Raw genomic sequence first — 72,089 nt, 5'->3', positions numbered from 1 at the left:
AGCACACTTTGTGTGAGCTATCCTGCGTATCCAATAGTATTCTATTTGGTTCAACGGGCATGAATTTACAAGGTTATGGTAAGTGTTCTATATAAACCAAGACATGTATGTTTGAAAGACTTTGAGATGGTGAGCTACCTGGAAAATATGTTATGTTGAGATGGATGATAAATCCTATTGAATCATGCTCAAGTATAGTGGTTATCCATGTCAAATCCATATGAATCATGTTTAAATGAACTAACATGTGTTGTTGATGTGCTTAGGCTTTTGCCAAGCTTATGGATATGATGGATGTTTATGATTATGTTTGTACTATGCACATAAAATGGGTAAGAAAAGGGAATGACACGGTAAGTACGTAACTGGGATGTACTATGATGTTATAAAAGGTTTTATGTAATAAATGATGTATTTATATGTGAGCAAACTACTTATGCTATAGATGAATCTACCTAAATCATGGATAAACACACTGAATTGAAAATTAATAACGTTGTTTAGACTTATGATAAACGTTGGGGATGGAATGGAAAGTAAGTAAATAGAAAGATATATAATCTTATTAAAAGGTAGATGATCATATATTGTGTCTCATGAAATCCTATCATGTTAGTAATGGTCAATGTATATGCGACATTAATAAATTTACTCATTTGTGAGTTGACAATTAAGGTTTGATAAATTTTGAAGCATTGGTATAGGTTTATATTTAACTTATAGATTTAATTATGTGAAATGTAATGTTATGCTTATGGTTTATACGAGCTTACTAAGCATTCATTGCTTACGTAGTTATCTTTCTCTTACTTTACAAATTATCGAAAGCTAGATCGGGTTGGAAGCTAGTCGGAGATCTATCACACTATCCCTTGATTTTATCAGTAGATTTTGATGCTTTGGTCGTGGTTATAATGGCATGTATAGGTGGATGTATGTCTAATGTTTATTTAATGACATCGATATGTAATGTTGCTTTGAATTTGTGAAAATTATGATATTTGATGCCTTGATGGTTGGTGTGCTTTTGGCACTTTGATGTTTGAAGGTTGGTGTTTATAAGATCAAATTTATGCATGGTTTATTGCCAAAGTGGTAAGAGTTGGCATGTTTGCAAAGAGATCATTTAGGGCATGTTTTGATATGAAATTTAGTCAAGTATGTTTGTTTGAATTATGACCATTTGGACATAGTTTGGCAAGCATATATGTTGGTTGTTGGAACCATTTGGAAATGGCTAGATTGGTAACATTTAAATGGTTTTGATTTATCTGAGAAATGGTCCAAATGCTCAGGTCATTTTGATATGTTTTTGAAATGGAAACAAGTTAATTGAAAAATGTTTAATATATACAGGTATAGGTGTTTTGGTACTTGATGAAATAACCATTGTGTTTGGCTTGTAAATATGGAATTTTGGTTGATGAACTAATTATCATGTTGGCATGTATATAAGTTTTTTTTATGATTGATAACATTTTGGAATTTCGGAGCTTGTGGGCTAAAGTTGAAATGGTTTAGTGATGATATGTTTTGAATGACCAAATTGGTATACTTGAGTGTGAATTATGGTATGTAAATATTATGGTAAGTTTGATAAGGAAATTAGATGAGAAATGTATGGTTGGTTAATGGATAAAGTTATGCAAATGTTTAAACATGTCTGGTGTTTGTGATTGAGGTGCCTTTGGGCATATTGCTTGTATGGATAAATACCATATTGATTTAGCTCCATTATGCACGTTTTAGGTGCATTTTTGAATACTTGAAATAGGTAAAAATGGTTTGTATGTGTGAGCATGTTTAGGGTGAAGGAAATGGCTTGAAAATAACCTATTTCTCGTCCACACGGCCTAAGACACATGTGTGTGTCTCAGCCATGTGTGACACATGATCATGCAACATGGTCGTGTGTCCCTTGTAGGTTTTTAAAGGTTGCATTTTGAGGGTTACAAGGCCTGGCACATGGGCGTGTGGCTTGGCTGTGTGAACCAAGTCAGAGAGTTACATGGGCACGGACACGAACTGGGACACGACTGTGTGTCCCTACTTCTAATGACCACACAGTTTGAGACACGGGTATGTGTCTTAGCCGTATGAGTCACACGGCCTGGTCACATGGTCGTGTAACCCTGTAGTATGAATTTTTCTATCTTTTTCCATGAAGTTCTAAATGTTTTCGATTTAGTCCTGAATCATTTCTAAAGTGTTCCTAAGGCGTCGAGGGCTCAAAAAATAGACATTATGCATGTGTTTGAATAGAATATGATGTGTTTTATAAATGATTGTAATCGAATATTTTAAGTTAAAAGTGTCTGGTAATGCTAACCTTATTTCGGTGACAGATATGGGTCAGGAGTGTTACATTTAGTGGTATCAGAGATATGATTTAGTCAGTTCTCGGATTGAATGTAGCATGTATGAAGTTTAGAACTACATGCCAATATATAACCTGTGATAGTGTGGAATCTCCTGACGCTGATGAGATTTGTTTCATTTGTTTTCCTAGAAATTCTGATCTCGTTCAGAAGATTTGACAGGAAGCTCATAGTAGTAGCTTGTCTATTCACCCTAGTAGGAATAAAATGTAAAGTGATTTGAGACAGATGTACTGGTGGCCAAGTATGAAATGAGAAATTCCAGAGTTCATATCGAGATGTTTAGTTTGTCAGCATGTTAAAACAGAGCATCAGGTACCTTCTTATTTGTTACAGCCAGTGATGATTCTAGAGTGGAAATGGGAGTGTGTTACGATGGATTTTATATCGAGATTGCCTCTATCTCCGAGAAAGAAAGATGTTGTTTGGGTCATTGTTGATTGTTTGATGAAATCCATGAATTTCATTCCAATGCGTATAGATTTTTCACTTGAGATATTAGCAGAGTTGTATGTGGCTGAGATCGTTAGGATGCACGGTGTGCCAACTTTCATTATTTCTAATAGAAATCCATGATTTACATCTCGATTCTGGAGCAACTTACACGAGGCTTGTAACGTGTAGGTTTGTGCAAGTGTACACAGTCGTTATCAAGTAATAAGTAAGTACCGAGTTATCGTCTCCACAGGGATTGTATTTGTGCTAAGTCACCTAATTTGTAAAATTACATTAACAATTTGGTAAATAAAAAGACAATATAGTTGAGAAATGATGATTAAAATATATTAAGCTAAATGCAATGATCCCTAATGCTAATTATCCTAAGTATGCAAACCATATGAATAAGATAGATTTTAGCAAAATTAAACACAATTTGCAACAATTATAACATAAATAAACTAGGACAATTACTTTAATTAAACTTAACTTATTATCAACATGCTTAATAACATTCGGAAAAAACATTCCATGGCAACTCGATCTTTCATGAGTTTGGAAACAACATTAGGTCCTTTCAGAATCCTTTACTTAGTAAACACGCATTTTACTGATCCTTATTTACTAAGGGTTTCTTAGTATTCGTGTGAGGTAACAGGGATGCGTTAGGTTTGAAACAGTTTAATCATACAAATCTAAAAACTATGCAGATAACAGAGCTTGATTAGAGTTGTTATGCAACCTACAATTTAATCAGGTTAAGATCTAAATTGAGCAAGCATATTTCAATTACAAAGCATGTTAGAGAAAGATACATGCTTTGTTGAAACCAAACACTGTATCTTTCTCTAACAACAAACACAACAATTTAGAAATTTTTGAGAAATCTTTCATAAACCTTCTATAAAAACGGGCATGGCCTAAGAAACTTTTGACTCCTTTCATATTAATTGAGGCCTGTAATCTTTCAATTACGTCCACCTTTGCCTTATCGACTTCAACTCCTCTCTTTGAGATTTTATGCCTTAAGACAATCCCTTCCTTAACCATAAAATAGCATTTTTCCTAGTTAAGAACAAGATTTGTCTCTTCACATCTCTTCAGTACCTTAGCCAAATTACTCAAACAAATATCATAAGTGTTACAAAAGACAGAAAAATCATCCATGAAAACCTCAACAAAATTTTCAACCATATCAGTGAATATTGCTATCATGCATCGTTGAAATATTGTAGGTGCATAGCATAAACCAAAAGGCATTCGCCTAAAAGCAAACGTACTGTATGGACAAGTAAAGTTTATTTTATGTTGGTCCTCCAGAGCTACAACTATTTGATTATATCCCGAATAGCCATCTAAAAAATAATAGAATTCATTACCTGCCAGTCGTTCTAACATCTGATCCATAAAAAGCAATTGAAAATGGTCCTTCCGAGTGGCTTTATTCAATTTTCTGTAATCAATACAGATTCTCCAACCAATAACAGTTCTCATTGGAATCAACTCATTACGCTCATTTTCAACAATCGTGATTCCACCTTTGTTTGACACACACTACACGAGACTTACCTATGAATTATCTGAAATAGGATAGATGATTCCTGCATCTAACCATTTGATTAGTTTCTTTCTCACAACTTCTTTCATAATAGGATTGAGCCTCTTTTGCCCATCAATTCAAGCTCTTTCACCTTCTTCTAAAATAATTTTATGCATGCAAGAAGAAGGGCTTATACCTCGAATATCAACTATGGTCCAACCAATTGCTTTCATAAATTTCTTTAGAATAGTAATTAGTTGCTCCTTTTGATCTTTCGTCAGTTCTGCTGAAATAATCACAGGTAAAATGGAAACAGTTACCTAAATAACCATATTTCAAATGGGAAGGAAGTACCTTTAGTTCGAGTTTAGGTGGTTCTTCAATTGACAACTTGGATTGCACAAATTCTCTAACTTCGAACTCCAATGGTTCAAACTGTGTGGATTGAATAAAATTTCTCAGATTGGCTTCCATCAAAGCCATATTTTCTTCACCTTCTTCATCCTCCAAAGGGTCAAGATCTAAGGCTTTTTCCAATGGATCTTCTTCAAAATTTCATTCCATAGAAACCAAGGTTTCTATCTCTTCCATAACTGAACACTCTTCTACTGGATCGGGAAATTTCATCGCTTTAAGAATGTTAAAGGTTACCTGATCATCTTGAACTTGCATGGTGAGTTCACCTTTCTGTACATCAATTAACATTCTTCCTGTGGCTAAGAAAGGTCTCCCAAGGATGATCGACACTTCCTTATCTACTTCAAAATCTAAGACAATAAAATCAGCAGGAAAAATAAATTTATCGACTCTTACCAAAACATCCTCGATCGTTCCTTCGGGATATGCTAAAGATCAATCCGCGAGCTGAAGCATCACAGTTGTAGGTCTTACTTCACCTATCCCTAGCATCTTGAAAATAGACTTAGGCATCAAGTTGATACTCGCTCCTAAGTCCCACAAAGCTTTACCACAGTAAGGTTTACCAATATTACTGGGTATAGTAAAGCTTCCTGGGTCTTTTAATTTTGGTGGCAGTTTGTTTTGCAAGAACGCATTGCACTCATTTGTCAAGGCAACAGTCTCATATTCACTCAGTCGTTTCTTCCTGGAAAGTATATCTTTCATAAACTTCACATAATTTGACATTTTTTCTAAAGCCTCCACCAATGGAATATTGATGTGTAACTGCTTCAGAACATCCAAAAACTTCTTGAATTGAACCTCATGTTTCTGCTTTTGTTACTGCAATCTTTGCAGATATGAAGGTGATGGAACTTTTGGTTGAACTGGATAACTCTTCTGAGTAGGTAAATTTGCATCCAAAGAAGATGTTAAAGTATCTGAATACACTAAGTTAGGATTTACCTTGTTAGTCTTTACAGATTCTGATTCCTTAGGTGTAGGAATTTCAACAGCTGGTTGATTCTTCTCAACATCAATCAATCGGGGTTCCAGAATTTTACCACTTCGCAAAGCCACTGCCTTGATATGTTCTTTACCCAAATTTCTTTTATTCTCAGTATTGCTCGGCAAAGTTCCTTTTGGTCTATTACGAAGCTCCATACCTAAATGACACATTTGGTTTTCCAAATTTTTCAATGTTGCTACTTGGCTTTGGATCAAAGCATTAATCTTTGCCATGTATGCTTTCAACAAGTTTTCCAAACTATTTGATGCCTCAGCTTGAGGTGGCTTTGGAGCTTGCTAATTAAACCCTTGAGATTGGTTGGGTCTATGCTGCAAGAAGTTGTTGTTCGGTCAATTTCCTTGGTTGCTCCAAGAAAAGTTAGGATGATTACGTCATGAAGGACTGTAGAAGTTGGACTGGGGTCCTTGTCTACTCTTATTTTGATATTGGTTCCCCACATAGAACACTGACTCAGGATTTGATGGAAAATTCTCAAAAGAATGTCCTTCCCCACAGTACACACAAGAAACTACTTCAAATGGACTCGGTGGCTGAGCTGCAAAATGATGAGCACTATTAACGGTAAACTATTTTAAGATAGAGGAAATAGAAGATACTTGAGCCGATAACGAAGTAAGTCGATTTGTTGGCCATTGATAGTTATTACTCGCGATCCTCTCGATGATCTCATAAGCCTCATTATAAGACTTAGACAAAATTGCACCATTCGCAGAAACATCTACCATTAATCTTGCATGTGCATTGAGACCATTGTAGAATGTCTCCAACTGGATACAATTAGGAACCCTATGATTAGGACACTTACGAAGTAACTCCTTGATTCACTCCTAAGTCTCATACAAAGACTCGTCATCCAATTGTTAGAAAGTTGTGATCTCGTTCCTCAACTTAGCGTTTTTGCTAGGCGGGAAATACTTAACCAAAAATCTCTCTGCTAATTCTTTCCATGTAGATATGGAACTTGGTGGCAATGAATTGAGCCATGCTAGTGCTCGATCTCACAATGAGTACGGAAACAAATTCAACCTCAGTGCGTCTTCAGTCACGCCGATTATCTTGAATGAATCACTCACCTCCATAAACAATCGAAGGTGGAGATGTGGATCTTCCGTGGGCATACCACTGAATTAGCCCACTGTTTGGAGCATTTGAAACATCACTGGTTTCAATTCAAATTGGGTTGCCTCAATATCTGGCCTGATTCTTGGATTTAACTTACTAAAAAGTGGCACAGCATATTGTCTTATGCATCGATCCCTATCATCGGCAATGAGGATGGGATTTCTTACATGATCGGCTTCATTACCTTGGTTTTGCTTCCAATTTCCAAAGTCCATCTCGACTTGTCTTTGAGTTGTTCATTCAAGTCTTTTTTGTCTGAAAGTTCACTCAATTCAGGGTTTACAAGGAGTAAATCGATAATCCGATCTATGCTCATAAACACCTAAAAAGAAAAATCAGAAAATAAAAAAAAAGTTAGTAATGTTAGAAATAAACCAACTTGGAAGTAAATAATTTTGCAAAAAAAAAGAAAAGAGTATGGCAAGAGTTAACAATCCCCAGCAATGGTGCCAAAAACTTGTAACGCATAAGTTTGTGCAAGTGTACACAGTCGTTATCAAGTAATAAGTAAGTACCGAGTTATCGTCTCCACAGGGATTGTATTTGTGCTAAGTCACCTAATTTGTAAAATTACATTAACAATTTGGTAAATAAAAAGACAATATTGTTGAGAAATGATGATTAAAATATATTAAGCTAAATGCAATGCTCCCTAATGCAAATTATCCTAAGTATGCAAACCATATGAATAAGATAGATTTTAGCAAAATGAAACACAATTTGCAACAATTATAACATAAATAAACTAGGAAAATTACTTTAATTAAACTCAACTTATTATCAACATGCTTAATAACATTCAGAAAAACATTCCATGGCAACTCAATCTTTCATGAGTTTGGAAACCACATTAGGTCCTTTGGAATACTTTACTTAGTAAATACGCATTTTACTGATCCTTATTTACTAAGGGTTTCTTTGTATTCGTGTGAGGTAATATGGACGTGTTAGGTTTGAAACAGTTTAATCAAACAAATCTGAAAACTATGCAGATAACAAAGCTTGGTTAGAGTTGTTATGCAACCTGCAATTTAATCGGGTTAGGATCTAAACTGAGCATGAACATTTCAATTATGCGTCCATCAGCCGTTGTCTGGTTAGGATCGCTCAGCTAATTTAGGTGCATTTCAATCACGTATGAACGAAATACATACTTGATTTTAATTGAAAACATGATCAATTGAGGCAAAAACATTATAAGCATGAATCAAATAAATATTATTTAATCAAAGCAATTATCCTAGCTTAAATAAAATTAAGCTAACATTGTTGTAAACAAGAATAAATAACACATAGCAAACATTTTTAGATTAAATTAAAGAAAGGAAAGATTAAACCCTAATCAAAGTGGCTGTCACCCAAGACTCTAACTGACTAGGCTCTTTTGCTTCTTTGCTTTGCTCCTTTGCTGATGGCTCTCCAAGATGGCCGACCAAGGGCTCTTTAAGAGGTTTAATTGCTAAAATCTCTATGAAGAGATGATGATAGGCGTGGGGAATGGAAAGGGCTAAAAGAATTTGGAGAGAAGATAGAATGATGAATGATGATGGATGAGGAATGAGGGAATAAAAGGGTCATATTTATAGGTGAAGAGAGGTGGGTAGTTTGCTAAAAATAGCTAGGTTTAGTCTCTTCAAATCTCTTCCTTGGATGACTGGCCACAATTAGTGGAATTTGAGTTGATTTTAACTTAAGATTGAGACTCGGTCAATCGTAAATCTTCGAGCAAATCTCTAATTTCTTCAACAATGCAAGGACCTTGTGTAATTAAACCAAAAAGCGACTTAAAAGAACAACCATGTGTAGCCGAATTTGGGTTGACTTGGTCTTCAATTTGGACGGTTTTGTAATCCAACAAAGCTATCAGACCTGTCCAAAATAAATTAATAAGTTAAAAGACCAAAGAATAAAATTTAACCAATTTAAATAATTAATTAAAACTCAAATTATTAATAAAATATTTTAAAATAAATTATTAAATATAATTTTATATTTAATTATTTAATTTAATCATGCATGGCAAATTTTATGTCTTAAAAATATAATATGCTCAAATCAATATAAAACAAACCATTTTATGCATGAGAACTATATAATAAAGCATAAAATCATATTTTAATAATTTCTACGTCCTAATTTCATATTTGCACATATTTCATTAATTTATTAAACAATTACTTAGTTTTAACAACGAATTTAAGTAATAAGGTGATAAATTACATAGGAAAAATCCTATTAGCTAGAATCTAGAAACTCTAAAACTTAAAGTAAAGTAGGGATTTTGGATCTGGTAAGTTACCCAGTTCTCTTAGATTCATCTCGATCTCAGATTTTGGTGTACTGCCATCGCACTAATTCTCTTTACCCCTATTACGATGATGGTATATCATGGTTTGGCCTCTATCCAAATTTTGTTTGTTGGTCTCCCACAGCGACTGTAATGGCCTTAACCTTTATACATCGTAGAAATAGGGCGACGAAGCATTACTAGAAAATCATAACATAAAAACATACATTTCCTAACATTGATATAAGCAGAGTACAATCCATTCATATACATGCATATCGTCCCTTAATTGAGTCCTCGAGGCCTTACAAACACTTTAGAAATGATTCAAGATTAAACCAGAAACATTTGGAACATTGAGGAAAAAGTTATAAATTTTAAATTGTAGAGGTCACACGGCCATGTGGCCAGGCCGTGTGACTCACACGGTTGAGACACATGCCCATGCCTCAAGCCATGTGACTGACATGGCTGAGACACATGCCCATGTCCCAGGCCATGTAACAATCAAATAGGGATACGCGACCATGTCCATGCCCGTGTAACTCTCTGACTTGGGTCACACGACCAAGCCACAAGCCCGTATGCCAAGCCGTGTAACACTCGAAATGGCTTCACACACCCGTGTGCCAGGCTGTGTGTTAGGTCGTGTAACTGTCTGACTTGGAACCTTTTATACCTACAAGTGGCACATAACCGTGTTGCATGGTCATGTGTCACACATGGCTGAGACAAACGCCCGTGTCTTAGGCCTCATGGATAAGAAATTGGCCAAAATCAAGTCATTTTCTTCACCCACTTCAAACATGTACCTAAACAAAATTTGTACATATGAACAAGACATCAAATCATACCCAAAACATGCATAAAATGACCAATTCACTAAACCATTAATCCATACAACCAATATGCCAATAAGGCATCTCATTCACAAATCATTTAACACATCAAAACTTATGCATATTTGGCCATACATCAACCATACACAACTAACTTATTTCCATCTCAAAACATGTTATTCTTAATCTATACCATGTCAATATAAATTTACCATTTGGACCATTACTCACGTACATCAAAATAATATAAGTGACACAAATCAACCATTTCCAAATGGTACCAAGCAACCAATATATATATACCAAAATCCCCAAGTTAAATTCATAACATAGGAAATGGTTAGGAAATAGTTCCCTTGAACCTCTAGCGAAACATCTCATACAATTTACTAACCCGAACTGATTGCCCCAGTAGACTCAGTACAGTCACCTCACTAGAAGTACTCTCAACCAAAATCCTCAAGTTTTCAGACACAGAGCTAGCTATATAGGAATGTGTGGAACGTATGTCTATCAAAGCAAAATATGGTACATCATAAATTAAGAACGTGCCGATAATAATGTCTAGAGCATCTATGTCCTCTCGGTGACGAGCAGCATAAACAAGAGTAGGCTACCTTGCCTCAGTCTGCCCAGCACCTTTGCCAGATACTCTCTATCCACAGCCCACACCATTACCACCCCTAGCCTGACCACGACCCCTCGGTGGTTGCTGAACTACCCTCTGTGGCTATGTAGTACCAAAACCCGAAGCTTGTACCTAATTGGCCCTCAGCGGACACTCCTGAATGCAGTGCTCTAATGACCCACACCTCAAACACGCCCTAGTCCTTCTCCAACACTCACCTTGATGGTGTTTATCATAATCTCCACACGGCTACAATATAGTAGGAGCAACAGTGGGCCCAGCTCTAACTGGCCCATCAGTCCTAGCTTTTTTCTTAGGCCTCTATACCGAACTCGAGGGCTCTGAATCCCTCTTGTTCTTACCTCTCTCACGATCTCTATTTTGGAGCTCAGTGCGCTTAACCTCTTTGGTGATCTTCGCCTTCTCTACCAGAACGAAGAACTCTCTCTCCCTCTGCAGAGCTATTAGTACATTCAGATTATCCCTAAGGCCATCCTCAAAACGGAAACATCTCTTATATTCAAACGCCACCATACCTCGAGCATAGCGGCTTAGTCTCAGAAATTCGACCTAATACTCGACCACTGATCGGTCTCCCTGAGTGAGGTTCAAAAACTCACATCTAGGAGCATCGATGTAACTTGCTCCCACATACTTTCCTTGGAAGGCAGATGATTGAGCAGAGTACCCTCCTTAACGGTCAACCACCACTGATAGGCCTCATCGCGAAGCAACAAGACTGCACTATTAAATTTTTGCTCAGGGGTACAGTCTAAATCATCATTATCCTCTCATTAGTCTCCATCCAGTACTCGGCCACTTTAGGGGAGACTCCAATGACACCTCTAAAAAGTTTAGCTCCATTGGACCAGAGTCGTTCCGTAACCGACCCTCGGCCCCCAGATCCAGTGTTGGGCCCAGCGACCCTCCCTAGTATCCTTAACATAGCCTTGGGCAATCGTCATCCCTAGCCATGCGATCTTGAGACCCAGTCTCAGTAGCAGGTGACACCAACGTCTCACTCGTATCCAGGTTTGGCATGCTGCTCAGAGAAGAGGACTCAGCTCGAGCCCCCCTATGGCCTCTACCTCGACCTCTAGTGCCACGTACACAGATACCTCGTGCACTTATGTCTATTCAGATTTATTTGTATTACGAATTTTATGAATCAGTTACGGTTTCAGTATTTATTAACAGATGTTTTATGTAAAGCAGTATCATAAATTCAGAGTTTGTTTTTCGCAAGTACTCTCTACCAGTTTCAGTTTCACTATAGTTTTAGTAGACACTAACTAGAGTGTTTTCAGAATAGACTATCTATAATATCATAACAGTTTATCAAAATACTTACAGGATCGGTGCCGGAGACTCAGTGTACCAAATTCCCAGCCAAATCATTTCAAATCATTAGAAAATCAGTTCTTTAAAAACCAGGTTTTAAAACCCAAAATCCACAGCCAAGTTTTACAACCTGAATCTGATGCCACTAAATGAACACCCCAAACCCGGCTTAGACGTTATGGTCGAATCTGACGATGTCACATAGAATGGGATTTGAAATCAAACCATTTCCATTTATTAGCTTCTATTTATCTCTCGCCAATTTTAAAATTTTTTCTTGTTAATTAGGCCCGTTTAAAAACATATTCTGTAGCAGAAGCTTTTAAAACCGTGATATTTAAAGAAAACCACTCGCATTTAGAAAAAACGTTATCTTATTTAATTAAACTGAGTTTTCGTTGAGTTTTTAAGTTTAAAAGTCTATGAAAATAGTTAAAATCTAAAATAAAGGCAACCAATCCCAAAAGTCCCAAATTACATAAAAAAATTAGGGAACAAAAACCATAATTGAAATTAAAGCAGTTCAATAGCCATGTGGTCACTGTTGAATCCTCTGCCACACTGATCCGTCTACTTCTGGGGATTACCTGTACATATAACAGAAAAGGGGTGAGTTTATGTAAACTCAGTATGTAATCCCCATAGAAGACGTGCATACAGTCGAACAACAGTTATCAGTCAAAATGCAGTCTAAGGCCTAAGCCCATTAGAAATTCAGATACAGTTTAGGCCTTAGCCCATTTAGATACATTATGCATACAGTAACAAAAAATCAGTATCCTACCCACTAGCCTCTACACACCATCTCTAGCCATTCCTACACACCATGTGGGGTTTAAAACATCTACCCATCCCTACACACCAAGTCATACCGAATGCGGCACATATCACTAATATTGCAGCTGAACTGCCAGATATTAGGTATGAAAGTCTTTCAGTACACTTTCTCCAGTAATCAATCATCCCACCCCAATACAAATGCAACTAAACATGCTCAATACAGACATATAGAAATACATGCTCACATGCTAGAATTTAGTTATCAGTTATACATACGGATCAGTAAACATGTATAAATTTAACATGTTCAATACATACATTATATATTCAAGTCACACGATTTAAGGTCTAAGTAGCGCTTACTGACCCTACAGTAGGTTCACAGTCGACTTGGGCGACCCGTGCAACCCTAGGAATATTTTAGCTAAATGGGCCCACACGCCCATGTGGCTTGCCCATATAGGCTCACAAGCCGTGTGGCCCATACACCTAGATTGGCCTTCCACACAGCCTGACCCAAATTTCCACACGCCCGTGTAGACTACTCGTATGGACCCACACACCCGTGTAGCCCATACGGCCCAATTCAGTTAAGCTTGTGTGTCACACACGGCCTACCTGGCCATCACACGGTCGTGTCTAGCACACGGCCTGGCCTTCATCGACCACACGGCTGTGTTGTCACACATGGCCTACCACACGGGTGACCATATGCCCGTGTGGCATCAACAGTTTGCAATTTTGACTTTTTTCAAATCTCGTTTTCTGTGTTTTTAGGTACACACCTGGTACGTTTTCACTGACACTGCAATCCCGAGATCACCAGAACCTATAATTGATATTACCAAAGCTCGAATTCAGTAACACAAATGAAAAATAAATCGGGAATATTTCACAACGAAAACTTAGAACATCAAATAGTAAACTCGGTCACTTACTGGAAACAAACTGAATCCCAAACGTTTAAATCTCTGCAGAAGCACCGGTCGCTACTTAATATTTAGCTAATTTGAAAGAACCAAAAACAGCCTTCTTTTAGAAAACTAACTATGAAACGATAAGATAGAGACAAAACGAGTACTTACTGAATGAGTGAATTCAATCGTTGAACAAGAAGGAGACAAAACGAAAATCGAAAGAGTAGAAAAAGGAAACAAGGAAAATTCCGCAGAAGAGAGGAAAGGCTGACATCAGAAAGATGGAGAGATTTTTGGGAAAAAATTGGAAAAAACAAAAAAATAATAATTTAGCAACCATTATTCCCCCAAATTACTTTCCATTAATCTACTACTCAACCTCCTCAGAATTCTTGCTTGACCGAAACTCTCTCTTGGTCAAACGAGCAAAAATAAACTCCCCCGCTTGCACAGGGATTCGAAGACAAGACCTTCAACAAACTAATATTCAACTTAACCACTAGACTTTTACAAATAATTTAATATAAGCCCACTGAACAAGTATAAGGCTTAAGTCAGAAAAATACCAAAATTTACCAAAGGTAGGGCTTGAACTTAGGACCTCTCACACACACCTAGAATATATAACCACTGAAGTAGACACACAGTTGTGTCAAAATTATCCAAAAACAGAAATAGGAATCTTGGGGCGTTACACATTTCTTTTCTCTGTTTTGGGACATCCTCGATATCCATTAATTTGGAACTACTGATTTTATGGTAGGCTAATTTCCATCCATTAAGGTTTTAACCTCTTAAATCCCTTGCTAATGGAACAATAGCTAAAGGCAAACCTCCACATTCTTTTACAACTTTCATAGCTACTTCAATAATTTTCGGAGAAGCACCATTAAGGTTTGCATTCATGTTGAATAAATTCCACGCTTTATCGTCATCCATAACATTCAGTTGAATTATATGTTCAGATCTAATATATTTGTATACTTTTTGTTCCCTTGTTGTCAAAATCACTTTAGAACCCTTATCATTTTCAACTAATGGAATACCTATGTTTTTCAAATCCTTGTCACCCCATTGATTCCATAGATTATTGAGAATTATAAGAAACTTCCCGACAATAAAGCTACTTCATAACTTTGTTGCTTTCCCTTATGTGGAAGTATTCTCAAAATTCAATTGTTAAGTCTTCTACAATATTCATTTGAATTCTTGCAATGTTTGGAGCTTCGGACACTATGACCATTACAACTCGATCAAATCCTTCCACGTCATGGTTGACTTCTTCGATTAAAGTGGTTTTACCTACCCCACCCATTCCTCACACTACAATCTTTTTCATTTTATAGTCCTTCAATGCCTTCATTATCTCACTAAAAGCAACACTTGAAGATTTGGAAGGTAATATATCCTTAGATGCTAAGGACTCTAAGATAGGAATCTGGAAATGACGCTAGATTTTTTCAAATTTAGAGTTTTTGATGAGCATCTGACCGACTGTAAACATCACAGCAATAATGTGTAAGCATACACTGTCGATGCAAGTATAATAGACAAATGTGAGTCTATCAGATATTGATCCCAAAGGGATGGTTATCTTTTGTCTATTAATGTCGGTGCAATAACTACATAGAAATGAGGTAAATTGTGAGTATAGCTGTCGAAGCAATAACTCAAAAACAGTAAGAAAAAGTATGCTATGGATAAATTGGGATCCTCAACATGAATCTTCAATAGTATGCTAAGTACTCACACGGTATAAAAGATAGGTGATTGTCGACGCAATAAAATTAATGTATATCTTACCAAATGCCACTCTTTGGTTTAATCTAGGACTTAACCATGCACATTAACTTCACCTTCCGATGATGGCTATAGGGCACTATTAAGAACAAGTGGACTAAATTCCTTTAGTCCTTACTCAACTTCCGCTGGAAAACTTATTAGGTCAAACTGTCACTGCACCTTGCAGCGTTAGTGACTGCGATAACACTTCCGTGTTTAGAACATTCAAACCCCCAAGATTAAACAACAAAAATAAGATTTACTAAGATAACATTTAACAAAGCATTCATTGTACTTCTATACAGTAGAAAACATAGAGTAATCATAGCATTTTTAAGAAATGAGAAAGAATCTAATGGAGAATACTATTCCTAGGCTACTCGATTGAATCTATCCATTTCCCCATGTTCTGCACTTAGATCTCCTCGTTAGGAGTGGATCTGCATCAGTCTTCACGTTGGCTCACCCAAGGAAAGCTAAAGCTGCCATAGCCGCAAGCTTCAAAATAGGGTAAGAGAATGGTGGTCCACAAAAATTCCTCCTCTCTTTCATTCTTCTCATGTTATCCTTTTATGTTTTCCTCAATAGTACAGTGCCCTTCTCTTAGGATTCTTCTATCCTTGTTCGTACAGGGTAGTTACACTGGACTGGACAGCTCATTCATGGTTGGCTCTTATTAAACAGCTGTCAACTATGGTGACAATTCTGAACGCGATCTGGAATTAACTCATGCAGTGAAATTGTCGATATTTGTCAACTATGGCAACAATTTTGGGCGCAATCTAGAATTAACTCATGTAGCAACATTAGTGCAGAAAGATAGCAAAATTAAAATGTATGCTAAAATGTATGCTAAAGGAAACAAAATGGGAACAATTTAAACAATAAGTAGGGAGAAAACATATGTTCTTTCTACTAAAATCAGTTCCTTGATGGATAGTACCTCATCCTCTATAGTCTTACATAGTTAATACCTCCAACACAAATTAGGAAACCAACATAAGCATTTCTTATTTTCTTCTACTCTATGTTCCAAAATCTGCACATTTTTTAAGGCATTTGTTGCATTAGTCAATCAATCCTTTACATAGTTATCTATTACCTGAGTTTGGGTATGCTTTTTAGCCGCTTCAACCGTATTTTGCACTCAAGATTATTCACTGATAAAATTTTACAATTAATTGTTAAGGTCTTACGGAAATGAAACAAGTGACGAAACACCACGTTCAATTGGCCTCACCAAGTAGTTTATTATCAATGTTCCCAGAGCATTACAAGTAGTAACGAGACAACAACCATCTGAATCAAAATAAAACTAAGTCTTGATTAATAAGGTAGAAAATTTATAATGTAAATTGATCAGCATGCACATCAACAAATGCATCCTAAAATGACCAAACGGAAATACCAAAAATTATTTTAAAGAAATGGGAACGTCAACAGCTATTCCATTAAGGAAAAACATGCATGATAATATAATAATGGGGGAAAATCATTGAACCATATTTAATTCAAATATTCCAAACAAAGTAAATATTTGCATCATAATAAATAATTGGGCTGCAAAAATAAATAAGAGAGAGATTATATCAAAGCCTAAAGGTACTGTTGCTGTTGGAATGAGTGAGCTGATGTGCTGGATTGGACTACTTTCATGCTATTGGGCTTAACTAAAAATACAAGGAGGAATTTCTAGTATTACAACATCAATTCCAAAATAATACTTTTTTTTTTCTTTTTCCTTCGTCCTACAAAAAAAAAAAATAGAAACTGAGCACCGCTGCAAATGATATGGTAACTATGGTTCAGCCACGTTGATGCAAAAGGCAGTGGGTTTTGATGCGATTTTGAGGGTGTTATTTTTGGGAGCTTTAGGTGGTAAGAGTCGTGGGTTGAGATGGTGATGGAAAGGGCCGATCGGTGTTTGTAAACGGCAGAGGCAGTGGGTTATTATTAATTAGGTTGGTGAGGGTTCAAGGTTTAAGTGACAGAAAGGAGCGAGCATAATAGTAGTGCTGGAATTTGGTGATGAAGGTTAGAGTTAGTGAAGGTTGAGGGAAATGGTGATGGCCTGATGGGTTTAGTAATAGGTGGAGCTTTGGAAAATGATGGTAATGAGGTTGTGTTGATTATCCTAAGGTAATGGGTGAATGACTATGGTGATGGTGAGGGATGAGGGTTGAAGATGATTGGGATGGTAAGCTCGTGATGCGTTTGTAGGATTTGTAGAGAGTTGAAGATGAATGACTCTCTTTTTTTTTTTTTTCTATTTTTTTTCTATGATGTTTCTGTGTTTCTTGTTTAGAAGGAAAAAAGTTAATTTGTCCCTTCTGTGCCTTGCAGGTTTGTGCTGGTATGTATAGTTTGAACCCTCATTTAGGTACTAATGATTCATTATACAACCTCAATTTTTTTAGTTTTTTATTTCCTTTCTATCTAATTAATGAATAAAAAATAGAATCGTTTCTTTTTAGGGAATAACTTACATAAGGATAATTCAAAAATTTTTATGCATCAATAAAAATTTGCCACGTTATCAAAATTTAAAGACATTAAATTATTATTATACACTTATCCATAAAGAAATTATTTTATAGACCCTTCTAGCCATATTATTTATGGTTTCTTTCTAATTATTTAATGACATTTCAACAATTTTTTCTTGTCATTGGCAGATGATTTTGATTATTTTTTAATCCTAAACCCCAAACACTAAATATTGAATCTAAAATCTCAAATCTTGAACCCAACATATGGAACCCCATATCCTAAACCTAAACCCCAAACCTATCACCCCAGACACTTGAACCTTGAACTCCAACTCTGAACCCCGAATTCATAACCCGTAAGCTTAAACTATTGAATCTTAAACCCTAAATCATTGAACTTTGAATTTTAAACTCTAAATCTTAAATCCTAAATCCCAATATTGAACATCGGGTTTAAGGTTCAAGGTTTTGAGTTAAGGTAAAATAATTACCAAAATTATGTGTTAGTAATATGAAAAAAATTGCACAAAAATTGCATAAAAAGTGCACAAAATTTGGTTGCACAAAAATAAAAAAATTAACTTATGAAAACAAAACAAAATGATTAAAATTTGTAGAAGAAGAAAAGACATTTGTTTATAATTTAAAAAATTAATTATTTTAAGTAATTTAACTAAATTTAAATTTAGTAAAGAAGTTATTAAATATAGATGAGTGTATAATAATACTTTAAAATGTTTAAAATTTAATGATGTGACACTATTTTATTGTTGCCTAAAAATTATACCTTCTAGGATGATATTAATATAATTTATTCCCTTCTTTTTATATTATTTTCAAAAATCTATTTTACATTTTGCCTAATAATTTTTAATTTTTTTATGAAATAATATTTTTAAAATTATTTTTCAACAACAATTCTATTAAAGAAAAACATGTATGATAATATAAGAATGAGGCAACTCAATGAACCATATTTAATTCAAATATTCCAAACAAAACAAATGTTTGCATCATATTAAATAATTGGGCTGCAAAAAGAAATAAGGGAGAGATTATACCAAAGCCCAAAGGTAATGTTGTTGCTGGACTGAGTGAGTTGATTTGCTAGACTGGGTTGCTTCCTTGCTTCTGGGCTTAATTGAAAAGATAGCGAGGAATTTCTAATCTTAAAACAACAATTCAAAAAAATGACTTTTTTTCTACTTTGCTCTAATAACAAAACATAAAATAACTTACATAAAGATTCAAAGATTTTTAGGCATTACTAAAAATTTTGGCACGTCATCAAATTTTAAAGACATTAAATTATTATTATATAATCATTTATAGAAAAATTATTTTATGGACCCTTCTCACTACATTATTCATGGTCCATTTCCAATTATTTAATGACATTTCAACAATTTTTCTTATTATTGACACATGATTTTGATAAATTTTTATCCTAAGCCCCAAACCATGAATCTAGAGTATTGAATCTTAAACTCAAAACATAGAACCCCAAACCTTAAACCTACCCCGAACTTATAACCATGGACACTTGAACCTTAAATTTGAACCCTAAATTCTAAACCCGTAAACCATAACCTTAAACCCTTGAACCATAAACCCGACCCTTAAACTTTAAACCTTTGACCTTTGAATCTTGAAGCTCGAACCCTAAATCTTAAATCCCGAACCTAAACATAGAACGTCGGGGTTTGGGGATCAAGGTTCGGGTTGTAAGTTTAGGGTAAAATAATTATCAAAATTATGTGCCAATAGCATGAAAAAAATTGGACAAAGTTGCACAAAAATTGGTTGCACAAAAAAAATAACTTATGGAAAAAACAAAATGATTAAAATTTGTAAAAGAACAAAAGATGTTTGTTTATAATTTTAAAAATTAAGTTGGAGATGATATTAGATATAGATGAGTGTATAATAATACTTTATTATCTTTAAAATTTAATGATGTGGAACTATTTTATTGGTGCCTAAAAACTATACTTTTTAGGATGATCCTAATATAATTTATTCCTTTCTTTTTATATTATTTTCAAAAATCTATTTTATATTTCGCCTAATAAATTTTAATTTTTTATGATATAATATTTTTAAAATTATTTTTTAACAACAATTCAATTAAGGAAAAACATGCATGATAATATAATAATGGGGCAAATCAATGAGCCATATTGAATACAATTATTCCAAGCAAAGCAAATGTTTGTATCATATTAAATAATTAGGATGCAAAAATAAACAAGGGAGAGATTATACCAGAGCCCAAAGGTAATGCTGCTGCTGGACTGAGTGAGTTGATGTGTTGGATCAGATTGCTTCCTTGTTGCCGGGCTTAACTGATAATATAGGGAAGAATTGCTAATCTTAAAGTTCTTCTTCGCCCAACAAAACAGAAATTGAGTGACGCTGCAAACGATATGGTGACTATGGTTCAGTCACATTGATGCCAGAGGCAGTGGGTTTCGATGCAATTTTGAGGGTTTTGTTTGTGGGAGTTTTAGGTGGTGAGAGTTGTGGGTTGAGATGGTGTTATTGATTAGGTTGGTGAGGGTTAAAGGTTTAAACGGAGGGAAGGAGTAAGCATAGTGGTAGTGCTGGAATTTAGTGATGAAGGTTGGAGTTAGTGAAGGAGGGAAATTATGATGGGTTTAGTAATGGGTAGAGAATTGGAAAATGATAGTCATGAGGGCAGGGATTCAAATAACGGAACGTTTTTAGAATAACGGCCGTTATATAGCGGTAGCGCCGCCGACCGAAACCGCTATTGCTGAAAATAACGGAGGGAAGCGGATTCACACCGATAACGGTGGATAGCGGCCGCAATTTAACGGATAACGGACAATTGCGGCAATAACGGGCCGCTATTCCCGTTATTTTCCGTTTCCGTAAATTAAAAAAAAAATCAAGTGCTGTAGATGGACATGGATGATGATTCTGGTGAATGAAATATTGAAGTGAATAGTGAAAAGTGAGAAGAAAGACTGAATAATTGTACTTCATAATAAAACAAAAGACAAGGGAATATATTCCCTCCTAACCTGCAATCAAAACAAAGTAAAGTAAAAGACTGAATCTGAAAGTCGATTAAAAAAATCAAAACTCACTCACAAACTCACATTTCACAGAATCACAAGCAAACGAAAAGGCAAAATATATTTCTTCATTCTCCATATTTTGGCAAGGCAAAAAACACAGCCACAGGGCACAGGCAGCAAGCAAAGCAATAGATCAAGTAAGTAGAGAAAACTAACCGTCTAACCCAGTAAAGTACTTGCATGTCTTGAATCTGCAACATAGAGTGATTTTTTGATATTTTTATCCCTAGATCTATATTCTACACAAAAAAGGGGGGGTTAAAATGTTTTCGGCGATTTTCGACCACCGTGCACGGCGGCGCCGTCGCCGGTGATCGGCGGCTGCCACGGTGGCCGATGGCCGGATTCTGGGCAACGGCAGAGAAGAAAATAATTGAGAGAAAAAGGCAAAAAAATTATTTGAAGAATGGCTGAAATGAAGATTCTGAAAATTTTTTCATTTAAATAGGCCTTCAAAACGACGCCGTTTTGGGCAGGCCACTCTGGCACCAAAACGACGCCGTTTCGGCCTAACCCGCGCACTTACCCGACCCGTTTCCTAGGATCCGCGTGTTTTTAACAGAAGGGTTAATTGCGCTTTTAGCCCTTCCTATTTTTTATTATTTACAATCAAGCTTATTTCTTTTTTAATTTTGTCCTATAATTTATTTCGTATTTCAGTTTGCTCCACCTTGAAGCTGTGCGTTTTGAAGGATGGGGATTATTTCCCATTTGATCCATTTTTGTTATTTGTGCATTCAATTTGGTCCTTTTTCTTTTTATTTATTTCGGATTTGCCGCAAATTTATGTTTTAAGTTCGATTTAGTCCCTTTTTGTTATTTTTGCTATTTTATTATTAAATTAATTAATTTAATATTACTATTACTATTATTATTTTTCCTTTTTTATTTTATTATTTATTTACTTGTTATTATTACCATATTATTAAAATTTAATTAGTTTTGCATTATTATTTCAATTATATTTCTTTTCATATTTATTTACCTAAATATTTTAAATACATTTATTTTATTATATATTTTATTTATCTATATAGTATATCCTTTCATATAATTTTTAATTTTAAGATTTTTATTATTGTTATTATTATTATTAATACCATCATCATCATCATCATGATTATTATTATTATTATTATTATTATTTATTACCAGTATTATTATTATTAAATTTTTTACACAATATTTATTTATTTCTATAATATTAGGTCTTTACTTTAGCTTTAAATTTTGTTTACTTTTTTTGGTATTATATTGTTGATAATATAACTATATAAGTAATGAGTTGCTTATATTTCTAAATATAATTTTATGTTTCTTATATAAATAAAAATAAAGCATGCCACCACGTGAAGAGTTCCCGACTAAAGGATTGGAGGGTGCACCAAGTAATGATATAGGTTGGCACTTTGGAACTCTAGTGCCAAATGCGAGAGGAAGTATCGTATGTAAACTTTGTGGTAAAGTTGTGAAAGGAGGAATAACACGACTTAAAGAGCACATTGCTCATAAAACCGGCAATGTTGCACCATGCCCTAATGTTACTGGTATGTGATACTTTATTATTATTATTAAATGTTATTGTAAATTTATCAATAAAGATTATATATAATTGATAATAATATAAAGTGTGAATTATTTTTATTTTATTAACAGGTGTCATTAGAGAAAGTATGATGAATGTACTAAAAGAAAGCAACACAAAGAAAATAGACAAAAAGAGGAGAAAAGATGAATTCTTATCTCAATTAATAGAAGAGGAGGATGAGCATGAGGGATTCATTGATGAGGTTTCTGCTATAAGGCAAGCAACTCGAGAAAGTATCCAATCACAACACGAGTGGCATAGAAGGGAAGAATTCAGACGAAGTACTGGTGGTTGGGATAACATTTATGAAGAAGGGCGATCTTCTCATGGATCAGCTAGAGAACATAATAGAGAAAGAACAAGTAAATCTATTCTAGGTGAGTCTGAGTTTACCTTAAGGGGAGCTATACCTGAATTGGTTAGAAGCAAAAGTTCAAAGCAACCAAAGGTCAATGACTCTTTTTTAAAGAGTTTTCGAAGGAAGATAGGTGAAGCGGTATCTAAATTTATAATATATGAAAGACTTCCTTTTCAATTAGCAAGCTCTCCATGGTTGTATAACTTAATTCAAGTGGCAACAGAAGTTGGACAAGGTGTAAAGCTCCCAACACCTTATGAGGTTTCAGATGTGTATTTGGAGTCAGAGTATCAACGAGTTCATGATTGGGTAAATGTACTAAAGACTCATTGGAAAGAATTGGGTGCAACTCTAATGTGTGATGGTTGGACCAACAGTTTGAATCAAATGCACATCATTAATTTCCTTGTTTATTGCAGTAAAGGAACCATTTTTTGGAAATCGGTAGATGTCTCAAGTGTCCGTAGTAGAGATGCTGAATTCTACTACCGTTTGTTAGATTCAGTTGTAGAAGAAATTGGAGAAAATTACATTGTCCAAATAGTGACTGATAATGAGGCAGCAATGAAAGCTGCTGGAAAAAAGTTAATGTTGAAAAGACAACATCTATATTGGACCTCATGTGCAGCTCACTGTTTAGATTTATGCCTTGAAGATATTGGGAAAAAGCCCAGTGTAGCAAAAGTGTTAGATGAGGTAAAGAAAGTGACTTGCTTTATATACAATCACATTTGGACTGTTGATTTGATGAAGAAGTATACACAAGGGAAACAAATACTTCGACCCGCTCTTACTCGATTTGCAACTCATTTCATTCAACTTGAAGAGATAACAAGACAAAAGCAAGGTTTGAGAGAAATGTTTAATTCAAAGGTCAGTATTTTATAATTAGTTAATATAATTACTTAAATATAGTAACCTTTAGTGATTTTATTAGTTCCAAATAATTTAAATTATATTATTTTAAAATTTTTCTTATGAATATATAGGAATTTAAAGAATCAAAATGGGGAAAGCAAAAGTCAGGGCCTGCTTATGAAGCCAAAAAAATTGTTTTGGGAAAAGATTTTTGGAAAAAAGCCAATGACCTCATAAAAGTTTATGAGCCCTTAGTAAGAGTATTGAGACTTGTGGATAGCGATGAAAAACCAACGATGGGCTTTATTTATGAGGCTGTTGATAGGGCTAAACGAGCAATTCAACAAAATTGTCGATATTTCACAGAGTATGAAAAGATTATTGACAATAGATGGAATTTTATGCATTCCGACTTGCATTCAGCTGGTAAGATAAAATATTTCATATAATTAAGAACTATTTTTATATTTTATTATTTTAAGCTTTAGATTATTATTATTTGATGATATTCTTATAAATTATACTTAGGTTATTTTCTCAACCCTCAATTTCAATTTGGGGTGGAGCATTCTGAGAATGTATTAATAGAAACATTAGAAGGTACACGATCAGTAATTGAAAGATTAGAACCTTCTATGGATACTCAAGTCAGAATGGTTAATTAGGTTAGATTCAACTACTATTATTTGTAACTTAGTTAAATAATTTGAAATAGAATTTTTATTTTTATTTTTACTCTATCTTTTATTTATGCAGTTGTTATTATTTAGAGATAAACATGAGACATTCGGTACTCCACAAGCACAAAGAGCTTGGAAGCAAATGAATCCGGGTAAACAGTTAATTGAATTATTTAATTTAATTTATATTATTTAATTATATTATACATTTTAAAGTTATTTTGAAATTTAAATAATATTATGCAGCTGAGTGGTGGATGATATATGGCACATGTGTTCCCGAATTACAAAAATTAGCAATTAAAGTGCTTAGTCAAACAACTTCAGCATCAAATTGCGAACGAAATTGGAGCACATTTAGTTATATTCACACCAAGGCAAGAAATAGGTTAAAGTATAAAAAACTTGAAAAACTAGTGTTTACCTATTATAATATGAGGCTTAAGATGAGGCATCAACAAAGAATGAGCACTGATGATATAAATGCTAGTTTTAATCCTATCAGCCTTGATTATATCTTTGAAGATGTTGATCCACTATCAGAATGGCTTCATGAGAAAGAGAATCCATTGTTAGATGGTGAAAATGCCGGTGTGTTGCCTGTGGATACCTCTGATGATGAAATGGATGTTGATCAATCGCAACAACAAATTTTGTCTCATTCAAGTTCTAGTTCAACTCCAAGTCAGAGTGGCGATGGACCCGATGGTGGTGGTTTAAGTCCAATTGATGAGGATGACGGATATAGTGGTGATAGAGGTGAAATTAGGTCTTCTAGTCAGTATGGAGGAGAATATGGGGGTGGTACCACTGGTGGACATTTTCGTGACAGATCAGAGTTTGATGGAAATATGTTTCTTGAACCTAGGAGAGATAGAAGTGAACCTAGAGCTCCATCAAAGGGAAAAGGCAAGAAGCATACTTCTATAGGCTCTTCATCTGGTAGTGGTAGGAGATCGAGTTCTAGTAACCTTGGGTATAGTGATTCATCTACTAGCACTCAAGGTTTTTATCCACCAGAACAACCTTCACATGGTTATCCACAACCATATGGTTATTATCCACCATTTCCTAATTATGGTGTGCCATACCAGCCTCAAATGTATCCTCCTCCACCAATGTATCACCCACCTCCACCTTTCATGTATCCTCCTCCTCAAATATATCCTCCATATCAATTGAATGAAAACCAAGGTGAAAATGTTGCTTTTTTTGGATATATTTTTGGACAAAGGCCAAGAGAATCAAGTCAAGAACGCTCCCAAATGAAGGTGAAGGATTTGATCTTCCTCGTCATTCCACTAATTGGTGAAAACTAAATCGTGCCACTATCATTATTTGTAAGGTATGTTTTTTTTAAAGAAATCCTTTGTTATTGTTCTTAATTTTGATGATATTAAAACATTTAAAATAATATATATCTTTAGATAAATGAATGAAGTATATTTTATGAAAAGATAATGAAGAATCGAAGCATGTTAAATTATATATGAAAGTAGAATGAGATGAGAATAAGTGGTAGGAAATAGGAATAATTAATGAGAATCTATTCATTAATTTATCTATTCCTTTTTTTCTTTTGCAGCGTATTTATATCTTCACTATCTTCAAAGCTGTCAAGAAATATTGAAGACATCTCTCATGTATGAATTCTCAATTCTTTTATTTATAAAAACTTTCAAACTTATTAAATATGATAAATGTTTAATATTTCTTTTTTTTTACTTTGTTATTAGTTAATATAACATTCTTAGAAAATTCGTAAATAAATATAAGAATAATTAATGATTATAAAAGTTGTGTTCTCATGTCATATTAATAAAGGTTCATAAGTGTTAGAAAACACTCTAAAAATCATTAAAAGTGACTTTTTATAATTATAATTATAATTACTATGTTTTACAGTAAGTTGTGCGAATTTGAAAAAAATTCACGACCGCGATACCCGCAGTGACCGCAATAGCGTCCGTTATGTCCGCGACCGCGACAAACGCGACGCGACCGAAAACGCGACCGCGACCGCAATTTAAATCCCTGCATGAGGGTGTCTTGATTTCCGTAAGGTAATCAGTGTATGGCTATGGTGATGGTGAGGGATAAGGGTTGAAGATGATTTTGATGGTAAGGTCGTGACGGGTTTTTAGGATTTGCAGAGAGTTGAAGATGAATAACTTTCTCTTCTTCTTCTTTTTCTATTTTTTTTTGTTTAGAAGGAAAAACTTAGTTCGTCCCTTCTCTACATTGCAGGTATGTGTTGGTTTGTACAGTTTGAGTCCTCATTATGGTACTGATGATTCATTATACAACCTCAATATTTCTAGTGTTTTATTTCCTTTATATCTAATTAATGAATTTCCTTTTTAGGAAATAACTAACATAAGGACAATCAAAATATTTTTAGGCATCAATAAAATTTTGTCACGTCATCAATTTTTAAAGATATTAAATTATTATTATACAATCATCTAGTGGTGTTCATGGGTCGGGCTACCCGGCTCAGCCCGAAGGCCGGCCCAAAATGTGAAAGAGTTTGGGCAAAAATATAGGCCTGAAAAATGGGCTTGGACAAAAAAATAAGACCCGTTTAAAAAATGAGCCGGGCATCGGGTAAGGTATTTTTAGCCTAGGCTAGCCCGGCCCGGCCCGGCCTAAATTCACTAAAGGACAAAAAAGATCTGCATTTTTTTTTTAATTTTTGAATGTTATTTTCTTGTTGTTTTCTCCCTATTTTGCTACCATTTTACTATTATGTTGCTACTATTTTATTGTTATTGTTTGGATATTGTATAAAACTTATTTTATTGTTAATAGTCTTATTATTTTAAAGGCATTTGCTTGTTAATTTGCATTTATCTTAATGTTATTTAAGTCTACATATTTTTTAAAACTTATTTTCAATTTGTTGGGAAATATTTATTTTAATTTTTTCAGTATTTTTGATGTATTATATATATTTAAAAATAATATAAAAATTAATACGGGTGGGCCGAGCTGGGCTCGAGTTTTAGTATTTTTATAATTTAAAAAATTAATTATTTTAAGTGAAGTTAAATTAAGTTGGAGAAAATATTAAAAATAAATGAGTGCATAGTAATATTTTGTTATCTTTAAATTTTAATGACATTGCACTATTTTTATTGGTGCCTAAAAACTATACATTTTAGGATAATCCTAATATAAATTACTATTTATATATTTTTACTATGCATATACTTAATTATATTTACTAATAAAATATAATATACCTTTTATAATATAAAAATAATTAATCATTTAGAAATATTAAAAAAGTACAATGAAATAATATACACTTACCCATTGACTAAGTGATATAATATCAGTTTTGATCCTTTTTGTTATAAAATATTTAATTTAAGTCCTTTATAAACCAATTTTTTACCAAACTTTTTGACTCTCCAAAGTTTTGGCTTCGTCTTGAACATAGACTAATTATCATATACATATGACTTCTTTTTTAACACATTTTCATGCAAAAAGCAAACCCTCCTTTGTATACATAAACAGTTACACGTGGTCGGAAAGGAAGCTTTATTTGCTGCTTTTCGCGATTATTATTTTGTTCAATTGTTGTCACCTTCCCATTCTACCTTTCTCTCTCTCAAAGAGATGTAATATAGATATATGTATATATGGGGAGACGGTCAGAGGGAGGTGGGTGACTTAAAACCCCAACTTTGATCTATGATGTGGATGAAAAATAATGATGCTACTTCAATAATAATAACTTCGATTTAGATAAAAATAAATGCAAATGGTAAAAGTTTAATTATGAATGCAATTAGATAAGTAAAAATAAATTATTAATTTATTCATGTTTAAAATGTTGTTATACGAGTATATTAATTAAAAAAAGTATATTAACACTTATGCAATTCTATAATTAAATTTAAATAAATATTGAGAGAATATTTGATGCATCATCTTGTATATAGACTTCATGCATCATCAATTGATAATAAAATAACATATTATTATTAGAGTAAAACAAAAAATATTGAATGATTTAAGAAATATATAAATAAATTTGTTTTAAAAATAAATATTAATTATAATTATTAAAAATAAATAAATGAAAAAAAAACATCAAATCTAAAACTCCAAACTCAAAATAAAAATCCTGAAACTCAAAATTTAGAACCTAAAACCCAAAAGATATAAATAATTATAACTAATATTTAATTATGTTTAAATAAAAATAAAATTATTTGTATTTATTTCATGTCCTTCCATACTTTTTATTTTATATTAGTGATGATGTGTCATATTATTATTAAATGATGGTGCATGAGACTTATGTATCAAAAATGCATCAAATTTAACCTCATTAAATATATATTAAAAAACTTAATGATCTAAGCCACCTTATTATTGTTTATTTAAATTTTTTCAATTAAATATTATATCAAACTAAAAAGCTAGTGCATTTAAGGGCATGCATAATTTGGTTTTAACTAAATTAATTGATCAAACCAAATTATTTTGATTAACGGTCAACCATCGAATCTAATTTGATTGGGGATCGATTAACAATTTTTTAAAATTTCGTTTAACGAATTTAGTTCGAAACTGAATAATTAATAAATTAATCGATTAATCAAAATTAATAATAATAAAATATTAAACCCAATATATTATATATTATGTAAACCCAAAATATAAAGAATAAAAAATGAATTTAAAACTAATTGAATTTATATAAATTATTATAATAGATTTAAAATCATAATAACTTTATATATTTTAAATAAAAAAAGAAGAAATAAGCTTTAATTTTTTTTCTCTTCATCATCGAACTCAAAATAAAGTTTGGGTGGGTGCAACTTTGATGTCAGGCCAGTTTCTATTTTTCTTGACTTCTTTGATTTCTTTTTATTTCATCACTCAAGTCTCAAATTTCCTTGTGTTTGTTATGATGATTTTAATTTAGTGTTGTTATTATGTTATTTGTCATTTTTGTTTTTTTTTAATTAAAAGCAAAGAAAAAGAGTATTGCAATGGTAATTTTCATGTTTCAAATTCATTTGAACAAAACAAAAAAACATGTAAAAATTTTGGTTAATTTGGTTAACCACTCGAATTAATTAAAATTATTTCAGTTGGTTAAAAGATTATGAAAAGAATTGGTTCGGTTAATAGTTAAGACTTTTTTGGTTTCAGTTAATGATAATTCAGTTCGAGTGTTAATCGATCGAACCGATCTTTTCAACACTTTTAAGTGCATTAATGTTCATTTTGTAATTGGCTTGGTTAGTTGATAAAAGAATAAAAGATTGGTTAAATTAAGATAATTTTAGGATATGTCAATCAAGGGAATTAGAACCTTATTGATGGACGTATTTTTTTCTATCGGGACTGGTATGTAGCATATATTTTAATATGTTTAGGTGTATCATTTTGGATTGATCAATATTTTATTTTAAAAATGTTAGAGTTGTATGACCTAAATTCTAAGAGATTGCTTGCAAGTCAAGTTAAACAAAATATATCTTCTTTCTAGAAGATTTAGTATTTATGAGTATAATATATTTAGAATTTATTAGAATAATATATTTGACTTTGATTAGGATTAGGTTTTTTTAACTTATAAATAGATGTAGTCTAAAATCCTATTGTTATCATTCGAATTTGACATAGTGAATTTTCTTCTACTCTACCAGTGGTTTTTTTCCCGAAAGGGTTTCCACGTAAAAATCTGTATGTTCTTTATTTTTATTTCTCTTTTTCTTTGCAATATATTGTCATTATCGACGTTCTATTTTTCCAAATTGATATCAGAACTTCCGGGTTGTTCATCTTGATCACGGTAATGGCGTTTTTGAAGTATGAAATTCTGCTGTTGGATCGCAACACTAGATTTGCATTGTGGTAGATTAAGATGCAAGCAGTTCTTGCGCAAATGGATTTGGAGGATGCCCTGCTAGGGATAGACAAGATGCCTTTGACATTAACAGATGAAGAGAAGAAGCGTAAGGATCGAAAGGCGCTAACACAATTACATCTGCATTTGTTTAAAAAAAATTTGCAGGATGTGATGAAGGAGAAGACCGCCACTGCATTACGGAATAGGCTGGAGCAAATATGTATGTTGAAAACTCTAACCAGCAAGTTGCATATGAAATAGCGTCTTTATGCTCATCGTTTGGAGGAAGGTACATCTGTGCATGAACACTTAATAGTGTTTAAAGAAATTCTCTCAAACTTGGAAGCCATGAAGGTTCAGTATGATAAGGAAGATCTAAGGTTGATTCTACTTCGTTCGTTGCCCCCATCTTATTCAACCTTTAGAGACACGATATTATATAGTCACAAGTCTCTCACAATTGATGAGGTTTATGATTTTTTGACCTCATATGATAAGATGTAGCATCTTGTAGTTAAACTCGACTCCAAGGGAGAGGGTCTCATTGTTTGTGGGAGACAATAACGAAATGCCGATGATGATCGTGGAAGGACACAGGAACAGAATCCTCTCGATAAATCTAAGGGTAGATTGAAGTATTCAAAAAGAGGTAAAACTTGCAACTTTTGTAAGAAAAATGGCACATTAAATTTGAGTGCTATAAGCTACAGAACAAGGTCAAAAGGGAGGCTGCGAATCAAAAGGGAAAACAAAAAGAAAATTCCGGTGAAGCTAATGTTGTAGAAGATTATAGCAATGGTGAACTTCTAGCTGCTTTTGTTGACAATTCTAAAGTGAGCGAAGAGTGGATCCTTGATTCGGGTTGTACCTTCCACATGAGTCCCAATCGGGATTGGTTTACAACTTAGGAAACAGTGTCTGAAGGAGTTGTTTTGATGGGAAATAATGCTTCATGTAAAATTGTAGGTTTTGGAATGATTAAAGTTAAGATATTGACAGAGTTGTCAGAACACTTAGTGATATGCAACATGTTCCAGAATTGGAGAGAATTTTAATTTTGTTGAGTACTCTTGATTCAAAAGGGTACAGATATACAGCTGAAATTGGGGTTTTGAAGATTTTCAAAGGTTCTCTCGTTGTGATGAAAGGGCATAGAAAGACTGTCAAGTTATATGTTTTCCAGGGTTTTACTATTACTGGTGATGCAGCTTTTGCTTCCTCTTCCTTGTTAGATGATGATATTACTGAACTTTGTCATATGTTCCTAGGGCATGTAGCACCCTGATTTTGGGCCTAGTTGGAACAGTGGTTTTGGGACCACAAATCCGACGATGAAAATTTTATTTTTTATTATATTTTTATAGTCTACAATTTCACGAAATAATTTTGTGAAAATTTCGTTCGAAAATTTTGACATTCGGGCACTTAACTTAGTCAAAAGGACTAAATCGTAAAAAATGTAAAAGTTGAGTTCTACATAATAAAGGTGTCCAATTGTTATGAAATTTTAAATTGAGGGTCCTTAAATGGTAATTAGACCATTGGTTAATTTCTGGACAAAAATAGACATGAAATGGGTGTAATAAAATATTTTTAAGTTAGGAGCATTTTGGTAAACTAATAATTAAAAGAATTAAAAAGGGAAATAAGCCAAATTAGCTATCATCTTCTTCATTCAACCATTTCTACTAGAAAAAGCCATGGTTAAGGTTTGTTCAAATTCCCAAGCTCGATTGTAAGTGCTCATTAGCCTCGTTTTTAAAGTTCTTTACATTTTTGAAATCCCGATAACTTGGTTAAGCTTATTCTAGCAATAATTTAACCTAGGGTTTATATTTGGAAAAATTCCCAAAGGTGAAATGTGTTTATTTTGATGTTTTTATGGTAGAATATAAAGCTTGAAATTGTGTTAAACAACTTTTACTAAGCGATTTTACGTGAAAACGAGTAAAACAACATAATCGGTAAGAATACCTAATGCTTATAAGTACATGTTAGAGTGTGAATTTGATGTTTCTATAGAAGGGAAAAATGATCAGCATGTCATAAAACATAAGAAAATAGGATGAAGTTTAATTTACGATCCTAGGGGCAAAAATGTAATTTTGACAAAGTTTAGGGGTAAATTGTAATTTTATCGAAATTTGATTTTGGGTCAATTTGAATAATATGAGTCCGAATTAGGCTATATTTGTAATGATAGAGCAAAGAAAATTAAAATTCGGGATAAAATCGGCAAAAAACCAAGTTGTAGACAAAATGGTAAAATTGCCATTTTCGTAAACGAGGTAAGTTCGTGTGTTAATAATAATGCAATACCATAATTGAATTGTAATTTTCTATTGTTATGGCATAAATTGTATGATTTAATATGTTTAGGAGAATTTGATGGATGGTGTGTATGATATGGAAAATGTGATGCTTGTTGTGTCATGTGAAATTGAATGACAAATTATTGTTACATGTGAATTGAATGTTAAATTACTATTACATTGGTTGTACCTGATGAGATTTCGACAAGTTTGTAGTAAAAAAATTATCGATTCTTTTATTTTATTATATTTTGTTATCATATGAAATATGGCTGCCTATAGAATGATTATTTGTTGTAAATTGCAAATTGAAAAAGGACTATGAATAAATTTGTAACATGTTGGGAAGTGAGGAATTTCCCAGTTGAGCCCTCGGAATAGAAACGATACGAATGATCTATTATGAGGTCACGTGTGTAGTACTAAGTGCAGGCTACTACGTGTACCGGATAATTGGTCGCATTTGTAGTACTAAGTGCAGGCTACTACGTGTATCAGATGGTTAGGTCACGTGTGTAGTACTAAGTGCAGGCTACCACGTGTATCGGATAATTGGTCGCATGTGTAGTACTAAGTGCAGGCTACTATGCGTACTAGATAGCCTTGTCTACAAGTGTGAAAATATGTGCAAGCAACTGAGTATCAATTATTATTCTGAAGAGTTCAACGAGAAAATCGATTAAGTAAAAATACATGTGAACATGATATATGATGAATAAGTGCAGGTATATGTTTATGAAAATTATGAGCAATGTGCTCGATATTTGAGAGAACTTCGATAAGACAAAATGGATTAAGTGAAATTATGTAAGAGTGAATTTTAGTAGTAAAACAATGTTGGACAGTAGTAGTTGTGTGACTTTGAAAATTCACCAAAATTTTTTTAAATTGAATTAAATTTAAAAAAAATTATGGAATTAAATATTAATGAGTCTATTTTCATATAAAAGAAACGAGGGGAGCAAAGAGTTCTATATTATGTGATATTCTAATTTTTGTGAGACAGTGTCAGAATGAATTTGAGATCCCATGTTCTGACTTGGAAAAATTGTTAAAAATTGTACAAAAATAATTATGAGTTTTAATTTATATGAATAGAATCCTAAATGAGTATAATTTCAGGAGGAATAGACGGGAACATCATCCGAGTCCTGAAATATGAGATAAATAATTTTTAGTGAAGAGAGGTCAGAACTGTTAGACAGCAATATAGGGGAAACTTTAATGAATAAATTGTACTAATTGGATAAACAAAAAATTCTGGAAGTTTTATGGGAGAAAGGTATATGAGTCTAGTTTCAAGAAAAATTAATGAAACTAAATTTGGAGTTTATTAGCTCCAGATATGAATGATTTAGTAACTATAACTCGATAAAACAACTTAACCTGAACATGTGTAATTGTACAATTATAGTGTTTTATCTTGAAAAGCATATTAGTAATTGCTTATTAATTTCATATGGACTTACTAAGCGTAAAGCTAACCCATCCTCTCCATTTCTTTAGTATTGGCAGGTCGGCTCGGGGTTGGAGATCGTTGGAGGCAAAATCACATTATCAAACTATCATTTTTGGGAGAATTAATTCAAATATCAGAAATATCAAGTGAGTGGCATCTATAGGAAGTTGGTTTGTGATATGTATTATTATTATGACTTTGACCATACGTATCAGTCTGCATTGAGTTATCGTATATGATCATGAGATGTGGTCCTTATCCATTATGGTTTATAAGGTTAATTAATCATGCCGTGTCCTATGTTTTGATGTGATGATATAGTTAGCTTTGTTTGTTATGCATGATTGGTAATACATCAGGTAAGTTAAATGCAAGCCAGTGGATCATGAATTAAAAGGAAATAAGTAATGTTGCCTTGAATATGGATGTTTAATGGACAAATTGGTAACTACATTATGATGGTATAAAATAAGAATAAGATTTAACATGTCTAGTTCTAGTTAATGTAAAAATATATATTATATACAGGATGGTAAGCAAATATGTTTAAAGTGAATGACATGTTATTGCATGATTATGGATGTGTAAGTGCTCATTTATTCCATGTTATATGTCTTTAAATATGAGTCTATTCATGTGTTCGAAAAGTTTTGAATTAAATGAAATTTTATGGCCCGATTTTCGTCTTTGTGTATGGTTAAGTCTAGTAATGCCTCGTACCCTATTCTGGCCTTGGATATGGGTAAGGGGTGTTACAGGGCATATGAGTGAGAATGACATGATAAAATTGAGCAAAAGAAGTCTTCTTGATGGGCAAGGAATTTGCAAATTAAATTTCTGTGAGCACTGCGTTTTCGGGAAGCAAAAGAGAGTTCGATTCACTAGAGGAATCTATAACATGAAGGGAACATTGGAGTATATTCACTCTGATCTGTGAAGGCCATCTAGAGTGCCTTCGGGAGGTAGAGCTAATTATATGCTAACTTTTATTGATGATTTTCCAGAAAAGTTTGGGCATTCTTCCTAAAGCAGAAAAGCGATGTGTTTTCTGCATTTAAGTCTTGGAATACCATGATTGAAAAAAAAATAGGAAAACAAATAAAATACCTTCGCACAGACAATGGTTTAGAGTTCTGTTCTGATGAGTTAATAAACTGTGCAAGTTAGAAGGGATTGTGAGAAACTTTATAGTTCGCCATACTCCACAGCAAAACGGAGTTACAGAACGAATGAACAGAATGATCATGGAGAAAGTTTGATGTATGTTGTCAAATTCCAACTTACCAAAGTCATTTTGGGCCCGAGCAGCCTCTACTGCATATTTTTTGATCAACCAATCTCTATCTATTGCCATTGAGAAAAAGACTCCACAAGAGGTATGGTCTGGTAATCCTGCTGACTATTCTGATTTATAGATATTTGGGTGTCCTACGTATGCTCATGTTAATAATGGAAAATTGGAACCGAGATCCATTAAATGTGTTTTTCTTGGTTATAAAACTAATGTAAAAGGCTATAAGTTATGGTGTATTGGAAATGAAAAATTAAGATTAGCAAAGATGTTTTTTATGAAACTGTTATACTACCTAACTTATCTCTTAAGTACTCTTCCAATAAAGAAAATCAAAAGCAGGTGGAACGTCAGATTAATTCAGAATCTACAACAGAGTTGGCTCCTCAAGCCAGTACAAAAATTTAGAATAAAGTTGCTTATTCACCACAATACTCTATCGCCCAAAACAAAACTAGAAGAGAAATTAAACCTCCAAAGAAGTATGCCAAGGTTGATCTAGTTTCTTATGCTTTCAATGTGGTTGAAGATATAGATGCAAATCAAGAGCCATCTAATTATTCTAAGGCGATTAGCTGTGAATACTCAGAAAAGTGGATGTTTGCTATCCAATAGGAGATAGAATCATTCCACAAAAATAGAACATGAGATCTTGTGAAACTTCCTAAAGGTAAAAAGACTATTTGTTGTAAATGGGTGTTTAAAAAGAAAGAAGAAACTCCAGGAGTTGAAGAACCTAGATATAAAACAAGGTTTGTTGCAAAGGGTTACAGTCAAATTCTAGGAGTGGACTTTATATATGTATTCTCCCCAGTTGTGAAGCATAGTTCGATTTGAGCTTTGCCTGGTATTGTGGCCATGCATGATTCGGAGCTTGAGCAGTTAGATGTAAAAACTGTATTTTTACATGGAGAACTTGAGGAGGATATTCACATGTAACAACCTGAGGGTTTTACAGTCTTAGAAAAAAAGGACTATGTTTGCTTCCTAAAAAATTCCCTTTACGGTTTGAAATAGTCACTAAGACAGTGGTACAAAAGGTTTGATTCCTTTATGACTTCTCATGATTTCAAAAGAAGTAGCTTTGATAGTTGTGTTTACTTTAAGAAAAATAGTGATGGTTCTTTTGTGTATCTACTCCTTTATGTTGATGACATGTTGATAGCAACGAAAAATAAAGGAGAGATAAGAAAGGTTAAAGCCCAACTAAGTGAAGAATTTGAGATGAAAGATTTGGGAACAGCAAAGAAGTTACTTAGTATGGAGATTCTCAGACATAGAAAAACAAGTAAATTATACCTAAGTCAGAAGGGGTATATTAAGAAAGTTCTCTGCAGATTCAATATGCAGAGTGCTAAGCCTGTTAGTACTCCTTTAGCAGTCCATTCTAGACTTTCATCGGCTTTGTCTCCACAATCAAATGATGAAATTGAATACATGTCACATATTATATACTTTAGTGCAGTGGGATCTCTCATGTATGCTATGGTTTGTTCACGTTCAGATTTATCATATGCAGTCAGTACAGTTAGCAGATACATGGCGAATCCCGGTAAAGAACATTGGAAAGCAGTTTAGTGGATTTTAAGATACTTACGAGGTACTATTGATGTTTAATTACAGTTTGGAAGAACTAGAGATGAAGTCATTCAGTATGTTGATGCTAATTTTGCTGGAGACCTTGATAGAAGAAGATCTCTCGTAGGTTATGTTTTTACAACCGTAGGTTGTGTAATCAGTTGGAAAGCCACATTGCAAACTACAGTTGCTTTGTCTAGCACTAAAGCTGAATACATGGCGATTACTAAGGCTTGTAAAGAAGCTATTTGGTTGAAGAGACTCTTTAGTGAACTCAATGAAGACCTTTAAAACAATATAGTATTTTGTGACAGTTAGAGTGCCATCTTCCTTACAAAAGATCAAATGTTTCATGAGAGAACAAAACACATTGATGTTCGGCATCATTTTGTTCATGATATTATTGCTCGTGGTGATATTGTTGTGAGCAAAACTAGTACTCATGAAAATCTTGCAGATAGATGACTAAGTCACTTCCTATAAACAAGTTTGAGCATTGCTTAGACTTGGTTGGTGTTCAATGTTGAAGTTAAACCCTTAAGTTATGGAAGAGGTGAAAAACTTGTTCGTTGAGAATTCATGTCAAGGTGGAGATTGTTAGAGTTGTGTGACCCATATTGTAAGAGATTGATTGCAAGTCAAGTTAAACAAAATATCTTCTTTCTAGAAGATTTAGTATTTATGAGTATAATATATTTAGCATTTATTAGCATAATATATTTGACTTTGATTAGGATTAGGTTTTTTTAACCTATAGATAGATGTAGTCGAAACTCCTCTTGTAATCATTCGAATTTGACATAGTGAATTTTCTTCTCCTCTGCCTGTGGTTTTTTTCCCAAAAGAGTTTTCGCGTAAAAATCTGTGTGTTCTTTATTTTTATCTCTCTTTTTCTTTGCGATATATTGTCATTACCAACATTCTATTTTTACAAAAAAAGATATGCAAAAAATATTAATAAATATCAAATAAAATTTTTATATGAAATACTCATTAATGACATAATATTATAAATTATAGGTTTGATTATAGTTAATATAGGCCAATGCATCGTAAATATTTTTATAAAATATTATACCAATTTGAGTTTTTTTGGGGGGGGGGCTGAACTTATTATGTAAAATTTTTTGTCAACCTATAATTTTTAGACCCAACAAATCATTAAAAACCCTATAGCTTGTAAGGATAAAACGATTACCCTAATTATTTTATTTCATTTTTTTTGTTTTCATTGCTGCTCTTTCTCTCATTATTGTCTCTTTCATCATTGATAGTACTAGCAAAACACCAAAATAGAGATTTAGATAACCTCTCTTTCTTCTTACGTTTAATTGTAGGGACCCAAAATGGAGGGAAAAGAGACAGGAAGAGACAGAGACCATGGTATCGAGGGAAAAACCAAGTTATCCAAGTTTTGACTACAACAACATTTTCGACCGATGCAAGTGAAATATTTCCAATACAAATGTAATAAGCTAGAATCTAAACCAGAATGAAACTTATGCTCCATGGTTCCGATTTATGTCCAAGATGAAATGTATCGACTGGTATACTTGGTACCTGAACAAGTCCAACTACCGTGATATCAACAGTCTCAATTTGAATTGATCATTATAAGCACTGAATTGAATAACTAATTCAACTTAAATCACTCAAGTTAGAATAAATTTAGGGAAAAAAAATCATACATTTATATAAATGTGGACTCCAATCTGAAATTTCAAATATTCTCATACCCTCAATTTTACCATTAACCTAGTGCCTCATTAGCCTCCCTTATTCATAATTATACTTAAATTTTATATCACATGAATTGAATTGATTTACAATTAACTTATAGCCCCAATATAATAGTTCAGTGTCATAAATTAATTCTGCCAAACTCCCGGAGGAAAAAGACAAAAAAAAAAGGAAAAACACTAAATTAGATTTAAAATATTGAAATAAAATTAGGCCATTTTAGTTTTTTTAGCAAAAGTAATTTCAAGTCTCATAAAAATTAGTAACACATAGACATGAGATATAGTATAGACCACAATAAAACACTATAAATTGCTAAACAAATACCATCATCTGTAAAAAGAATCCAACAAAAGAGAAAGGTAGATTGAAAGTAATTCAACCTTGGAAGGTTCTGAAACTAATTACAGATACATTACCTTGATTAACCACAAATAATTGTATCATCACATGGCCTTCATTAGATAATCTAGTGATGAACTCTAGCCCCCAAGAAACTTCACCACTTTAGTAATGCATGAAAAACTAAGTCTCAAATGATCTTTCCTCCTCATCATCTTGAAGTCCATTCTTGCAATCATCATCATAGTGTTCTATAATATGACAAAATCCTTCGATAACAGTTGCTAATAAATCTAGCAGCACCTTTACTTAGACAAGTCCTATATATGCATGATTATAACTAAAAATGAAAAATCTTAAACCTAAAAGAAAATAAAAATCAACACAACTTAAAAAAAAGAAAAGAGTAAACTAAAAATTAAAACCAAAACTAAAATTACTACTACTAAAAATCAACACAACGTTTCCTATTCTTCTGTTACTATTTCATTTTTAGTTGCTTCTGCTTTATTTATAGTGCCTTTGAGAATTTCTATCGAGAATTCTTACTGTGCGAGAGTTATGTTGACTTAGGCAGATTTGAAACCAAGGAATCACCTAAGGCCGTATGATTGCAAGACTAAAGTTCTAGCATTGTGACAATTGCAGGGGATCATTAATCCATCTTATAGCATTACAATAATCACTCTCGATTATCAACTTTTGAGAAAATTCCACCTCAAAGCAGCAAAGATGGACCTTGCTTCATTGATGGCTAAAATCTAACCAAGTATCACGTTGGCGATCCCAACAAATTTGAAAAAGAAGATTGGAATAGAACTTATATTATATCGTAGCAAATCACCTATACACCTGTGCTAAGATTTCAGTGAACTAGTGGGGGAGCTGTCCAACCGAAGTTTTTCTTTTCTTCATTCAAATTTTCAAAAAGGCTTAAACATATTTAGAAATCTAAAAACCTCAACACATTGTTTACTACAATCAGTCCACTTAGCCTATACCTAACGCCTTTTACTTAGCAATAACTATCAGTTGAAGATAGTCTAGAGTTTTACCAGTAAACACAATATCATTCCTACACATTCATATAATCCATACATTTGCAATAATTCAATGAAAGTACCATTTTCTAGATTAAAATAATCGCCCTGGGTTTATTAGGTACAACCCATTTTATGCCCCATATCTTAGAAAAATATTGTTACAGTTTACGTAAAGACTAATAATATGATGATTGTAATAATATGATTTTACCTAGTTTATTAATAAAGGCATTGCTATTATTATTTTCAATACTTATTTCTATGTATAAATAAACTGTATATTGATAATATCCAAAGAATGATATAATCAATCTAAAATATCATTAGTCAAGTATTATTTTGGGTTTGGAAAAAGAAGACATTGAAACTAATATGTGCTTGAGTGATTACAAGTATATGTGATATCATATCATATCAACGCATAAGTATATGTTAGAGAATAATGCATTGGACTAACCCGCCATGAAAATGTTTCTTGGACTATTATGTAATACTCACAACATTTTTCATAGTGATAATTGTACGTATGAGCTTTAGACTTGATATTATCATTGTTCCAACATCGCAAGTCATATGCTTTGACATAGTCAAACAATCTGTGTAGTAGGATGTGAGTGACTAAGATAAGATTTGTCCCTCCTACATAATGGGAGAAATATCTAGGTCTCTTGATCGAGTGAGACTAGAAGTGCATGACCATGCTCAAGTTAGTTTATATGAGATATCACACTTATTTGTTTATCTTAGTTTACTTGGGAATCAAGAAACAATAGATTAGACTATACAAATGTGATTATTCCATGACTTATGTTCAATCTAGATATAAAGGACAAAAAGATATACTACATAATGATATTATCATAGAAGACCATGTCGAACCATGACTTTCTACAACTTGGGTAGTAGTGATGTATTGCTAGATGCCACTCATGGTTTGTAACATTAGAATTGCTTTATTTTTATTTCCAACATTGTAGGATCCCATAGGTTTACACCCTTTGGCTGGGACGATCATAATGTAATGAAAGTTGGGATTATGTTTAACATGTCATAAAAGTTAACTTAATTATAGAAATGTTCTAATAATTAATTTAATTTGACTATTTTAAAATTAATTATAATATATGTACATACTTGATGCACATATATATAGAGGAGTCAATTAAAATAATATAAAAATATGTTTCACATATTTTAATCTTATAAAAAAAAGAGAAAATCATGTTTTAGGATTATATATTATTTTCCTCTTAGCTGTTGTTGATCATCCAAAATTTTTTTGTTTGAATAAAAAGGAAAGCCTAATCCGCTCTATCTTCTAGGAGTCATTTGCTCTGATGCCCAATACAAAACATCTCTACAATTGGACTTGATAGATCACATATTAGTCTTTCAATTGATTTGCTCATTTTTTATTCGAATAAGATCATGTTTATGTTCATCTACTAATATAAGTTGTATTTTTGTATTACAATCCGACCACGTAATACTACTTAGTAATAGTTAAACATTAGAAACTAATGAGCTAATATTTTCTTCTATCTTGCTTTACATGCAAAAAGCACATGAAGACGATATACAAATTATATTAATGTAATTAATGAATAATTTTATTAAACAAATCTGTTCAAAAAAAATTAAAAGTGTACATAGACGAAAATACTACATTTAGGGCACCAGATCCAATAGTCTCTTACTTGCTTTAGTGAAGTAGATAAGTCATCTTCTACATTCCCATGCCCTTCATATTCCCAAAACACTCTCTAACTAGAAGGTTCTTGGTAAAAAATACATAAGGTTTGTACTTGAATGTGATCTTTGACTACATCCACTATTTCGTAAATCACTACCATATCTCTTATGATACTTTTTATCAATGTGTTTTGTCCTCATGTGGTTTCTTTAAGGTTTAACTATATCCACACTATTTTAGTGTCATAGCTTTTTCCATTCTATATATTCGACCCTCATAGTGAAGTTAGTAGTGTAACCCTACTTGAAACTTATTCACACTATGGTCTCGCCGCCTAGGAAAAAGACAAGCCACATGTCGATTTCAATGAATCCTGACATGTTTTGAAGTCAAAATTAGTATATCTGACATAAGTTGGGTCTCCTCTGGAATACAAAAGCATATAATATTTTGTTCTCTGTAAATACTTGAGTATATGTTTAATTGCTTACTAATGTCTTGGACCATGATTTGCCTAATATTGACTCACTAACCCTATAGTGAAACATATTTTTGGACGTGTACACAACATAGCATAGATGAGACTTTCTACTGTAGAAGCATAAGGAACCTTTCTTATGTTTTCTTTTTGTTTCACTGTCTTGGGACAGCCCTGCAAAGAAGATGAAATCCCGATACAAAAGGTTGAGTTCTTTTCTTAAAATTGGTCATTGCATAATTTTCCAATATCTCATTTATGTATGAAGTTTGTGACAATGTTGTCACTTTGTTCTTTCAATCCTTTAGGATTCAAATACCTAGAACAAATTAACTTCTTTCAAGTCCTTCATGCTAAACTATTGAGGTAACCATAATTTAACCGATGACAAAGTTCGTACATCATTTTCAATGAGTAGAATGTCATTGACATATAGAACGAGAATGACTAACTTTCCATCCCCCTTACATTTATAAAGACAAGATTCATCTACATTGTAACGCCCCGGTTTTCGGGTTTTCTGTGTTTCTGTGATTTTTAAAATTTATGTGTGTTCTGGTTGGTTAAAATATATATTTTAGTAGGTCAGTGGGCCTTTGGAAGGCCCAAACTTAAGTTAAATCTGTGGTAGTCTTCGGAATTTTAATTTTATGAACAGGTGATGCAATTAGCGTTTGGGCTTTTAAGAGTAAAGGGGTAAAAGATGACACAAAAAAGGAGTGTGGTGTAGTGGCAAGGTGGCGCCACTTAGGGGACAAGGAAGTGACATAGAGGAAGCAAGGGGTCCAAGGTTCAAGTCTTGGCTCTTGCAATATATTTTGGTTTTTCTTTTCAATAAATCTGAAAGCAAGTAGGTGCGCTTTAAAGTTTAATGTGTTGGGTTTATGACACAAATGAGTTGATGGCCTAGTGGTGGTGGCGTGAGTGGGCATGTGAGAGGACTTTGGTTCGAATCCCTTGGCATGCAAAGGTTGATTATTTTGCTATGTTGGGACGGCAAGAGTTGGTGTTGGTTTTAAACTCTAGTGATGAAGGGATCCCACATCGGGAAGCTAACATAAGAGTAGATGGAGAGCTGGCTTTAAATAGAGCAAACCATGAGGAGAGTAGGCATACCCTTCTTGGCTGATCCCTTTCACTTTGTGACGTGCTCGTTTGGGTTGGGTGTCAGCTAAGAGTGTTTGGAGCGCGGATTAACTGCAATCTCCTAACAAGTGTGTATTTCTCATTACTCTAGCAGTAGGACAGCTATTTCGGGCCGCGATGGGCTGAAATGGGCCATGTGGTCCCAATGGGTCTGTAGGCCCAAGTGGATAAGTTGTAGAATTACTAAAATACCCCTGTAGGGTAGGACTACTGATTTACCCCTGGAGGGTAAAATGACTATTTTGCCCCTTGTGCGTAAATGACTAACTTGTGTGATGATTGGGTTAGTTGACGTGGATTTATGCTAGTTATCGTTAATTCGTAAGTTTAATGTGTTAGTGATCGATTGTAGGATTATCGCTGGGAGATATCGTCATCAATCGTCATCAACCAGGTGTGTAAATGACACCCTCCCTTAGACTGAATCGGTAAAAGCCGAAATATCAAAACGTTGGTATTTTATGAACTCACGAGCGTGCGAGCGCTCGTGAGACAGTTGTTAATGAATATGGTGCATTTGGATGATTAGAGTACAGAGTGTGCATTTTCGTGCACAACGGTATTTTTGGGCTTAATGGGCCGAAAATGGGCCAATGGGCCAACGGGCCCACTTTGGTAAAAAGACGAGGTAAGTACTTCTGATTACTTGGTAAATGTTAGAATAAGCATGAAACCTTAGTAATAGGTAATAATTACTGAAATACCTTATGCATGCAAAATTACGATTTTACCCCTAGGGTTATTTTTTTCCTGAAAAGCATGATGTTCTGTTTCTATATACGTATGCCATGACATATTATATCTGTTGCATGGGACATGGGTTTATATTGATGGAGGAAGCGTTCTGGCAGCCTTGCTGCAATCTGGTGGCCTCGCCACATATATCTGTTCTGGTGACTTCGTCACAATATCTGGCAGCCTCACTGCAATCTGGTGGCTTCGCCACATATATATATCTGTTCTGGTGGCCTAGCCACAATATCTGTATCTGGTGACTTCGTCACAATATCTGGCAGTTTCGCTGCAATTTCTGTGGTGTGTAGCGGTTGGGTGGGTCAAGTAGTCTCCCCACATGGTGTAAGGCTGGTACGGGGGTGTTATAGATGGCTCTAGGTTGGGATTTCTGCATTCATGATATATTTGTTCTGTATCTGCTATGGGCCTATGGGTTTCATTCTGATTTCTGTACTGGGACAAGGCCCAGATAAGTCTGACTGAGGTTTGATCTGTTTTGGGCTATGGTTGGGTTATGTTACACATTGAGTTTACCGAACTCACCCTTTATTTTCATCTCTGCAGGAAATCCCCAACCATAGTGGGCTTGGAGTTGTGAGGGATTCGGAGTGGCCACATCATCTGCAAAGTTGGTTTTTCTAAGTTAGTTTATTTTTATTATTTTTATATTTTGATTTAATTTTGGGTTTTAAGTTGTAATAAGGCCACTATTTAAATTTCTTTTTCCGCTATGGTTTTATTTTCTGATTATATTTCTACTATGTCGAAACTGCTAGTATTAGGCTGCGCGAGTTTTCAAAATTAATGAACGTTTCCAAGACTCAACAAGCACAAAAATAGCCTAAAGATTGATAAACTAGCTTTTCATTCAACCGCTATTTTTACAAAGACCACCCCAATCACTTAAACCAACGAATGCATACTAAGTCATAAGTCCATGTGACACGTCAGATATGGCCATAACGTCTGGGTTGGGTTTGGGGTGTTACATACATTTTGGTCAAATCCAAAAGTTTTGATCACTTGATCAAACCTTTGATTCCATAAGTGGGATGCTTGCTTAAGTTTATATATGAATCTAAGCAGTTTGCAAGCTTTATACTCATTTCCTTTAGCTATATATCTGATGAGTCACATCATATAGATGCTATCTTCAAGATAGAATTTCAAGAACATTGTATTGACATCCATTTGCAAGATCTCGTAATCAAGAGCCACCAAAATGGATAAAAATATGTAGATTGACTTGTGCATGGAAACCAAAGAGAAGGTTTCTTCGTAATCATTACCTTCTTTCTAAGTATAATTGCTTGCTACATGTTTGGCTTTGTAAGTTTCCAATTTTCTATTCGCATTTCTTTTCTTCTTATAGATCCACTTACACTCTATGGGTTTGATCCCTTTCGGTAAGTCCACAAGTTCCCACATTGCATTGGACTTCATAGAATCTATTTTAACTTTTATAACTGTTTCCTTGAGTTTGGAATTAGCACTCTGCATTGTTTCATCAAATGTGAGTGGGCCATATCTTCCTATTTGACAGACTTAGTTTTTAAAACACTTTCTGTATAGCTATTTCTCACTGTGACAAAGCACCCTATCCTACTGATTATTTGCAAGTCTACTATTAGGAGTTGATTCTAGAACCATTATTGTAGGGCTTTGTGTATTCCTTGAAATTTTCTCAAGTACTTCTTTACTTCAGGGTTTAAAGTCATTCATGTAACTTTTTTCAAGGAAAGTGGCATGAGTTAACACTATCATTGTTTGCTCTTTCGAATTATAAAATACAACACCCTTTGTTCCCTTGGGATATCCCACATACATGCACATTTCTGTCTGTAAATCCAACTTCATCACATCTTTATCTAATACATGCGCTGGGTATCCCCGAATCCTTAAATGATTTAGATTTGGCTTCCTGTCATGCCACAATTCATATAGAGTTTTAGATACTGCTTTAGTTAGCACATCATTCAGAATATAACAAGTTTTTTTTAATGCATATCCCTAAAAAGAAATTGGCAGCTTCGAATAACTTAGCATCGATATCGAACATGTTTAACAAAGTTCGATTCCTTCTCTTTACCACACCATTCTATTATGGAGTGCCCGATACAGTTAACTGGGATAATATCCTATTCTCTATGAGATACCCTAAGAACTTATCCAATAAATATTCCCCACCTCGATCAAGCTGAAGTGCCTTTATAGGTAAACCTAGTTGTTTCTCCACTTCCACACAAAACTCTTTGAATTTATCAAAGGTTTCACTCTTGTAGTGTATTAGGTACATGTTTAGAATAACCATCTATATAGGTTACATAATACTCATAACCACATCTTGCACTGACGTTCATGGGGCCACATCATTAGTGAGCACAAGTTTTGAGGGTTTTATAGCCCACGTTCCTTTTGCATTAAAAGATCACTTAGTCATCTTACCTGTCAAGAAAGATTCAAATTGTGGAAGATCAAATTCATTAAATGAACTCAAGATGCCATCTTACGCAAGTCCAATGTTTCTTTCTTTGTTAATATGACCAAGTCTCAAATGCCAAAGGTATGCCTCATTAGAGTGAGAAATTTTAAGTCTTTTATTCAAAATTTCAGTTTCAAGTTGTGTGCACATCTTTGGTTTGATAAAATAAATATTATTTGATATCTATCCATTACAGATAAGTTTGCAATTTCTAAATATTGCAATACTATTATTAAAAGTCACGGTCAAGACGTCATTAAATATACATGTAGCAAAAATAAATTTTCATTTGAAACCTGGTACATAGAATACCTCTTTTAAAATAATTTTCCTAAAATTATCAAAATAAAGATGTACATCTCACATTGCTTCAGCTGCCACAGTTATCCCATTTTCGATATGCAACGATGGACTTTTATCTCGAAGATATTTTGTTTCCTCAAACCCCTATAGAGAAACACACACATGATTACTGGCTTTAGAATTAATGACCTAGTGGTCTATTGAATCTTCCACTAAGAAAGCTTCGACTATAAAGAGTTCTATAAATTTGCCCTAAATGGCTAGGTAATCTTTGTAGTTTTCTTGAAGTGCCCTTTATTGATGTAAAAGAAAAATTTAGACTTGGATAAGTCTGTAGGCTTCTTGGTTCTCTTCCTTTCCATTTTAAGTCGCCTAAAAAACTTAGCTTTGTTTCTTTTAGTGTGTTTGCCCTTCCCTTTAGAGGAAGAAGTAACAACTAGGTTTGCTTTTGCTTTTCATATTGATTGATTGTCATTCAACATAAACTCATAGGATTGTAATTCTTTCATGAGTTGTGTAAGTGTCGATTCTTTTTCCTAAGGTTATTTGCGACCCAAAAGCCTAAAAAGTCCTTGGACAAGCTTTTGCGTCCATAATCCACTCGGGATTACGGTATGATGCACTTTGAATGTCACAAGTGAATAAATCAATAAACAAATTTAGGATCTATTCTTTTTGGGTTTAGTCTGATCTACTGTCAGTATAGTAAGTCAGATCTATGCCTCTATCTTCTAGGACTCATCTGCTTCGATGCCCAAGACAAGGTGTCTCCCTATTTGGACTTGATAGACAACATTAGTCTTTTGGTCGGTTTGCTCATCTCCGATTAGACTAAAGACATACTTAGATTTGTCTACTAATATAAGCTATTGATCGCGTGATTCGTAACAAGTAATAAATATTTATAGTGAAGATCAAACCTAGACTAACTATTATCACAACGAAAAGGCAAGCGCACCTATCGAACAATAGTATAGTAATGGCAAGATCGGGATATCATACCCAAGGGAACCAAAAGTACTAGTAATAACTATCTTTTTATTATTTAACCTAGAAATAAAGAGGGGTTGTTTATTAAACTAATTAACTAAACTAATTAACTAATTAAACTAAAGCAAAGAGAAAATTTGGAAAAAGACTTGAAGAAAAGTAATTGATAAAGACAGCACCCAAGGAGGAATCCACCTAGATTTCACTTGTTATCTGACTCTGAACTAGATGATTTATTCACTAGACTTGATCCGTGAGACTCCCTAACCTATATTATTATCTCTTTCAAGACTAATAACGTCTAACCCTCGGTTGAATTAATTGAAATATCTTTCTTAATTAAAACCCCTAGGGAAGCAGTAAATCGATCTATGGACTTCCATATTAGGTTTCACTCTAATCCGGTAAAATCTCGTAACCCTATTTCTAGGCGTTCGATCAACTCCGCTTAATTATGCCAAATCTACTCTTAGATAGGGACCTTTGCTCCTCTGCATAAGCTCATCAAATCATGAATCAATACCCAGAATATTAACTCAAGCATTAAGAACACATAATTAAGAACAAATCAAGTATTTATCATACAGTTCAGATAATAATAACAAGATCCATCATAGGTTTCAACCCCTTTAGGTATCTAAGGGGTTTAATTCATAATAAAATAAGAGTACATCTCAAAAGTATGAAAATAAAAAAAACATAAAGAAAACTCTAAAACCCTTGAAGGGATTCTGAGAGAGATCTTCAGTCTTGGAGTAGCTCCGGCTTTTGGGATGGATCGTCTGGCTTTCTTCAAGTAATTTCCGGCGTGTGGCTTTGTACTTCAGAAATGTTTTGAAGGAGGCCCCCTTTCTAAGTCATACTTAGGGTGTTTATATAGGCTTTGGATTGACTTTCTTCCTCCCTAAGTATCCTTTTCCATGTAAAATACAGCTTCTTGAAAAAGGGACACGCCCATGTACCACGGCCGTGTGACATGATTGCCAGGCCTTGTTCGATCCGTTAAATTGCACACGACCGTGTGGGTCAATGGCCAAGCCGTGTGAATCGTGAAAGCCTTGGTCGATAACCTCGAAAGACATGGGTGTGTGAGCTGCCCGTGTGGCAAGGCTTAAGCCGTGTCATCTTCTCGATTTGATCCGTTTTGTCCCTTTTTTGCTCATTTTTGGCTGCTTTTGACTCTTGGTGCTCTCTTGAGTACAAAAAATGAAATAACTGGATTAAGAGTACTAAAATCCACAAATCTAGTAATAAACATCCATAAATATGCTAAATATTTGGGGTAAAAATATGTATAATTTGGCGTTTATAAAATACCCCCACACTGAAGCATTGGCTTGTCCTCAAGAAAAACTCTCATTTACTACTAGAATTCATTCCTTTCAATTACATAATCATTACTGATAATGTTACAATTTATTCCACGGAAAATCATACAGTGAGAATTCAACTATAGGGGTATTAAAAGCCTCAAACAATTTAAATCGAATATTTTGATAATAAAATCATAGGTAATCTCCTTCCTCTAAGTGATTAACTTTAGCCCTTAATATACAAGAGATGACATCCTCACTAAAGATTTACTCAAATCACTCAAAGTGTTTAAGGTTCAAGATTAAGCACTCGATTGTCTAACATGAGAAGTTATTACCATAGGCTTGCGTGAAAATCAAATCTCCACCACCTGTAAATGATATGATACACAAATCAAAAGGTCTTTGCATGGTTGTAATGGGGTTTAGGTTACGGGTATGGATACAAACTGAAAATAAAAAGGTTAGAATCGAGATAGTTTCAATATATTACCCCACTATAAAAAACTTAATTACTGAATCACAAACAAATATCTAGAACTATATTACATGAGCTCTCTTTTTTTTTATGACAACTTTAGCTTACTGAGGATTACAATAGTAATACTGATTTTTTTAAAGAACAAATCAAGTTAATACAATATAGAAATCATACTTCATGATTCAGTAACAAAAAAAATGGTGAACATAGTGAGGTAACAATATTAAATTTAATCTCGATAAAAAAAAGTAAATTAAGTAAGAGGATTTCAACAATAATGGGTTAATGGGTTAATGATGAGGGTTACTCAATAAAAAAAGGGTTAGTAGGCTCAAGGGGGTTCACTAAGGGTTTAATTATGTGGGGCAATTTTTTATGGAGTAAGTGGGTTAAATCCTAAGTGCCTTTATCATCTCAGTATATCAAATCATACGTGTGATCTCGACATGTATAATCTAAGTAAGTTCTAGAATAGCAGTTAAAAATTGACATACTCAAACTACAAAAGAAGTAACCAAGAAAGAAAGCTATATGCTCAAAAGGCTCAAAAATCTCACCAACAATTTAGGATTGTGATGTCATTCCTGTATACTTAAGATTTCAAGATAACACCTCAATTTAGGAAAATAATCTAAAAATTTTAGTTCTCAAAATATCAATTTATCATGCTCGATTCTCTAATGTCCTATAATCAAGTAATCATTCATAATTCCCATGATCTAATTCATGACATTTCAACAATAATTATAGATCAATCAAAATTCATTTGATCAATATTATGAGAACATCACTTAAGCACAAGACCAAATTCAGGGATTTGAGAATAATGTAAAAAGTTAGGCAGCATGTTCATGTTCACCCCCCCCACACTTAAGATGTACATTGCCCTCAATGTACAAAGATAGAATATTCAAAATAAAGAAAATCATAAGAGGGAAAGAGGTGAAACTCCCTGGTTTATGGATGCGGAGCTTGATTCTGAGGCTGGAGTGTTTGGGGAAAGTGGTAGATGCCACTGTTCTTGTCTAGATGAAGAAATTGGGTCGTTGAACATGGCACTCGTGAGGTATTGTTCCCTATTTGTTTCCTCATTCCGCAAAATATTCCTAGCAGCTTTGCTTGAAAGTCCGTAGAATCATGAAGAGCTTATTAAGAGTGGGTGTGGAAGAGAGCTTAGTGGGATTACTTGTTAGAAATACCAGAAAATGAAGAAAGTAAAATTTACTAATATAGATATGTCTTTCAAAAGAAAATAATTAAATTGAAATAAAAATAAAAATAAAAATAAAAATAAAAATAAAAATAAAAATAAAAATAAAAATAAAAAGATAGGAGGATTCAATGATCCTCGTCAACGGGGCTCTTAGGTGGTGGTGCTGGAACGGCGATGTGAAAGTGCTGGCACAGCTACTGCATCATGGCTTGCATGTCGTCCATTTGTCTATCACGTCGCCGATCTCGCTCGTGAATCATCTCGAACTGTGTAGTGCAATACTGCTCGAAGTGAGTGAGTCGATCGAAAAGGTGTGCTAATGAAGCAGCCGCATGAACTGGTCTCTCCCTAGGTGGTGTGGTAGAATGCTCCTCGTGCTGTGGGGGGATATCATCAGGAACATCCTCAAGATCTTCCTTGTCAATGGTATGAGTGAGACGGTACTGAGGAGGATCGGTCCCACGTTGGCGCTCGATCATCTTCATGTGTAACATAGTCATGATGCCTTGCGGGGACATCTGACCTATCAGTGTAAGCGCTGAAGACTTGGCCACGGTGTTGACGAGGCTGAAGTGTCTGGCGAGGTGCATCACGTAGGGGCCGATAGAGATTACTCCCTTCCGATGTCGCTCGATCTGATGGAGAATGGCGAAAGCGATGAAGTATGCCAAGTTAGTCACGTGTGCATTCGCCATGCACCATAAATAGTAGGCGTCATTGGTGTTGACGACGCCGGTGCTCTCTCTCCTTCTGGTTAAGGTGTGTGCTAATATGGCATGGAGATAGTGTAGGGAAGGGGCGAGAGCTGAGGCCTTCGAGCGGCTGGGGTCGTAGGTGGAAAAAAGTGGTGCCAAAGCCTTCCAGCACAAGGAGGGAGAAATGTGGATATGCGTGGTAGTGCATTCATGTCCTCCTCCTCCATAAACTCATCGATGTAAAGTCCCAGAGCAAATTCCAAACTCTGGGACACTCATCACGCGAACTAGACCGCCTAATCAGAATTGAATGGTGCCAGGGTCATCATTGTTCGTCATCACCACCTGTAGATGAAAAGTAGAGCATAATTCTAAAGTTAGCTCTAAATAAGTGGGTTCGATAACAGCGAAGAACCGTTCCCATGGGTCTGTAGGCAGGATGGTGCAGATGGCATCAGCTAGCTGGACTTGCTCCACGGCAGCCTAATCGATGCAACGACCTGTAGTGAGGGGTCGCGCGCATAGTATCTCAAATAGCTCCTCCTGCGAAGCTTGAGAAAACTCAATGAACGGGTGTCAAAGTTCAGCTGTAGCATGTACCAAGGAAGAACCCGGTCCCCTACGTCTTTTTGAGGATGGGACCGCGTCCTTCTTGCCTCTTGATGATGACATAATGTATCTGAAAATGTATGAGTATTGATATAATCTTATGACAGTAGTTCCAAGATGTGTTAACATTTAACGATATCAAACGAGAGTTGAAAATTTTATATGACTATTCAGAAACATTTACTGGAATCAAAGATGCATCAGTAGTTAAGCAAGAATCCTAAAACTAGTATATGCTATTTAGTAGCTTTAACAGTTCAAATAAAGAAAATACTAAAGCAAATTCCTAAATTATTCAGAACAAATTGGTAACAGTAACAATATCTGTGTGAGGCATAAAGAATACTAATGTAGCAACACAGATTGGAAAAACAGGGGTGAGAAATTGAACCAAAAGCTGCTGTAGGGTAGCGTACGGGCGTGTTGGAGGCGAGCACGGGTGTGTAGCATGGGGGTACAGCCGTGTGGAGGGAAAATGGAGGGAAAAGAGATGGGAAAGTGAGGATTAATGTAGGGGGTGAATTTTAGGATGGTTTGGGGTTGGGGAAATGAGAATCTGGGGAATGGTGGTCGGAATAGGGGTTAGGGAATGGAGAAGGGGAGATTTCGGCTAGGGTTTTGAAAGGGGGAAGAAGATGAACAGTGGTTTGCTTATATAGGGGAGGGCCACATGGCCTAGGGCCACGCTCGTGGAAGGTGAGCCCGTGTTTTTCGAATTTTGTGATTTAGGTAGTGCCTGGCTACTATCCCACGCCCGTGTATCTTAGGCGTGTGTGGAACACGGCCATGTCGCACGGTCATACCTAGCTTTGTTCGCTTCTCCCACGCCCATGTGTTAGGGTACCACTCCCGTGTATTGTTGTCCACGGTTTAACGGCACGGGCGTGTCTCACGCCCGTGTTGAAGAAATAGAATCGAGCCTTGCCCCTGGCACGCCTGTGTTCACCTATCAAGTTCACCCACGGCCATGTCGCATGTCCATTAGGATTTATAGCATCCCGTGTTTTGGAGAAATCATGTCCTACTTCCACACGGCCGTATCGTACGGTCGTGTCTCTTCCCCTGTTTGGCTACGGCTTTAGGCACGCCCATGTGCCTGGCCGTATGTGCTAAAAAGCTTTGCAATTTAACGATAAAGTTAATGATTTAAAGTGTTAGAAATTAAAAATAAAGAAATCAAAATATGTTAATGCTCGGGTTGCCTCCCAAGAAGCGCTTATTTATAGTCTAAGCTCGACTTACCTCTCTAGTGAATGGTCAAGGTGGTTCAAGGTGTTCGTACTCCTCATTCCTACTATCAATCTCATCAAAATAGGGTTTTAATATGGTGTTGTTTACCTTAAAAGTGCCGAACTTAGGGTGACTCACCTCTACCGTACCGAATGGAAAAATACTGAGTACCGTAAGAGGGATTTCATCATTCGGTGTGGTAGTGACAATGTGAGGATCTGCGGCATTTAGTAAGACTTTATCGTCAACCTTAAATTGATTTGGAAAGGTATCAGCCTTGTTTTGGCGAAGTTTTGGTTTATCATGTGTTCTCAGTTTGTGTGCTCGCCATTCGTCTAGCTTCTCTATCCGTAGCCTTCGTTCTTCATGAATGTGTCCTCTATCATTTCTGGAACATGGCTCGTGAACTTCTTTGAAGCTCAATTTCTGCAAAGTTATATTGTCAGTTTTAGTAGATTGGTGTGGACTATTACCTTCAATGTTCGATGTGATGCTAGAAGTATGAGCTTGAAGGGTGATCGTTTTGTCTTCCACACGAAGTGTAAGCTCACTTGTGCCAACATCAATAACTGTTTTAGCTGTTGCCAAAAAGGGCCTTCCTAAAATCAGAGGGGTGTTATTATCCTCCTTTATGTCTAGAACAACGAAATCAATGAGAAATATGAACTTATATACTTTCATTAGTACATCTTCAATAATACCCCTAGGAAATCTTATTGTTTTATCTGCCAATTGAATGCTCATCCTAGTTTGTTTAGGTTTCCCAAGACCTAGTTGCTTAAACATTTTGTAAGTCATGACGTTAATACTGGCCCCTAATTCAGCTAATGCATGACTTATATGTAAACTACCGATTAAGCAAGGGATTGTAAAACTCCCTGGATCTTTCAATTTGTGCGGTAGCTTATTCTGTAGAATAGTTGAGCAGACTGCATTTAGCTCCACATGCGACGCTTCCTTCAACTTCCGCTTATTTACTAAAAGCTCTTTTTAAAAATTTCATTGCATTCGGCATCTGCGACAGAGCTTCAATAAACGGTAAGTTAATATGTAATTTTTTCAAAAGTTAAGGAATTTACCAAATTGTTCGTCTAAGTGGTCTTTCCTTGTCACGTTAGGATATGGGACACGACGTTTATATTCTTGATTCACTGTTTTGTTATGACTTACCTCACTTTTACCTTTGCTCACCATAGTTTCTTGCATCAATTCTGGCTCAGGCGCAATGAATCCTTCCTTATCTTGAGTACTAATTGCGTTGAGGTGTTCCCTTGGGTTAGGTTTAGTATTACTTGGTAAGCTACATTGTGGTCGTTCAGAGATTAGTTTGGACAGCTAGCCTATCTAAGTTTTGAGTCCTTGGATCGATGCTTGTTGATTTTTAAGTGCTGTCTCGGTATTTTGGAAACGATTTTTTGACATTGATATGAATTTTGAGAGCATCTCCTTAAGGTTCAGTTTCTTCTCTTGTTGATAAGGTGGCTGTTGAAAACCATGAGGATTTTGTGGCTATTGATTCCCTTGACTACCCATGAGAAATTTGGGTGGTTCCTCCAACCTACATTATAAGTATTACTGTATGGGTTATTTTGAGATCTAAAGTTATTGTTACCCATATAGTTGACTTGTTCCTCTTTGGTTGTGGGATTGAAGGATTGATATTCTGTATGCACACCTTCTCCACTTGAGTCACACCTCATTACTGGATGTACCTGCGTAGAACCAAGTAAACCTTCAATATTTTTCTTGAGAAGTTCTACATGATTTGATAGCATTATAACTGAGTCGATGTTATAAACGCCGGCTGTTTTTGTTGGCTTAGTCCTCATGACTTGCCACTGATAGTTATTCAGTGACATTTCTTCAATGAATTCATAAGCCTCTTCTGGTGTTTTTTTGTTGATGGTTCCGCCAGCAGCTGCGTTAACCATTTGCCGAGTCGAGGGATTCAAACCATTGTGAAATGTTTGTACTTGAAGCCAAAGCGGAAACCCATGGTGAGGGCATCTTTGCACTAGATCCTTGTATCTCTCCCATGCATTGTAAAGTGTTTCTAAGTCCATCTGCACAAAAGAAGAAATATCATTGCGTAACTTAGCCGTTTTAGTCGGCGAAAAATATTTTAGTAGAAATTTTTCGGTCATTTGTTCCTAGGTAGTGATGGACCCTCATGGTAACGAGTTCAACCACTGTTTAGCTTTGTTTCTCAGTGAAAAAGGAAATAACGGAAGACGAATGACATCATCAGAAACGCCATTGATTTTAAATATATCGCAAAATTCCAGAAAGTTTGCTAAGTGAGTGTTGGGATCTTCATCCTGCAAACCATCAAACTGAACAAATTGCTGTATCATTTCAATCATGTTAGGTTTCAGTTCAAAAGTATTTGCAGCCATAGCCGGTCTAACTATGCTAGATTCAGTTCCTATTAAAGAAGGTTTAGTATAATCATACATAGTACGTGGAGCAGGATTTTGATTAGCTGTAATTGCAGGAGGTAGCTGATTGCCTTGGTTTTCAGCCATCTCTTCGGTTGGGGGTTAAGTATCGTCTTCTTGCTCGTTTTCTGTGTATCTTAAGCTGCGCCTTATTTTCTTTGCTTTCTACGAACTGTGCGATCTATTTCTTCGTCAAAAAGTAATGGTCCCAACAGGTTTCTTCTAGTCATAAACTATAAAAACCTGCCAAGAGAAAGAAAAAGTAAATTAATTAGTAATAAAATTAATAAAATTAAATTGCAAGAAAAATAAATGGCTAAAGTAATAAAAATTGAGTGTTCCTAATATTTTAGTTCCCCGGCAACGGCGCTAAAAACTTGATCGTGTGATTCGTAACAAGTAATAAATATTTCTAATGAAGATCAAACCTAGACTAACTATTATCACGACGAAAAGGAAGGCGCACCTATCGAACAATAGTATAGTAATGGCAAGATCGGAATATCGTACCCAAGGGAACCAAAAGTACTAGTAATAACTATCTTTTTATTATTTAACCTAGAAACAAAGAGGGGTTGTTTATTAAACTAATTAACTAAACTAATTAACTAATTAAACTAAAGCAAAGAGAAAATTTGGAAAAAGACTTGAAGAAAAGTAATTGATAAAGACGACACCCAAGGAGGAATCCACCTAGATTTCACTTGTTATCTGACTCTGAACTAGATGACTTATTCACTTGACTTGATCCGTGAGACTCCCTAACCTATATTATTATCTCTTTTGAGACTAATAACGTCTAACCCTTAGTTGAATTAATTGAAATCTCTTTCTTAATTAAAACCCCTAGGGAAGCAGTAAATCGATCTATGGACTCCCATATTAGGTTTCACCCTAATCCGGTAAAATCTCGTAACCCTATTTTTGGGCGTTCGATCAACTCCGCTTAATTATGCCAAATCTACTCTTAGACAGGGACTTTTGCTCCTCTGCATAAGCACATCAAATCATGAATCAATACCCAGAATATTAACTCAAGCATTAAGAACACATAATTAAGAACAAATCAAGTATTTATCATACAGTTCAGATAATAATAGCAAGATCCATCATAAGTTTCAACCCCCTTAGGTATATAAGGGGTTTAGTTCATAATAAAATAAGAGTACATCTCAAAAGTATGAAAATAACAAAACATAAAGAAAACTCTAAAACCCTTGAAGGAATTCTGAGAGAGATCTTTAGTCTTGGAGTAGCTCCGGCTTTTGGGATGGATCGTCTGGCTTCCTTCAAGTAATTTCCGGTGTGTAGTTTTGTACTCCAGAAAAGTTCTGGAGGAGGCCCCCTTTCTAAGTCATACTTAGGGTGTTTATATAGGCTTTGGATTGGCTTTCTTCCTCCCTAAGTATCCTTTTCTGTGTAAAATACAGCTTCTTGAAAAAAGGACACGCCCGTGTGCCACTGTTGTGTGACGTGATTGTCAGGCCGTGTTCGATCCGTTAAATTGTACACGGCCGTGTGTGTCAATGGCTAGGCCGTGTGAATTGTGAAAGCCTTGGTCGACACCCTCGAAAGACACGGGTGTGTGAGCTGCCCATGTGGCAAGGCTTAGGTCGTGTCATCTTCTCGATTTGGTCCATTTTGTCCCTTTTTTTGCTCGTTTTTGGCTCCTTTTGACTTTTGATGCTCTCTTGAGTACAAAACATGAAATAACAGGATTAAGAGTACCAAAATCCACAAATCTAGTAATAAACATCCATAAATATGCTAAGTATTTGGGGTAAAAATATGTATAATTTGGCGTTTATCAGCTATCTTTTCGTATTATGAAATGGCCACGTAATATGCTTAGTATTAATTTAAACATTAGACAGCCAGTGAGCCTATATTTGGTTCTATTTTGCTTTGCACACAAAAACCACATGAGGACATTATATAAAGTATATTAATGTAATCCATGAATTATTTTATTAACTGAATTGTTCAAAAAAATTACAAGTTTACAAATGAATATACTACATATGAGATCCAACATAATGTGCAACTTTCTCTCCCTTAATATAGAGCTTCATTAGGGGAGTTACCTTTATCATCAATTGGGTAATCTGCCCCTATTTTTTCTTCAAAGTCTTTAAGACTTGAATGATTCTTATCATAGATTTGGTTTTAAAGATCAAAAGAAAAGTCATGACTATTTGCTCCAATAGAGGGCACATTTAAAACCTGTGCAAAATCCTACATGTTTGAAATAGATGGTACTCCCTCACAAATATATTCAAAGATAGCATTGTAAAGGCTCAAAGAAGACATCACAGTCACCAATCTCATTGTAGATAATACTAGTAGTTCTTTGATTGTTTTTATTCAAGAATGTCTTAATTTCATAGGAAAATCAAATATGATCTAATTCCACAACATATTCATAACCCAACATGTGTGGAATTTTTATAATTTGATTATTAATGGCATTTTTAATAGATCTATTATCCAAAATACATAAGGAAAAGACCAATATGTCCATTATTCCTATATAATTTAAAAACTTTCATACATGTAAGAGATCCAAAGTATAATGGCTTCCAAATCATATTCGATATTACAAATTACCATATTTAAACATTAAAAAAAATGCATCAATGAGTCCAAATAAAAACTAAACCTTTGAAACCCATATTGAAAATTATTGTCAAAAATAAATTGTTAAAAGAGCCGGCAACCTTTACTGGATCTTATTGCTTCCCCTTTCTTCTTATCTTCACTCCAGATCGTATTAAAGTCTTCTATTTTGAAACAAGTGGATTTCCATAAGAAAAAGTCATTGAAAATGACTTGGGAAGATTAAGGCAAGATATTTTGGCAAGAAAGAATAGTGAATGACTGTATTTCACATTTATTGGCACCACTTCTTTCTAATAACTTCAAATTCTCTTTAAGAAACCATTTGATTCAATGTGATGAGACTTTTGGAATCCAAGTTTGGCAATAAATCAAATTTAGTTCACGAACTCTTATTTCTACTTTAGCTATTATATCATGACCATATTCCCTAATATATTCCTTCATGAATATATCAAGTTGAATTAAACAATCACTAATTGCTTAGAATGCTTAGTGTTTGAATGGAAGTGCTTAACTGTAGTGGCCACTTTGGGTGCCAATGTGTTAAACAAACTAAAAATAGAGTAAACAAATTATATAAGAGATTGTTTATGAAGTTCGATTTCCTTATATCTACGGAGCCTAGCCGATAGAGTAAATCCATTATCTTTAATCCTTAATACAACAAGTGGTTCAAGTTCTATAACTCTCTTAGTATAACAACCTCACTTTTGTATCTTAAAAACCTAGATCACTCACCTCTAAGTTCTCCCCCTAAGAAGTTAGGTTGTAAACACAAACTGTGAACTCTCATATGCACTCACAGGTTTGTTCTTCAATGAACATATTAGTGCTCTCAATTCTCTATACATTAACCTCTGCAAATCTCTTAGTATAAAAAAGTTTTTGAGGCTTGCTAACATACTAGAGATCAATTACAATCCAATCCCTTAATAATAAAAACTATAAAATAAATAAATATACTACATTAATAAAAACCAATGCAAATAGGTCTACTAGAGATTCATTTTTCAATGGTATCTTCAATGTTATCCTAATTCGTTCTCCACTATGTATTGGATCTGATTTCTTGATCAGGACAATCCAATCTTCAAGGAAAGTTGCTTTAAATGGATTAGCCTTGAACTGTAGGCTTGCATACATTAAGAATATCATAACCATTAAAAGCTCAAAGAATTTGTTTTAATAAATTTCCAACTCAAAATATGGCAAGTATTTGTTTGTCGTAGTGTTAGTAGAAGTGGTCACTTCTACTTGGCACTTAGCAGCCACTTCAAAAATTCACCTCATCAATCTCTCCCTTTAGAAATTTTTTGAGCAAAACCAACCAAGCCAAGAGGCTAATCAACATATTACTCATAGCTCTCCTTCAATGCAACTTAGAACATAATTAAGTAGATTAGCTATCAATGCTTTATCTAGAATTTCACCAACAATCAAAATACTCTAATTCTAACAAAGACACGAAAAAGAAAATTTGCACCAATGTATAATCATACAAACACTTAATAATATTCAAAAGTTTTATTTTCACAAAAATGTAAATGCACCAAAAAAACCAAAATAATAGTGAAGTGATGAAATGATCTGTCATATTTACATACAATAAGTTAAGCTCTTTAAACACTTAAATAAATTATTCTTAAGTATTTTGTAATGTATTTTATTACTTTTTCTACACTTTATGGATTTGATGTTTAGTTTTAGTTTTTATCGCATTTTATCACTTTTTTTAATAATTGAAATCATATGCTATTAAGGACTTAATATTTGGGTTGAGCTTGTTTCAAGTACTTTTTAATGCAAAAATGAAAGTAAGAGTTTAATTTGGAGCTGAGGTCACAACATTGAATAGTTAATCTAGCAACTCCAATATCTTTGCCATCGACTAGGGAGTTGGACATCATTAAATGGGACGATCGAGTGCACTATTTCCAAGGTCATGACTCCTAGGAGTTTATGTCATGACACAATTACTCGTGATCGCAACATTGGACTAATGATGTCGTAACACCAATCACAACCTTTAAAGATGAAGAAGTCGAATTGTCTGAATAGCATGTCGCAACACCAAAGAATGATGGTTGCAACACTGAATCCCAAAAGCACCCAATTGAGTCAACTATTGAGGGTGTTGCGACAATGACCCTTAACGAGGAAAATTGCTTAAAGGCTTTTTGCAGTTAAATAAGTCTCAAATTAGGTTTTAAGTGAGAGCATACTTGTCTATCGTAGGTTAAATGAGAAAAGTCTATAAATATCACTTTATAGGTCTTTTAAAGAGAATAGAAAATTAGGTTGGACATTAGACATTAGATCATTTTCTTTTCTTTTCTTTTCCTCTCATTTCTAGAATAGATTTCTTTTTCTATTTCTTCTTTTCTTGTTGAAGAGTTTACAAAAGATAGATGATCAAACTCTTGGGCTTTATTGGATTTCCATAAATTAATTTAGCATTTTTTTAAACCCTTTTCCTTTTTTATATTGCGTACCATGTTTTTGATAAAATTCTTATTGTGTTATTGAATTTGATTATGTGCTAAATTTATTTTTGGTTGATTGATTACTTATTTGTTAGATGAAGTTGATATTTATTCTTGATTGCTTTTCAATTATATTGAATTGTTGAATACGTTATAATTATCGCCTTTAGTGGAATATTTAGATAAATGAGACCGATAGAAGAGCATATCTTGGATAGTTTGATATAATTGGACTGGGTAGTGAGGTTGAGGGGAGAATTTAAGTGATAATTCCAAATTAGGTGTCTAATTTGAGAAAAAGGACTAAATCGCGTAAAATGCAAAAGTTACATTCTATTTGATAAAGGTGTCTAATTGCTATGACTTATTAAATGAAAGGTCCTTATGTTGATATTAGACTATTGATAGTGGGAATGGATATAAATGGTCTTATATTAAGTGATTTTAAAAGTTATCACTAAAGATTAAAATGGTAATAATAGAATTAATGTATAATTGATTGAAACAAACATAATGATGGCCATTTTATCATCTTTTTACACTGAAAATAGAAGAAAGAAGAAGCCATTTTCATGTTTTAGGGTTCGGCACTTTGTGTTTGTGATTAAGGCATGTTTTGAGCTCGATTTTTGATGATTTCTATGTTTTTGTGATCGTTACTTTGAGCACTAGCTAGCCCATGTCTTAATTTTTGAATTTTTTGATGATTTTGTGAAGTGACATTGATGAATGCTTGAGCTTTGTGATAGATGATGATGAAAAATAGAAGACAAATGATAGATTATTATGTTTTGTAAAGTGATTTTTGGTAAAAATGCATATTAGGGATTAAATTGTGAAATTCATAAATTGAAGGGTTGAAATATGCAATAAAAGAAAAATATGGGCTACTAGGGGCCTATATAAAATTCAGCTAGGCTTGGGTTTAAAGAAATTTCATGAATTTTGTGTATTTGTGAAATAGGAACTAAATTATAAGAAATGTGAAAGTTTAGGGCTAAAGTGTAAAAATACCCAAATATGTGTTTAAGGATTAAATTGAATGAGTAGTTGAATAAATGGGTTAATTTTGAATACATATAGATCAAGAAAGAAAGAATTTAGATTTATATCGTGGGAAATCGAAAGTTATCGAGTAATCGATCTGATTCGTCAATTCTAAGTACGAGGTAAGTTCGTATGTGGTAATTTCAGTATAAATGTATGTTATATGTTTTGGTATTGCATAAAATGTCATTATGAGATTATGGATAATGTTTGAATGGTGAATACAACTATACAGATGTGTTCGGCGATGAAATCGACAAGTGAAACTCCCGATTGAACCTTAGGAATAGTTTAGGATGCTAATGACATGTCATTAGGTTAATGTATTGGCTTCGGGCCATGGTATCAGTACTTCGGGTGTGAATAATACCTTGATTTGGCTACGGTCCATGGTATAGGTATTCAGAGAGGAGTTACCTTGATTTGACTACAGGCCATGGTATAAGTACTCCGAGATAAGTTACCTTGATTTGGCTACGGGTGATGGTATAGGTACTTATCGATTGTGATCTTGAGTATCTGATTTCTATTCCAAATGGTTCAATGGGTAAAAGAAATGACGTGGTTGAGAAAGAGGTTAGTATGAGGTGATATAGGTATGTAACGAACCTACTCGAGTATTAGACTGAGAAAGTTTAATGAGATGGTATTTGATCATATTTTGAGACATGAGAAAGGTTTGTGGTTAATGTGTTTTTGATTTGTAATGTGAAAATAGTTAAATTACATTTATCTGATGAATTAAGTTATTCACTTACAAACTTACTAAGCTATGAAGCTTACTGTGCGTTATTTGTCTATGTTTTATAGATAATCAAAGCTAGCTCTGACTCGGGGATCGTCGGGAAACGTCATCACACTATCGATTACTTTGTTGGTACTTTTGAAGCCTTGTAAATATGGTATATGGCATGTATAGGCTAGTATCATCTTGATATGTTTTGAGTTGTGATATTAGCCATGAGATTTGGCTTGTGAATGTTGGTAATATTGAATGTGAATTTGGCTTATCATATGTGTTCATATATGTAATTGTGGTATATATATATTTGGTTATGAGATTGGTAAGTTTAATATGGAAATTGAGATGGTTTGATGATTATGAGATTGGTTGTTGTTTATCAATGGCATGTTTTGGTAATGGATAGAAATGGTGAAATGATATGCTTGAAATATTAGATTTGGTATATTTGTGTATTGGTTGATGAGTTTTGGTTGCATATTTGTGACATAAATTGGTACCATATGAGCTTATGTAGGTATATGCAAAAAGGGTGGCAAATTGGCTTTGTATATAGCCTATTTTTGTCCACACGGGTAGAGACACGGGCATGTGTCTCAGGCATGTGTGACAGACGATCATGCTACACGGTCGTGTTTGCACCAGGGTACCCTTCGAATTTAAGTCAGTATACCCTACAGGTTTGACACGGCCATGGCACATGGGCGTGTTCTCAGCCATGTGGTACAAGTCAGTATGTATGCTCTAGTTTTACACAGCCTGTGACATGGGCGTGTCCGGTGGTCGTGTGACGCATATGGCTTTTCACACGGGTGTGTGACCCTTAAATGCATGAAAGTTTTCTAAGTTTCTCAAAGTTTTCAAATGTTATCAGTTTAGTCCCGAACCTCTTCTAAGCATGTTTTAAGGCCTCATAGAGTCTTATAAGGGACAATGTGAACGTGTTGGATGGGTTTTATATATAAATGCATAAATGTATGTGAATGATGTGTATTGATTGATAATGCCTTGTAACCCTATTTCGACATTGGATACGGGTTAAGGGTGTTACAGCAAATGGTTGAGAGAAAATGCACCATCACACACCACAATTTAGAGCATTTAACTCAGAATTTGAGAGCACTAAGGTGAGAATGACACTTAGGAAAGGTGGAGAGCCACTGTGAAAGTGAAAGAGAAAGTTAGCCATAAAGAACCACTAGATTCAACTATCATAACTTCTTAAACGTTTAGTCGTAGAGAACCACCATTGGTTTATCTTTCATCTTTCATTTATCTTAATTTTTTTTTGTGTTGTTATTTTGATGAACATGATTGCAAATTGTCTTCTTGCTTTCAATTTATTGATCATGGCTTAATGTTGTTTTGGTAGAATGATTATGGATCTTTGATATGCTGTTGTTGATTCTTTGCTATTAATGTTTGTACAGATGATTGTTTATCCATTAAAGTAATTTCCATGTTAAACTTACAAATGCACGACTAACTTTGATAAGTAATTGAATTAGTTATTTAATCTGAGAAGAGGTAATAATTGATAGACACACAACTTGAATGGTGCATGTTGAGACGATATCAAGAGATAATTGTTGCATGCATAGTCCTTATGGATGATGCCTGAGAAGGTGGTCTTTCTATTAATTTGGCATAGATATTTGTTATTTAACTAAAAAATTGATATAGGAATTCAAGAGAAGCTTACAACTTGAAAAAATTGGATTAGTAAACCATCATATTGCCACAAATTCATCAAAACTTTAAATAGCATTGTTTTTAATGATTGCATGATAAGGAAAAATAATTATTCTAGCCTTTCATCTCATTGTTGTTAGTATTAAACTTTTCTATTGCAATTCTCTTTTGTGTTGCTATTTTCTTTACTTGCATACTTGTTTAATTTAGTTGAATTCCTTAATTAAATCCTTACATCCAATTCTTTATTACTTACCAAATTGTTGATAACTAAATTAGCAATTACTGACTTACATATGCAGTCTCTGTGGAGACGATAACTCTATACTTACTACTTTATTACTTATTTATGACTATGTACACTTGCAAGTCATTCGAATATCGGGAACACTATTTAACAACCAGTTCCTTATTACAATTCCAAACAAACCTACATATATTTTTGAAAGAGATGGGACTTGGATATTAGCTTTCTTTGGCCAAGTAATATGAACACTTTTGTGATAATTGAAACAAATGTATGCCTAGACACCTCCAAATCAACCATGTTCTGGCAATAGCAATTCATCACCTTCTTGATTACAGTAGGGTTAAAATCATACCACCTTCCCCGAACAAACACCTTATGATACATGTTGATTTGATCATCAGTATTGCTTCTCAAGAGATTAACATATAATTCGAGTACAAGTTGCCTGACATAAGGCTTAACAAAGCTAACTATGCCCATTAAACCTATCATCATGGAGAAGAGTGTTAATTCCATGTTTTGTAAAGTTGGCTTCATCAATGTTTTTCTCCTTAATGAAGCTTTTTTTCAACAAGGTAAGGAACCTCGTAAGTAAAGAAGAGTAATGTTTGTTCTTACTTCTCCAGTAGAGTGTTAACTATGGATATGATGTCGGAAATAGACCGATTTTATATCACCCTTCAATTCGAACTAGCAAAAGCAATGTCTCCTTGCATAATATGGATTCCAAACATTCATGATCTGGATATGAATGAGGCGAATTACTTATCCCTCGGTCTATTAGTGAACTATCTCTCCAAGGATTGTGAAAGATGTTCCACTAGAAATATTCTTGTTATTGCTTCGACTCATATTCCCCAAAAAGTGGATCCTACTCTAATAGCCCCGAATAAATTAAATACATGTATTAAGATACGAAGGCTTCTTATTCCACAACAACGAAATCACTTTTTCACTCTTTCATATACTAGGGGATTTCACTTGGAAAAGAAAATGTTCCATACTAATGGATTCGGGTCCATAACCGTGGGTTTTAATGCACGAGATCTTGTAGCACTTACCAATGAGACCTTATCGATTAGTATTACACAGAAGAAATCAATTATAGACACTAATACAATTAGATCTGCTCTTCATAGACAAACTTGGGATTTGCGATCCCAGGTAAGATCTGTTCAGGATCATGGGATCCTTTCTTACTTCTCCAGTAGAGTTTCCTCTTCTTCCTTTGCCTTGGTAACAACTTTAGCAAGCGTTGAGGGTATACTATCTGGCTTTAGCCTCTTATGTTGAGCAATCATAAGGACAAATGTACTTTTGAAACAAGCTTTGACACTAATGATCTCATTTATAGGAACACTATCTGTAAATTTGGGATCTTAATCTATCTTTGATTCATTAGATGAATTAGATAAGGCTTCAAATTTTCTTTTATAATTTTTCTTTACTAAGAAGCCATTGATTGAGTAGGTGCCTTCCTTTTAGCAACTTTCTTGGATATGACTAAAACTTTGAGGTTTTTTATTGACAACAGAGCATGTTCTCCTATACTCGATTGTGGTAGTGGTAGTGGAAGTGGGCACTACAGATGCCACTATGGTCCCTTCAATTTCATATTTAGATAATCTCAATTTTGCATCTTATTCTTCTATAGCCTTTTGATTGGAAACTATCTTAGACTTAAGAACATTAACAATAGCCTCATTAATGTTGGTTATAAACTCAGATTTACCAACATGACTTTTAGATAAAGATTGGTAGCAAGGTTACCAAATTTTCATCGATAAAAGGAACAACATCACCTTGATTAGTAACTATTTGGATTAGGGCCTTGATCTTGTTTGATAACATTGATAACAAGTCATCAATTTTTGCCACAACTTGTTGAATAGAGGGCTTTATAATTGATTCTCCCTTTTTTCTTGTACCTTTATTGCCTCTGCGAGAGGGTTAACCAGATCACTAGAACTAGAAGTATAAGAACACCATGAGATAGTTGCTCTTGTTGAGCCTTCTCATGCTCTTCTTAAGATGTGATCTTTATTTTGAAAGATTGAAAGGTTTGGAAGAAATAAACTAAGCTTTTGCTACAAAATTTTCTATTTTAAGGCTTCTGAGAATGCTTTGAAGATGTATCAAATCTTGATTCACCATAGGTATTTATACCAAAATAAGTAACCATCTCCATAATCACTTTCCCTTTAAGATATAGAGAGAAAATATTGAAATTTTACTCACCAAAAATATATTAGGTGTGGGCATTTGGTTCCTTTCACTCCTTTGTCGAGTCCTTAAGCTTAACACAACCCAATTGAGTTTTCTAGTTTTTGAACTTAGTTAAGTCTAAAGCATAGATAAACAAGCCAACCAATTGATTGTGAGTAGCCACAAACTTCAATTCTATTGAACCATTCTCTACAAATTCTCTGATGAAATGATGCCTAATTTCAATGTGTTTAGCTCACGAGTGCATCATTGGATTCTTTAATATGTTGATAGTACTCGTGTTATCATAGTATGCAGTGCCCACTAGTATTTCCATTCCAAAATCCTCCATCACTTTCTTCATCCAAATTAATTGTGCAAAAAAAATTCCTACAACTATGTACCCGACCTCTATTGTTGAAAGTGAAATCGAGGCCTGCTTCTTGTTATACCACGGTACTAGGTATGAGCCCAAGTATAAGTGTCCACCTAATGTAATCTTTTGACCATCAATCTTCCTAGCCTATTCAACAACAATATAACCTACAAGGCTTACAACTTTCGACACAAAAATTCTTTACTAAATTATTCTCATATTTTTGGTGTGAGAGAAAAATACCATCTTTTATCTATTTAATCTCTAGAGCTTTTGAAAAGCAAGTTGGGACCTCTAGCTCGCATTTTTTGCCTAAGCGGGCTATAGAGTCTCAAGAATCCTAGAGGTCGGCTACGAGGACTGCTAAATCAAATAGAGGTCAGGATCGACAACTGTTAGTGTCAGTAGGTAATGTTAAAGATGTTGATATTACGAGTTGTGATCTTGCAAAAAAAGGCATAGGAGTGAGTGTTGGAAGAAGATCGAAGTGTGCTTTCGATGTGGTTATTGGACTATTTTGCTTGGGATTATCTGAAGAAAGACGATGCTTCTCTTGCTACCGCCCAGAGGTTCACTCTTGTTTTTAGGGGTCAAGGAAATCCTCGTGGTGGTTCTATAGAGAAGGCTAACCTGAGAAGAGGGGTTGAGTTAATAGTTCAACAATTCGAGGCTAGGGCCCTAGTGCAAGCTTACGTTGTACTTACTTGAGAAGAGCGAGATGCTATCGATGTCGTAGCAAGTATATTCCTTCTATATTCAGCACCCGTATATGCTTTGATTGACCTTGAATCTTCCCATTCTTAGATAAATTCTAGGTCTATGAAATCAGGGAATTTGAATTTTGAATTTTCAAAAGTAGCAATGGTTGTATTGAGTCCTTTGGTATAAACCATGCTTGTTGACGAAGTTTGTAGACATTGTCCACTAGAAATCCAAAATAGATTGTTCCTTGTAGATCCATTTAGCATGTCGTTTGACGATTTTGGTGTGATTTTGGGAATGGATTGATTAATCGAGCATGATGTGATTTTTGATTGTCTTAAAAAGAAGTTTTCTATCCAAAGTCTAAAAGGTGATGTTGTGGAAGTGAAAGGTACAAAATCAAGTGGTTCGACTTGTATCATTTCATCAGTTTGAGCTAATAAGCTCTTAAATCAAGGTAGTGAAACATATCTAGCTTATATTATCAACTCAAACCCTCATGAAAGATAGATAAGAAAGATCCAAATAGTAGGCGAGTTCCTAGATTTTTTTCTAGAGCTATTGCCAAGATTGCCTCCTGATTCTGAGGTTGAATTTACAATTGAAGTTTACCCTGATACAACTCTTGTGTCAATTTCTTCACATCTATGGCATCAATAGAGTTAAAAGAGTTAAAAATTTAGTGGCAAGATCTCATAGACCGAGGCTTTATTTGCCCTATTATATCACCCTGGGAAGCTCCAATATTGTTCGTTAAAAAGAAAGACGGATCAACACGACTCTACATTTATTTTAGTGGTTGCATAAACTAAAAATCAAGAACCGATATTATTTGCCACGTATCAAAGATTTTTTTGATCAATTGAAAGGTGCCTCAGTGTTTTCCAAAATCAATTTAAGGTCAGGATATTATCAACTAAAGGTGAAGGATAGTGATGTAGCAAAAAAGATATTTTATACGCAGTACGGTTACTATGAATGTCTTGTGATGCCATTCTGGATGACAAATACACCTGCGGCATTCATGGATCTCATGAATCACATTTTCTAGCCCTATTTAGATTATTTCCTAGTTGTTTTTATTGATAATATCCTGATATACTCAAGATCAAACGAGGAGCATGAAAAGCATTTGAGAATCGTATTACAAGTGTTGCATGTAAAGCAACTATTTGGAAAGCTCAATAAGTGTAAGTTTTGGTCATCTCAAGTGGTATTTATGGGGCATGTTATTTCAACCAAAGGAGTCTGGGATGATCCTAAATAGTTTGAAGCTATCCTCCAATGGAAAGCATTGAAAAATATATCAAAGATTCGAAGCTTCCGTTTGGTCAGTTATTACAGGAGATTCATGAATAGGTTTTCTAAAATAGCATTACCTATGATGAAGCTTCTGCAAAAGAACATGCCATATAAGTGTAATAGTTAGTGTCAAGAAAGTTTTGAGAAGCTAAAATAAATGTTGAACTTACTTGAATTGGGGAAAGAATTCGTGGTATACAATGATGTGTCATTGAATGGCTTAGGTTGTGTCCTAGTGCAGGATGCTAAAGTAATTACGTAGATGTCCCATCAATTAAAAAGCATGAACACAATTATCCGACACACGATTTACAGTTAGCTATGTAACACCCCAAACCCGACCTAGACGTTACGGCCGAATTCGGCGTGTCACATTAAAGTGTTTTTCGAAAACCGTGTTTTTCGAAAACTATGTTTTCATTGAAAACCCTCCTTGATGTAAAACTCATTGGAGCGTTATTTAAAACTCATGTTTTAATTAAAAATCTTTGAAAAGAATATTTTCGTTATAGATTAAAAGAATGGAAGCTGTGCACCAGGTAGGAAGCCAGAAAAGAGAAGGTGAGTCTATTGGACTGCTTAAGTACCAAGCTCTTCATGGATCCAATCCTAGACATGCACACATCCATTGCCACACTTAAAGCATATTACTTGTCCACGAACAACAAATTAAGTTTAAGTCCATTTAAAATATTTATTTCCTTTGAAAACATTTACGTTGCGGAAGCTTTGCTCGGTAATCGTGATATTTTGAAAATAAATAACTTTTATAAAACGCGCCCTAGAGCTAACCAATTTAATAACCCAAAATATTAAAAATAATAAAAAGAGCGGCCTTATTACAACTTAAACCAGAATAAAAATAATCAAAATAATAAATGTGAAACTTATTTTAAAGAAAACAGAAACTTAATCTTCGTGGCCACTCTGAATCCCGCCCAGCTCCAAGTCCACCAACTAGGGCTCACCTGCAAGGATGGAAGAGAAAGGGGGTGAGTTGGGAAAACTCAGTGTGTAAAGTATCCCAACCAGAGCCCAAATCAGTTCAAGCTTTACTGGGCCTAAGCCCTATTAAAAAATCAGAGTTAACTGGCCTTAGCCCATATCAATATTAATCTGGGCCATAGCCCCTTACAGTATCAGAGTATATTGGGCCTAGCCCATATCAGTATCAATCTAGGCCGTAGCCCTATTACAAGTTGAGATATATTGGGCCTTGCCCATATTAACACAGTTGGGCCCATTTCAATACAGTTGGCCCATAACAAAACAGTCTCATATGATTAGTGCATGATAACCCCATCCAACCCTGCACTTGCCTCCGTCCATCCCTACACTTCCTGTGGGGGAATAAATCACCCACGCCATCCCAACACTTACAGTGTTAGCACCGGTTGCGGCACTAACTATAATCCGCAGCAAAGCTGCTTATATCGGAATATGTGGCACAGCCACCAGAATGGGTTCTTCCTCCATAACAAAACCCAACCCCATGCAACAGATATACATGTCATGGCATATAACAAATAGAATCCGAATATCATGCATTTCGATCAAAATTAACCCTAGGGGTATAACGTCTTTTTGCACCTAGGGGTAAAATGGTAATTTTCATACTTAGGGGGTATTTTAGTAAAATTCACTATTTTAAGGTTTACACACATATTATAACCATTAACACATTAACAGAAATACTTACCGAACGTTTTTACTGAATTGGGCCCGTTGGCCCACTACCCCATTTTCGGCCCATTAAGCCCAAATATACCGAAGTGTACAAAATTGCGCACTTCGCAATCATACTGCTTGCGATTACCAAAATTAACAACCAAACCACCTCACAAGCGCTCGCACGCTCGCAAGTTCACAAATGCCGGCTTTTCGGCTTTTCGGCTTTTGCCGATCTAGTCTATGAGTGGGTGTCGTTTACACACCTATTTGCGATGATATGCTGATGAGTTCCATATACGAGTTGCCTATAGTCAATCACTAATATGTTAACTATGAATCTATAGCAACTTATCTGCAAAACTCCTTACTAAAAATCGACCATTAACACTTTAGGCACTAGTGTTCTTACCTTTGCCGAAAAAATGGACTAGATCTAACTCTGGTCGTTCCAAATATCCAAGCCCTCGATTAGTAGCCTTTAATCCACACTATAGGAAAACAAATCAGATATCACCACTAAACCCTTTGAGTACAATCAATAGGCACCCTTTGCATATAGGGGTTTTTCGGCTTTTACCTTAATTCATGAATAACGAAAGAAAGATTCGAGCGTTTACCTATATCATTATGACACTACTCCCAATCGATTGTAGATCCAACCACCGCACAAGAAGGGAAAATACTCAACCAAGGGTTCGGCCTTTGCAGTACCTCAAAGTAGTAAGATTTTGGTTTTGGAAGAAAAGATACGAGGTTTGGCTTCAATGGAAATTCGGCTAACCAGTTTTGTTGAAGATTTATGAGAGAAAAGAAGAAGAAGAATATGAAGGATTTAGGTTCGGCAAAAAGATAGGATGAGAATCAGCAAGAGGAGAAAGAAAAGAGAAGAGGAGAAGAGATGAGAGAAGGAAAGAAAAGAATAGAAAATAGAAGGAAAAAAATGAATCCTAAAGGCCAAAATATAGCTATGGCCGAAAAGTGCCTTTCGGC

The 72,089-nt window shown here is 34.4% G+C and overlaps 1 protein-coding gene, 1 long non-coding RNA gene and 2 other non-coding genes across 4 annotated transcripts; all 4 read left to right on the top strand.

Annotated features, from left to right (window-relative positions):
* Positions 1-6,568: 6,568 nt before the first annotated feature.
* Positions 6,569-6,675, top strand: LOC121230117 (small nucleolar RNA R71). Its single transcript, XR_005928069.1, has one exon. It is a non-coding gene; the product is annotated as a small nucleolar RNA R71 (small nucleolar RNA).
* Positions 6,676-21,156: 14,481 nt separating this feature from the next.
* LOC107958065 (uncharacterized) lies at positions 21,157-25,827 on the top strand. Its single transcript, XM_041111964.1, has 8 exons — positions 21,157-21,211; positions 22,413-22,621; positions 22,731-23,893; positions 24,010-24,304; positions 24,407-24,534; positions 24,635-24,710; positions 25,084-25,638; positions 25,793-25,827. Exons 2-8 carry the CDS (start codon positions 22,414-22,416, stop codon positions 25,825-25,827), a joined length of 2,460 nt encoding a protein of 819 aa, XP_040967898.1. The 5' UTR covers positions 21,157-21,211; position 22,413.
* On the top strand, positions 25,825-26,272 carry LOC107960309 (uncharacterized). The gene is made up of 2 exons (XR_005926656.1): positions 25,825-25,903; positions 26,144-26,272. It is a non-coding gene; the product is annotated as an uncharacterized lncRNA (long non-coding RNA).
* Positions 26,273-55,561: 29,289 nt separating this feature from the next.
* On the top strand, positions 55,562-55,668 carry LOC121230067 (small nucleolar RNA R71). The gene has a single exon (XR_005928019.1). It is a non-coding gene; the product is annotated as a small nucleolar RNA R71 (small nucleolar RNA).
* Positions 55,669-72,089: the final 16,421 nt, after the last annotated feature.

This window comes from Gossypium hirsutum, chromosome A05, assembly GCF_007990345.1.
Source record: "Gossypium hirsutum isolate 1008001.06 chromosome A05, Gossypium_hirsutum_v2.1, whole genome shotgun sequence".
NCBI lineage: Eukaryota > Viridiplantae > Streptophyta > Magnoliopsida > Malvales > Malvaceae > Gossypium > Gossypium hirsutum.
This window is presented reverse-complemented; position numbering and strand designations above follow the sequence as displayed.

What these genes read in the sequence shown, in the direction of transcription:
- LOC107958065 (XM_041111964.1), top strand. Translation starts at nt 22,414, where the DNA reads ATGCCACCACGTGAAGAGTTCCCGACTAAAGGATTGGAGGGTGCACCA. An exon ending in GAGAAATGTTTAATTCAAAG is followed by an intron (nt 23,894 to 24,009) that starts GTCAGTATTTTA and finishes ATGAATATATAG; the next exon opens with GAATTTAAAGAATCAAAATG. An exon ending in TTCCGACTTGCATTCAGCTG is followed by an intron (nt 24,305 to 24,406) that starts GTAAGATAAAAT and finishes AATTATACTTAG; the next exon opens with GTTATTTTCTCAACCCTCAA.